Here is a 72,089-nt window from a genome sequence, read left to right on the forward strand (position 1 = left end):
AAGGACAGTTGACCTTTTATCCTGACTTTTATGGCTTGACCCCAGACAGCTTCCCAAGTCTTTGTTGTTCTCGTGCATGAATGAAGTAGACTTGTAGGTGATACTGACCATTTCACTGTGTACTCTATCCCATCTCCTGGCATACAGAACACAATACCTGGCTTTGTTGTTCTTGTACATAAAAGAACTAGTAAACAAAGCCATGTTGTTACTGTTGGTTGTAAGACCCCGTTCACACCCATATTCAACCCTCCCTGGGTGAGCAAAGGTCTCCACAAGAATGTGAGGTGTGGTGGGTATACCAGTTCTATCAAGGCGGGGGGACTTAATATATCCACCTTAATATAAACTTTATATTCACTGTTTTACATCCCACCATATCTGGAATACCTTATAATCTTATGTACAATGTTAAATTGTATAGATGTATTTGCACACTTTCCTTTACAAAGTAAAACGATGAACACTGTTCATAACACAACCATAAAAAAAGACTAATAATAGATTATAATTTTAGATGAATTGGAAGTGGCCTAGTGGAATAACCAGTATACCATTGTAACCTAGTGTATCAATCGTTTGGCTCAGAGTACGTATGACGCACGAAGGGATGTAATCCATAAATTAGACCTGTGAACTTGCAATAAACTATGAGTCAAATATACCTGTGAAATATAAATTTAAATGTTTAATCTTTATAATCAATTTTAACTCAGGTATGTACAAGCCACGGTGACATGAGAACCAGCTTGTACAGTGCTAAAACCAATAGTTTTTTTTTGTTTTTTATATTTCTAAAACCAATATGCTCAGGGATGTAAATGGGGACAGGGTGGTACATGTACAGGTGGCATGGGGACCACCCTGGGTAGCGCTGAGACCAGTATTGCGCTGAGACCATTGCACTTAGGGATGGACAAGCCACGGTGACATGAGAATGTCCAGTGCTGAAACCAGTGTGCTCAAGGATGTACAAGCCAAGGTGGCATTGAAACCACCCTGGGTAGCGCTGAGACCAGTACACTCAGAGATGTACACTGGAATCACTGCTAAAGGTATTTGGGGACATTTATTAACCTAACAATATCACTTTAGCACTTAGACGGTTTTTAAAAAATTAATTTTGTGCCTGGAAAGACACAACATAGATATACAACAACAGACGGGGAATGCTAGTATTTACCAAAGCAGACAAGGCAGGAAACCTCCGGCAGGACCTCTGATAGATGATGACTTATCTTAAAGAGGACCTTTCACTACCTCCACCATTTTAAGTTGTTAGCATCTGTTGGTAGGTCCCACTACATTCATTCCTGTGCAGTTGGAATTTTTTCTCTAGCCTTCACCGTTCCCTAGGAATGTTATGGTATTTTCAGGCAAAAATGGACAACCTAATTAATGTTTAAACCAGGGGTAGTGAATTTTTTTAAAAAAAAATTCAGTCACCTTTCCAAGGTCAGGTGTCTCCCAGCGCAGCCCAGTCCAGTGATGATGTGTGGTGGAACTTTCAGTGCCGCTGAAGGCAATCAGTGGCCTCAGCAAATGACATGCAATATCACTACCTGTGACATCACAGATAGTGAGGGCTTCTGAGGTCACTGATTGGCCACAGTGTCATGTGCCCTCTGAGGTCAATCAGTGGCTTCTACAGAACTCAAGCAGAGACTTGTGATAAGGTGGACTGCGCTGGAAGGATAAAGGAGCTCCGGGGAGTATAATTTTTTATTATTTTTTTCACCTTCCTGGCATTTTTTTTTTTAATGCCTGGACAACCTCTTTAAGCTCTGTAATGTATAGCAGTGTTTATTTTGCAAAGTTTTTAATTTTTTAAAAGGTATCAAAATATTACAAATAGTATATGAATTTGGTATCACTGTGATCGTATTGACCCGCAGAATACAGGTAACATATAATTTTCACCACATAGTGAATTCTGTAAAAATTAAACCCATAAGAAATTGGAACAAATTATAATTTTTTTTAGAATTACATTTCATTCTGAGTTTTTCCCAGTACATTGTACAGGATACTGAATGGTGCCATTACAAAGTACAATTTGTTTTGCAAACAAAAAGCCATCATGTGGCTCTGTGGAATGAAAAATGAAAAAATTACAATGCTGTTCAAGCGGCCATTTTCTCGTGGCCTGTGGGCATTGCGCAGTCTGCTCTGCCCAAGGCCCGAGGCCTAGAAGTTACAAGCCATCGCCGGAAGAAGAGGCTGAAGTTGACGCTGCTGAAGAAGATGGAGGAGGCGCTGGAGAGAATTCTCTGGCAGCATTGGGGTCGCCCCCAGTGCTGTCTGAGCACTGGGGCCCGCCATTAGTGCTGCGTGAGAGCTAATTTGCATACCGACAAGAACCAGGATTTTGGCGAATGGCGGCGTGGAGAAGACGACGAAAGGTTAAGGCTATTCCGATGTGGTACCTAGAAAAAATTGTGTCTGAGTGATAGGATTCTTTAAATATATTTGGTTATACACATGTTTTTTTTTTGTTTTTAGTTTACTGTAAAACTTTTAGTGCAATACCTGACACATTGATGTCTAGGTAGCACCATTGTCCCTTGTTCTACTGATTGTGGGGTTTCTGTCATTTGTACCCCACTGATCAAACATTATATACTTTATACAAACATTATATACATTCATATATTGTACTATTCATTACACTATGCAGTAATAAGACCCGATGTCTGAATGAATAAAAGTATTTTTATTGAAATTGTTATATGTACATCAGCCCTGAAAAGTTATACACAGCTGGATATATTGCAAAAAGCAGACAGTAAACAGAGGTGTTCAATATGTCTTGTACTTTTAAGACATCCATGGCAACTTATCTCCCACAATAGGAAATGTCATTTTTTATGTTACATACATCAAACAGCAGAAACACTTAGGACTTATATTCTGTTAATACTGCATTTGTAATGTATATTGGGCATATATGCTAGGGATATAGATACATATAGATACATCCTGCCAGGACACCATAAATACAGTGTGAAGATAGCCTAATGTAGTTCTGCTTTATAGGGGACACTGTATGACTAACATTCATGCTTTTTATTTTATGCAACCCACTGGTTCTATGTGTGGCTGAGGCCATATGTTATGGAAAGGTGTGTTTTTTGTTGTATATTTTGTTGTGTTTTCTGAGCCAAGAGTGGATTGAACAGAAGTATAAGTAAAGCTTCCTTTTATAGTTCCCATTCATTTTGAAGCCATTGTTGGCTTTGGCTCAGAAAACATAGCAAAATCTACAACAAAAAACTGCTTTTCCAGAACATGTGCCCGCAGCAGAGGTTTCCCAGTACGGTAAGCAATGGGATCTGTAACTCTACAATGGGACTTACTAATCTGTCTATTTTTGACAGTGGTCGCACATCCATTCCTCAAGCCTCATTTTTCACCTTTCCTACCACATTGGTTCACAGATTAATTATAACTCGTGCATTTTTCTGGCGTGGGTTACAATGGAAATTTACGCCAGTAAATATCCATTCTGCAGTAAATATCCATCTGGAATGGCAGATAGATTTATGAGCTTCTTTATAAATCTCCTGTTCCTGTGCTAGTAAAGCCATTTATTAAGACTGCCATTACGATATGCCAGTCTTAAAGAGGACCTTTCACCACTTTTGGGCACATGCAGTTTTATATACTGCTGGAAAGCTGACAGTGCGCTGAATTCAGCGCACTGTCGGCTTTCCCGATCTGTGCCCGGTGTAAAGAGCTTACGGTGCCGGTACCGTAGTGCTCTATGGTCAGAAGGGCGTTTCTGACCATTAGCCAGAGACGTCCTTCTGCCTCGCGGCGCCTATTGCGCTGTGCTGTGGAGCGGGGAGGAACGCCCCCTCCCGCTCCTGATAATACTCGTCTATGGACGAGCTGTGTGAGCAGAGGGAGGGGGCGTTCCTCCCGGCTCCACAGTACAGCGCGATAGGCGCCGCGAGGCAGAAGGACGTCTCTGGCTAATGGTCAGAAACGCTCTTCTGACCATAGAGCACTACGGTACCGGCACCGTAAGCTCTTTACAGCGGGCACAGATCGGGAAAGCCGACAGTGCGCTGAATTCAGCGCACTGTCAGCTTTCCAGCAGTATATAACACTGCATGTGCCCAGATATGGTGAAAGGTCCTCTTTAAGTCATTTGCTGTATACACAGCAGGGAGAGGAAAGCTGGCTGACAACTTCCTGTGCACGGACGAGTCTAATTAGCATATGAATAAAAACTGACTTATTCAAATACTACTAAGGCAATTTACATACAAAATGTATGTGTGGAATATCCTTTCTAAAGGCCACGCAAGTATGTGCTTAGCTAAAAATGACTTTTCCCAATGATAGAGCCCCTTTAAAACTAACATCTGCAGTCAACAAAGTGCTTGCCTTTGATGCAAAATTCCATGCTCACTTTCAGTTATGGGAGACATATGAGCAGATAGGGAGAAATGAATAAAGCGGATATAGTATGTGTTCTCTTTGTCGATTACATATTGATAATATCGGCATTTCGTAGACACAAGGGAGTATCCGGTGGGATATTATTACTTTGGATCTCATTACCATCCAAGCGTAAAATTTGCAGCTGAGAGAAAGAGGTGATGTCCACAAATGTGCAGAAACTTTTCACTGAAAATTCTGTTGATAATGAAAAAAAATAAATTATTACACAAGTAAAGGCATTGAAAGCATACAAGTTTTATTTCACAGCATTTAATACACAGAAATAGAAAGCCTAAGATGATGGTAGATACAGTAACTATTGGCTGGTTACGGTAAGTTCACATTTGTGCCAGCTATCCATTGTTCTAAACAAAGACTTTACTCAAAACCCAAAAAGACCTGACATTTTAGATCAAGTCTATTGGAAATGGACACAATATATTTAGTTTTGTCTGAAATAACTTATAATAACAATGTATAATGAATCTAGGCCTTGTACGTGCTTAAGCATGAAATCTGTGTTAGGGATATAAACTTCACTCAGACAGATGTTAAAGGGCTTATATGCAGTGTATACAGTGTGTCAGCTTACTAGTACAGCTGCCTGACCTCCAACCTGCTGATACCAAGCTTTTCACAGAGCTGCTGAGGGACTACAAGTCTTCTATTCAGTTTACTCTGCTAATCCCCCAACTTTTCGTCACAAGACTCTACTCTACTCTACTTAGTGTTAGCAACAGAAGTACAGTATGTCATATAAAAGTAAGTCGCGACAAAGAGTCAAAGTGGCAGTACAGCAAGACTAAACTGCATCTATATGACTAAACTGCTCCAGCAGAAAATGGTTTCCTTCCTACATAACCCTTTCAATATAAATGAACAATGAACTCTCAGATACATTTAGAAATTTATTACTATATTTCAAGAAAGGCTAGGTTCACATTTGCGTTGGAGTGAGAGAAAAGTCCTCTTATAGTCTATGGAGTCCACTGGTAACAGCTTTTTACACTAGGTTCATACTAGTGTTCAGGTTTCCATCCTTTGGTTCCACATGGGGACCCAAAAGACAGAAACCCTGTCTACTTAAAAAGTGATTACATGTTGAAGCCCATGGATCCCATAGACTATTATGTGGTTTGGCTGGTTTTATACTGAAGCCAGCGGAGAGAGAAAAATCCTCCTTTCAGGACTTTTCTCTCTGCTGATTTTCAGTGAAATCTGTGGCAGAGTCTCTTGGACTCCATCGCAGATGTGAACCTGGTCTTAAGGGGCAGGGTCTCTTCTTTTTAGGGTCCCCATGCGGAGACATGAATGCTAGTGTGCATGTAGTGTTAAAGGAATTTCCATGATTTATTAACTCATGAGCAGTTTGACATCCAGAAACCCTACAAACCAGCTGTTTCGGGGACAACCCAGTCTTGTACTTACTGGATTTGCACCAGCGCCATTACTCCTGGCACCATTGTCCAGATACTGTGAGACTGGTGGGATGCTGCAGTCTCTGGAATCAATGAATACAGAGATACTTCTCTCTGGCTGCTGCCGTATCTTTCCATTAGGACCATTCCGCCTATCACAATGCAGAACGAGCGGCATCATATTCTAGCAGTCTCCTAAGTGCCTGCTCAGCAACACTCACCATTATGGATGCCTGACACCACATCTTCCCATTTTTCCTGAGGCTGGTGAATACTAAATAAACCTCCCTGCTGCATAATGGAAGAGGAAAGGAAATTCCAGAAAAACCATCTCACATACAGCTTTTATTGCAAATTACTGTACTTTACTGTATACTCAGGACTCCATTCTGTGCTCAGCCGTAGTTCCTTATGGATCTTTGTTGGCAATAAAGCCATGTTAAACTCCTAAGAACTATTCCCAGATAGAAACACTTGTCTTCATTGCACTGCTTGTCTTACAATTGTAACTCTAAGAGCGTTCTACAATCATGGTTTTGGACTGCCATCTAGTGGTCATATTGGAAATTACACACCAGTTAATATACAGCATTTCATACTGGACCAATTGCTTACAGCCGGACTGAATTACTGTTCAGTATTTAATAGCACATTCTGAGAGCACTACTCAGTGGCCATATTGAAAATTACACACAAACTAAATTGTATTGCAGTAGGATTTTCTCAACTGCTCACATCTATACAGAATTTCCCTGCTGATTCTCAAACCAACACCCTTGTACCCAACCACCAATATACCACACTTGCATACCTAGATGGGCAAGCTTACTAGAGTTTGCTGCATGTGGTCATGCTAGCGTCCTAACCCCGGTACTGATCATCTACGTCAGTGTAGCCTGCTACATTATACTGTGCATCCCCGTGTCATGGACAAGTTTGTAGCCAGCTCAATGGCGACCTTTAATAAAAACCCAAAGCGACTGGAGGTCCTGACTTACAATCTTCAACCTCTTAACTTGTGAAAACATTAAATAAGGCTGAACTGCTGATTTTGAAGTATTTTTTTGTGTGTCAAAACAAAAGGAATGGGAAATATATAAGAATTACTTTCTACCTTCTGCTCAATCCACTACTAGCTTTGCCTCAAAACAATGCAACAAAAAAAAAAAAAAATCTGCGTTTCCGCTTTTGGCCAAAACTCAGTGGAACTCCACCTTAAACATGCTGGAGCATCTGTGTGAGCAACAGAAGGCGTTGAACTACTATTGCATGATCAGTAGAGGCTCATGAGGGAAGTGTGTCAGCTTCTCAAGCCCTTTGAAAAAAACACCAAACTTGTCAGTAGAGATCACTGCAGCATCAGCGATGAGATCTCTATTGTATATCTCACAGGAAATCCTTACACTCATGCAATGAGGGATGAAAGAAGAGGAACAGTTTCCACTGCTTAGTCAACTTCATCACCCTGTGTTGATGGAGGAAGCTGAGGATCTGGGTAAGGGTCATTATGGTAGAGGAACTAGACTTCTAGACCTGAAGAGGAGAAAGACTCTCCCTTGGATGCACAGGGGGCCTTGATATGTCACAGGCACAGCCAGGGGAGGAGGCTAACCCTTATCTGTTTCAAGACGATAGTAATGAAAATGATCACACTGGCTAAGAGCACCAAAAATAGCAGGCTTCTGGAATCAAGCATATGTCAGCAAGCATGGCAGGTTATATGCAAACGTATTATTAGCATCAAGCAGAGGGATGAGTACTGGATGGCACTACTCTTACACTCTTGCTATAAAGACAAAAAGGCTGTATACCATCTACCACAGCGTTTAGTGAGAGCACTACAGCTGCCAGCCGAATCTGTACCCAAGTGTCCTCTGCCTGCTCCCATTCCACCTCATTCAGCCAGCTCTCCACCACCACTGACAGCGCCACAATTGTCAAAAGGAGTAAAAGCAGTGAGCAGCAGCAAGGCCCTATATAGTATCTGGAAGATGATGAGCCAGAAATTGTTCAGCTTGCAGCGCCTAGTGGAGCCACAACTGGCAACTGACACCCACCGGGTGCACCAGCAGGTACAATCATACGTAGCATATCCCTATAGCCCAGCAGATATCTCTTGGAATTCTGGGTCAATAGGTTAAAGAATTGGAAGGAGCTGGGCCAGTTTGCCATGGCCTCAAGTGTTATGATCATTAGGGTGTTCAGTGCTGTCGTTGGCATTGTAACACCTAAAAGAATGAAACTGTCCACTGTGGGAACAAACTGACTTATCAAAATGAATCGGACATGGATCCGTGAGGATTTTCAAACACCTCCGACTGATGCCTCCAAATTTACCATCTTTCTTTATCCTCAGCTTCCATTTACTGTACTGCTGCTGATGCTGCCTGCTCCTAAACAGTTATCACCACTCCCATCACTCAGTTAGACATGTCCTGTCAGCTGGTCCATCATATTATGCACTACTGCATTGCTACAGACGTTGCCACAGCTGCCACCATATGTTGTCAGTGCCACAGCTGTCATATAAACTCAGAGTAGGGGAGTATAACCTACCCAAAATGGGACGTATTAAAATATAGCCTTTATTGGTTCAGTTAAAATACCCAAAGGAACAAACAAACAAAAAATTCCCCATTAAAAAAGAAAGAAAGGAAAGGAGAATGGACAGAGTAGTGTGTCTCTGAAATTGCTATGTCGATTGGACAGCATTCACACCTAGCAGCTACTAGAGAACCACAGTGAGCAATCTAATTTACTTGTATGGAATCTCAACACTCCTGCACTTGTGTCCATATCATTAACACTTTGCTGTTCACTGGTATTGGTGTACTGCTAGGCTAGTCTTTGCTTTCTGATAATTCCTCCTTCTTAACCACTATTGTATTAACCCTTTTCTCATTCTAATAGTGCACTAAGTAACTTGTTTGTATAGCTGAGTAGGGAGAAGTTTACTGACTCACATATATCAGGGAATCATTCAACTAACAATAGGGCAAGCTAGACACTTATCTCGCCCATTCTACCACCTCAATCTGTCACCTGACCGGTTTCAATGTCCCTTTACTATCGGACACATCATCAGAGGTGTCATTTCTATTGTTTCTTTCTGACACTGGCGTATGCTTTGTATATTCAGTATAGCCCCCCGTCAGCATTGATAACAGCCACGCGAGTGAACTAGGAGCCCAGTCTTTTAAAGCCCAGGGACCGCCCCTCATCCAAGCTCTAACCAATCAGGGAGCTTGAAGGTCCAGCTTGATCTCTGCCTCACCTGAGGCTTAATCCCATGAGCATGTGCCGACCGGTGGCCAATAGAGAGAGGCCATACGGCCAAACCTCTCCAAGTCCCGCCCACACTGGCGAGTAACAACAAACAAACCAGCATGGCTATCGATTACAGGTAAGAATATACATGAGTCCCCCTTTGACAACAATAACAAAGGATTAAGTCCCGCCCTTCCTATTTCCGGTCGAAGATCTCTTTCCGGTTTTGAGAGTTTGCCATGTCTAGCAGGGGTATAGGCATACTGTTTCGTGGTTACGACGAGCCTGCTGCAGAACCTCATTTGCTAAATGCTATACAGTATATATATTCATTTGCCGAATGCTATATATATGTATAGCATTCGGCAAATGAACACTGATTCTGCAGCAGGCACGTCCTTGCTACGGGCAGGCAAGAGTTTTTCTCATTGGAATGAATAGTCCGATGTTAGACTCCGCCTCCTCAGACGAGCCTCTGGCAGAACCAGCGTTGATTGGCCAAATCACTGGCAACTGGCCAATCAACGCTGGTCTATTCATTTCAATGAGAAAAAGTCAACTGGTAACAGCATACTTACCTGCTCGTAGCAAGGACGAGCCTGCTACACAATCAGCCTTCATTTGCCGAATGCTATACACTGTATAGCATTCAGAAAATGAGGTTCTGCAGCAGGCTCGTCGTAACCCGAGGACCATACCCTGAAGTACATACCCAGCCCTGGTTAATTCACTAAGGAACAGGAAGTCTTCTTGCCGCCCTTCCATTGCGCATGTGCCAACCGGAAGTTCGCAGGGGGACTCATGTATTCCAGCAATGCCTAAGAACGGCGTTCTATCTCCTCAGGAGCCTTCCATAAGCGAGGGAGAGTGTCTCAGCATATATCACAAATCACTCCGTGATCTCCTATCTCAGTGTACACCTATCCATGTTGTTTCAGAGTAATATTATTACCATTTGTCCGCAACCTCCCTTTCATACTGTATTCCAGGACACCCATAATGATGCATTGCCATCCCTCTCGATACGTTATATCGCTCTTATCCCTCAGTGACAAGAATGCTCAACTTTATGCATCAAGATCACTCCATTTAACTTGACAGATCCTATTTGTTGTGGAGTGCCTATTAACTCCTAGATAAAACACGCGTACGAGATGTTCTCATTTAACCCCTTAGGTTGCACCGTATCTAATGTGAAAATCCATCTCGCTTCTTTTTGTAGGAGTTTTTTGTCAAGGTCACCTCCCCTAGAGGAGGGGAATACCCTCTCAATGCCTTGAAAGGTTAGATGGGACACTTCCCCCCCATGGTTTTCAATAATATGTCTCATAACTGTGGTGTCATCACCCCTGCTCACCCCTGTAACATGCTCTCTAACCCTCCTGCGGAGCTCTCTGGTGGTTTTTCCCACATATTGTACTCCGCAGGAGCAGGTGATCAAATACACAACACCCGCTGTCTTACAATTTATGAAAGACCTATTCTGAAATTGACGTCCATTAGCCGTACTTTCGTAGCTCTTACTGCGATTCATAAACAGGCACGCACTGCAGGAGCCACATCGATAAGTTCCTACAAGGTCCCCTGCCTTTTTATCCAACCAAGTTGTTGTATCGGTAGGTGCCAGGTGGCTGTGCACCAACTTGTCCCTTAAATTTGTCCCCCGTCTATAAGTGATCAATGGTCGGGGGCTTAACTGGGGGCCTATATCTGGGTCAACCAAAAGAATTTCCCAGGCCTCCTGGATCACATTTCGTACCATGTGGTGTGCCTCATCAAAAGTGCCAATAATTCGCATTTGACCGTCATCTTTTTTCACCTTGTTTATTAATAGGTCATTACGTGTTCGGGATAGGGCATGTTGGTGGGCTTTTTTCAAGACCCCATCAGGGTAACCCCTACGATGGAATCTTTGCCTAAGGTCTACAGCTGCAGTCTGATAGTCTGCCAATGTAGAGCAGTTTCTGTGCCACAGCTGCCACAATGCCACCCTCATCCTAACATGTCCAGCGGCCTGGTTCATCATGGTTGGTGCCATACAGTCATGGCCAAAAGTTTTGAGAATGACACAAATATTATATTTTCACATGATCTGCTGCCCTCTGGTTTTTATGTGTGTTTGTCAGATGTTTTTATCACATACAGAAATATAATTGCAATCCTATTATGAGTAACAAAAGCTTATATTGACAGTTAGAATGAGTTAATGCAGCAAGTCAATATTTGCAGTGTTGACCCTTCTTCTTCAGGACCTCTGCAATTCTCCCTGGCATGCTCTCAATCAACTTCTGGACCAAATCCTGACTGATAGCAGTCCATTCTTGCACAATCAATGCTTGCATTTTGTCAGAATTTGTAGGTTTTTGTTTGTCCACCCGTCTCTTGATGATTGACCACAAGTTCTTAATAGGATTAAGATCTGGGGAGTTTCCAGGCCATGGACCCAAAATCTCTATGTTTTGTTCCCTGAGCCATTTAGTTAACACCTTTGCTTTATGGCAAGGTGCTCCATCATGCTGGAAAAGGCATTGTTGATCGCCAAACTGCTGGACAGTTGGGAGAAGTTGATCTTGGAGGACATTCTGGTACCATTCTTTATTCATGGCTGTTTTTTTAGGCAAGACTGTGAGAGAGCCAATTCCCTTGGCTGAGAAGCAAACCCACACATGAATGGTTTCAGGATGCTTTACAGTTGACATGAGACAAGACTGGTGGTAGCGCTCACCTCGTCTTCTCCGAATAAGCTGTTTTCCAGATGTCCCAAACAATCGAAAAGGGGATTCATCAGAGAAAATGACTTTACCCCAGTCCTCAGCAGTCCACTCCCTGTACCTTTTGCAGAATATCAGTCTGTCCCTGATGTTTTTTCTGGAGAGAAGTGGCTTCTTCGCTGCTGTCCTTGAGACCAGGCCTTGCTCCAAGAGTCTCCACCTCACAGTGCGTGCAGATGCACTCACACCTTCCTGCTGCCATTCCTGAGCAAGCTCTGCACTGCCGGTAGCCAGATCCCGCAGCTGAAACACTTTTAAGAGACGGTCCTGGCGCTTGCTGGTCTTTCTTGGGCGCCCTGGAGCCTTTTTGCCAACATTGGAACCTCTATCCTTGAAGTTCTTGATGATGCGATAGATTGATGACTGAGGTGCAATCTTTCTAGCTGTGATACTCTTCCCTGTTAGGCCATTTTTGTGCAGTGCAATGATAACTGCACGTGTTTCTTTAGAGATAACCATGGTTAACAGAAGAGAAACAATGATGCCAAGCACCAGTCTCCTTTTAAAGTGTCCAGTGGTGTCATTCTTACTTAATCATGACAGATTGATCTCCAGCCCTGTCCTCATCAGCACCCACACCTGTGTTAATGGAGCAATCACTGAAACAATGTTAGCTGGTCCTTTTAAGGGTGCATTCAGACTACGTAACGCCGGGCGTGTATGAGAGCCGTACACGCCGGCATTACGGCAGACTGCCGAACACTTCCCATTCACTTCAATGGGAGCGCTCGTAAACGCCGCTGTTACGAGCGCTCCCATTGAAGTGAATGGGAAGTGTTCGGCAGTCTGCCGTAATGCCGGCGTGTACGGCTCTCATACACGCCCGGCGTTACGTAGTCTGAATGCACCCTAAGGCAGGGCTGCAATGATGTTGAAATGTGTTTTGGGGGATAAAGTTCATTTTCTAGGCAAATATTGACTTTGCAAGTAATTGCTATTAAGCTGATCACTCTTTATAACATTCTGGAGTATATGCAAATTGCCATTAGAAAAACTAAAGCAGTAGACTTTGTAAAAATTAATATTTGTATCATTCTCAAAACTTTTGGCCATGACTGTAGTGTTATCAAGGTATGAAAAAAAAAATTTGTCTTTCACATCTGCTCCCATCACGGGATCATTGTTGGTTGGTATATGAGAGAGATGGACAACACTCCAGATAGTTTCAAATTGAGCTTGCTTATTTAATTATTACAAAAGTGATCAAGTTAATCATAGCTGCATAGAATTCATAGATGAATAGTTGCAACGTTTAGGGCACAACTTTTGTCCTTCATCAGGCCAACTGCAGCTTGAAGTAGGCTATTTATATGGGGTCCAAAAGTCAAACACCGGACCTGGAGGTGGTGGTATGTGTGCGAGGTGGTGGATGGAATAATTTTTGGTGACTTTTTTTTATTTATTTTTTTGATAAGCCAGTTCTTCATCACTTTTCAACCTGACTCACAGCTGCAAACTTGTCTCTCAAATAACAATAAGCCCCTGTAGCACACTGTTGGTTCCACTGCCCCAGTGTTGGCAAAAAAAAGCAGTTTTATTTCACATGTGCCCCATTACAGAGTAATATTAGATTTGAATTTCAATTTACTGGCATCTCCATTGGGCTTTGGTATCAAAATTGGGTTAGACCACTCCCTTTTGGATTCCTCAATTACTCCCAACTCAAGCATGTGTTTAACCTCAGCTAACACTACCTCCCTACGTGCCTCTGGTATTCTGTAGGGTTTGAGGTTTACTTTCCTCCCAGGTTCCGTCTCTACATGGTGCTCTATCAGGTGGGTACGCTCTGGCAGGACAATTGTCAGCAGATGACACGCTGCAGAAACATCCACAATGTGTGGTGGTGAAATGACAGGTCCCACTGCCAACCTACCTGCCACTCCTAAAAAATACAGCCCAATACTGAGCATGTAACAAAATGCTTAGCAGACAAAAGTTGTCTGCTGAGAATAAGTCATTCCTGGATTTTCTTTCATCTCGCCCACCTGAGTAGTCTGAGCGAGATGTACACCTCCTCCATTATTTTGTCGGTCATCGGCTTACACCACTGTTCCTGCTGCTGGCATCTCCCAGCTCATCCTACAGCAGCAGGAACAGTGGATACAACATATCGCAGTGTCGTCAGCAGCCGTCATACCTGTGTACACGGGACATCATGCACAGTATTCAGCCAGCTGCAATGTTTTTCTTCATACAATCTTTGCGCAGAAAAAAAATTATTATTATTGGGGGTGGATGTCTTATTTTCGGGAGGTGCCTTATATTAGGCAATTCAACAAAACCTCTGCTATGTCTTACTTTCGGGAGATGACTTATTTTTGGGGAAACAGGGTAACTGTGGGAATATGTGTGAAAGGCCATAATATGATGGATCAGGCTGCATAACATGACTGTCACACCATTTTCCAGCTCCAGATACTCCCTTACCCCTACTGGAACAATTAGCAGTAGTAGTACTGTAATACACCCCCTGCCACTACTACCTCCACCACAACTAACAGTTATCATTTCTTCCTTCTCTGCTTGCACACAATGATGTCTGTTCTCATCCAGCTCATCAAAAGAGGAGGAAGACTGCTCCGACTAGGAGAAATAGATTGCTTAGCAAGTGCCACATCACCATGGATCTGTGTCAGGGAAAAATGTAAAGGAGACATGGTTGACAGCCCAGAAAGGTTCTGTTGTAAATTATATGTTATATAGGAGGAGGAACACACAGAAGACTGACTCAAGATCACATCAATCTTGGATGTAATATCCTCTTGTGACTGAGATGAGGCAGATAAATAGTCAAAAACGTCAGCAAGATTCTTATTAAGTATAACAATCCTGTGGCTACTAGTGGTGCCACCAAACCAGACACTGTGTTGCTCTTGCCACCCACATTGTTATTGTTAGTAGTAGTAATACATGCAAAAGTGTATCCTTCTCCTTCTTTTCTCTTCTTTTCGGTCTTCTGCCCTATTTTTCCACATTTTTAATGTACACAAAAATTGCTTAATTATTGACCAAAAAACCCTGCTGTAATAAAGGAGATTCTGTTTTTTACATTAGCAAAGGATGCACCACTAGTATCAAGTCCACCACCACTACAATAAGGAAGAAGAAACAGGGGTGGTACTGTCAGGCCATCCACCACTGCAAATACTAACAATAAGAATGTGGATTGAATGCTGAACATTATTTCTGGTCTTGGTGGTGCTACCAGTAGCCCCAGGATTATTGTACTTCCTCAGAATGAAGGTGAAGTTTGAGCAGGATGTTATATCCAAGATGATGCTGCAAGTGCCATCTTGAGTCAGACTTCTGTGAATTATTCTTCCTTCTCTAAAGTTGCAACATGTAATTAACAGTCCTTTGTGGACTGTCAATCACGTCTCTTACATCAATCACTGACACAAACTCCTAGTGGTGATATGGCACCAGTTGATAAAGATATTTCTCAGCAGATGAGAGTTGTTACTACCGATTGTTACTCCTCTTTTTTATGACTTGGATGAGAACCCTGGAGTGGCCTAGCCAGTCTCCAGATCTCAACCCTATAGAAAACCTTTGGAGGGAGTTGAAAGTCCGGGTTGCCAAGCGACAGCCCCAAAACATCACTGCTCTAGAGGAGATCTGCATGGAGGAATGGGCCAATATACCAACAACAGTGTGTGCCAATCTTGTGAAGACTTACAGAAAATGTTTGACCTCTGTCATTGCCAACAAAGGATATATAACAAAGTATTGAGATGAAATTTTGTTACTGACCAAATACTTATTTTCCACCATAATTTGCAAATAAATTCTTACAAAATCAGACAATGTGATTTTCTGGATTTGTTTTCTCATTTTGTCTCTCATAGTTGAGGTCTACCTATGATGTAAATTACAGACGCCTCTCATCTTTTTAAGTGGTGGAACTTGCACTATTGGTGACTGACTAAATACTTTTTTACCCCACTGTATGCATTAACAAAAAAGGGAAATGGCAGGGCACTCATCCAGGATTGGTACTCATGCTGGTACGAGGCAGTCCTACTGAAAGATCGGGGTTAGGGGGTGGCAGTGGCAGACACATTCCTAGTGCTGCAGGTGTTGGCAGCAGCAGCAGCAGCTATATTCAGTCATCTCCCATGTAAGAGTGTATTTTTGTACATTGCCAAAGGAAAAAATCCATAGGAATGTCGCATAAAATTTAGCCATGACCATACAGCAACAAATTTAGGAACTACATCTCTCCATACTCACATGAAAAGGCATCACCAGATTATTTGGCAAAATAGAATTGGCAGTGGCATTGGCAGGAGAAGTAAGCAAGAATGTTTTACTCCATCTTCCAATAATCTTCCTTGAAGGCAGGCCACATCCACATCTAGCACGTGGTTGTTGTTACTTTTTTACCCCACTGTATGCATTAACAAAAAAGGGAAATGGCAGGGCACTCATCCAGGATTGGTACTCATGCTGGTACGAGGCAGTCCTACTGAAAGATCGGGGTTAGGGGGTGGCAGTGGCAGACACATTCCTAGTGCTGCAGGTGTTGGCAGCAGCAGCAGCAGCTATATTCAGTCATCTCCCATGTAAGAGTGTATTTTTGTACATTGCCAAAGGAAAAAATCCATAGGAATGTCGCATAAAATTTAGCCATGACCATACAGCAACAAATTTAGGAACTACATCTCTCCATACTTACATGAAAAGGCATCACCAGATTATTTGGCAAAATAGAATTGGCAGTGGCATTGGCAGGAGAAGTAAGCAAGAATGTTTTACTCCATCTTCCAATAATCTTCCTTGAAGGCAGGCCACATCCACATCTAGCACGTGGTTGTTGTTATCACCATCATCCCTATCTGATTCTTCCCCTACTGCTCCTCCTCTAATCCAACATTAGTCATTCATAAGGGAATGTGTGTATAGGAAACAGCAATGAGTCACTTGGTGCAGTTGTTAAAATATCACTTAGTAGCATATTCATAAATGGGCTTTGATATTTCACAGCCAAGGGAAGAGGCTGACCCATATTTGTTTTACGATGATGATGATGACAATGACCACACTGCCCAAGAAGACTACCGTTACAGGCCCCTGGTTCTGTGAACATACGTGCAAGCAAGGGAGGCTGTAGGCTTCTTTGCTTACAAAGAGACAAGCATATTATTAAGCAGAAAGATGAGTACTGGATAACAGTGTTTTTAGAACCTTGCTATAAATTCAAAATGGGGGAATCTGTCCTGGCCTTCCACAGGGGACAACATTGAAATATTTTTGGGATAGGCTGTATGCTTTTAGGGTGACTGCTGCCACAGCTAATTGCATGTCTGCCCAGGAGGCATCTCTGCCTGCTCCCAGTATACATCTCTCAATCTGCTCCACCACCTCTGCCACAGCTACAAGTATTAGGAGAAAAAGCATCAGCATCAGCAGCCAGGAGAGTATCTGGAATGTAATAAATAAGAAAGTTTTAATCTTGCGGTGTCAACTGGACCCGCAGCAGTTAATTGACATTTAATGGCTGCACGAGCAGGTACAGCCATACCAAGACTGTTCCTATATCCCAAAAGATAACTTTAACCCAAAGGAATTCTGGGTCAGTAAGTTAGAGCAGTGGAAGGAGCTAACCCAGTTTGCTGTGGGAGTTTTATCTTGCTCAGTGAAAAGCATAATGAAATGACTAAGGAACGTGTGTTCTGAAACGCATCAGCCAGCGCCAGTGTGGCATGTGGGGTAGGGAGCACCTCTGTCTGACATATATGTTTTGTTCCTTTTAAATATTTTTCAAATAAAGCATTTTAGATTTTTATTCATGTGGATGCTGGATCTCTCGCTGTTTGTTCAAGACGCCTCGAGTCGACGGGGATATACTTTCCGTGCATCCGAGTATTTTCAAAGAAACCGTGAGTGAGAATTTAACACTGAAATATACTTGTGGCTATATGCAGTGGATACAACATTACAGGATGTTTTTCCATATTGTCAGTGTGAATTCAACATCAGTATTGTGATTTCGGACTTATATTTCAAGTACATATCAACAGGAGTTGCTGTTTGGGCTGTGTTTTCCTTCCCTTTTTCCCTACGCTCATTAACATCGCTAAACTGCTGGCCCAGGAGATGTTGGCGTTCCGGCTTGTTGAAACTCCCGCCTTCCCGGACCTGATGGCAACTGTGGCACCTCACTATGCCGTCCCTAGCCATCACAACTTCTCCCGGTGTGGCGTCCCCGCCTTGCACCAGCACGTGTCACTCAACATCAGGTGGGCCCTTAGTTCCGCGCTTTGCTGCAAGGTCCACTTGACCACCGACACTTGGACAAGCGCCTGTGGTCAGGGATGCTGCTTATCTTTAAGGACAGGCAGGGTGAATGTGGTGGAGTCTGGTCCCGGGGTGCAAACTGAGGTACCCTATCTCCTCTCCCAGGCCAAAATTCATGGCAGGAGTAGACTGAAACCCTACGACGCTGCAACCTCCACTCCAGCTACTAGCGGCAAACGCTAAAACACTGGTGTGGGGAGACGTCAGCAGGCGGTGCTGAAGCTCATCAGCTTGGGGGACAGACAGCACAGTGCCTCCGAGGTCAGGGATGCCATCCTGGCTGAGATGGCATTTTTTTTTCCCTGCTACACCTGGGGCCTGGCATTTTTACGCCTGTGATAATGGCTGGAACCTGGTAGCGGCTCTGGAGCTTGCCAGCCTCCAACACGTTCCATGTTTGGCCCACGTCTAACCTAGTGGTGCAACGTTTTTTGAAAACATACCCAAATGTACCGAAGCTACTGTTGAAAATGCGGCGCTTGTGCGCCCACTTTTGCAAGTGTACAGGAGTCGCTGCTAGCCTAAAAACACTCTAGCAAGGCCTACATCTGTCCAAACACAGGGTGTTGTCCGTCATTCACACGCTGAAACCCTACAATACCATATCTTGAGCAGGGTGTGTGAGCTGCACAGACCCTTGATGGAGTTCCATCTACAAAACCCAAGGGTTCCTCAAAGTCAGCTCCCAAAGTTTCTGCACCATGAGTTTCCAGGGGTGGCAGAGTTATGGCTAGGGGCAGAGGCATGGATAGGGATGATGTCTAGGGGCAAAAGCAGTGTGGATGTGGAGGCAAGCTAAGCAGCAAAAACTGGGGGTACAAGCTAAGGCATGGACTGGGGTGATGTCTAGGGGCAAAAGCAGTGTGGATGTGGAGGCAAGCTAAGCAGCAAAAACTGGGGGTACAAGCTAAGGCATGGACTGGGGTGATGTCTAGGGGCAAAAGCAGTGTGGATGTGGAGGCAAGCTAAGCAGCAAAAACTGGGGGTACAAGCTAAGGCATAGACTGGGGTAATGTCTAGGGGCAAAAGCAGTGTGGATGTGGAGGCAAGCTAAGCAGGGAAAAAGGTGGCTAGAGGCAAAGGGATGTCCAGAGGCAGAAGACAGCTGCATGACAGAAGCTAGACCTGAGCCAGCAAGGCCCAAGATGCCCTCTTTTCTAGCTTCCTTAGAAAAATTCCCCCATCGAGGCCACGTTCCTCGCTGGGGGAGATAATTTCTAAATGTATAGGTCGAGGACAAACTGAGTGTGGTTTACACACTTTGCAATGCGACTCCCCATCTCCCAGGCCTTTCATTCCAGGCTAAAGTACAGCACAACCCACCCACATGCCCAAGGCTTCAACGGCCTCATCTCAAAAATTCTGGCCCAGGAGATGTTGGGGTCCCGGCTTGTGGACACTCTGCCCTTTTTGGGCCTGCTGGCTACTGCGCCACCTCACTGTGCCGTCCACACCAGCACTTTTCCCCAAACATGAGGCGGTCCCTAAGTTCAGCGCTTTGCCCAAAAGTTCCACGTGACCAGCTATGAATGGACAAGTGCATGCGGACAGGGACGCTAACTTTTAATCTTGGCACAGTGGTTGAATGTACTTGAGGCATGGACCGGGTCGCAAAATGTGGTAGACTGACTTGTCTCCCCACACAACATTCCTGGGAGGAGGGCTGAAACACCACCCTCCTCCTCCGCTGTTAGATTGACCCCAGCTACGAGCTGGAAACGCTGCAACACTGGTGTGGGGAGACGTCAGCAGGCCGGGCTGAAGCTCATCAGCTTGGGGGACGGACAGCACACTGCCTCTGAGGTCAGGGATGCCATCCTGGATGAGATGGCAATTTGTTTATCCCCACTGCCCCTGGGGCCAGGCTTTTTTGTCTTGTTGGAGGGCTCTGGAGCTTGCCAGCCTCCAACACGTTCCATGCCTGGCCCACGTGTTCAATCTAGTGGTGCAACGATTTTTAAAAACATACCCCAAATTAGCAGAGATAAGGGTGAAAGTGGGGCACTTGGACACCCACTTTCCCAAGTCTACAGTACCTGGAGCTAGCCGCAATACACTCCAGCAAGGCCTACATCTGCCTGAAGCACCTACTGTTGTGCGAGGTCACCACACGCTCAAACCCTAGATACCGTATGTTGAGCAGGGTGTGTGAGCAGCAGAGACCTTTGATGGAGTATCAGCTACAAAACCCAAGGGTTCCTCAGAGTCAGCTCCCTCACTTTCTGCACCATGAGTTTCCATGGGTGGCAGAGTTATGGCTAGAGGCACAGGCATGGATAGGGGTAATGTGTAGGGGCAAAAGCAGTGTGGATGTGGAGGCAAGCTAAGCATAAAAAACTGGGGGTAAAAGCAGAGGCATGGACTGGGGTGATGTCTAGGGGCAAAAGCAGTGTGCATGTGGAGGGAAGCTAAATCGACAAAAAAAGCTGGGGAAAAGCACAGGCAGAAACTGGGGTGATGTTTAGGGGCGCAAGCATTGTTGATGTGGAGGGAAGCTAAGCATAAAAAACTGGGGGTAAAAGCAGAGGCATGGACTGGGGTGATGTCTAGGGGCAAAAGCAGTGTGGATGTGGAGGCAAGCAAAGCAGGGAAAATGGTGGCTAGAGGCAAAGGGATGTCCATAGGCAGCAAGGGCAAAGATGCAAAACTCTCCCGTTTCAAGAATTTTCCTGACTTGTCTCCCCACAAAACATTCCTGGGAGGAGGGCTGAAACACCACCCTCCTCCTCCTCCGCTGTTAGATTGACCCCAGCTACGAGCTGGAAATGCTGCAACACTGGTGTGGGGAGACGTCAGCGGGCCGTGCTGAAGCTCATCAGCTTGGGGGCCAGACAGCACACTGCCTACAAAGTGAGTCATGCCATCCTCGATGAGACGGCAATGTGGTTTTTGCCACTGCACCTGGGCCCAGGCATGTTGTCATGTGTGATAATGGCTGTAACCTGGGATCGGCTCTGTAGCTTGGCAGCCTGCAACATATTCCATGCCTGGGCCACGTTTTTAACTCATTGCTGCTAATCTTTTTAAAAAGGTACCCCAATGTTCCTGAGCTACTGGTGAAAGTGTGGCGCTTGTGCGGATAGTTTTTAAAGTCTGTAGTTGCCGCTGCTAGCCTCTATGCACTCCTACAACGCCTGTACCTGCTGGAACAACAGCTGTTGTGCGACGTCTCCACACTGCTGGCACTAAACATATCATGTGTTGAGCAGAGTGTGTGAGCAGCACAGACCTTTGATGTAGTTCCAACTCCAAAACCCTCGGGCTCGTCAAAGTCAACTCCCTCAGTTGCTCAACCATGAGTGGCCATGGGTGGCAGACTTATGTGAAATCCCATCCCATCCATTGCACTGGACACGAAACATTAGCATGCGCTCAGCACAACTCCGGATATGGCAGCTGCGTTAAGCAGGGTGCAGGGTACAACACAGACCAGGCCCGAGCACCAGGAACAGGTGTTAGAAATACTGCAGCATCCGCCATTTCCTTCCAATTTTGGGGTTTTGGACCCGCCACCGACTTGTCTGGACCTCAGTGGGGATCATGAGACACAGTTGCCATCAGGGCAAGCTGTGGTCATGTGCGGTTTGCAGTAAGGGGGCAGTGCGCAATTGGAAGAGGAGTTGGTGGATGACGAGGCCACCGACCCCACATGGACAGGGATGATGTCTAGGGGCTAAAGCAGTAACACTGGCGTGGGGAGATGTCAGCAGGCCGTGCTGAAGCTGATCAGCTTGGGGGACAGACAGCACAGTGCCTCCGAGGTCAGGGATGCCATCCTGGCTAAGATGGCATTTTTTTTCCCTGCTACACCTGGAGCCTGGCATTTTTGCGCCTGTGATAATGGCTGGAACCTGGTAGCAGATCTGGAGCTTGCCAGACTCAAACACGGTCCACGCATGGCCCACGTTTTTCAACTTGTTGGTGCCATGTTTCTTTTAAACCTACACCATTGTGCCTGATATACAGGTCAAAGTGGGGCCATTTTCGTAAGTGAGAACGAGCCTCTGCTAGGCAGAAAACATTCAGAGCACACTCCTCTCATCTTCGCACCGTTGGCTGACGGAGGAAGACGAGGGGGTTGGAGTGGCATCTGATGTCCCTGTCCCACACGAGGCTAGAGGGTGCACTTCAGTGCATCCCATTGCTTCACCACAAATGGTGTGAAGGGGAGTGGAAAATGGAGGAAATGGAGAGTGACCCTTACAGTTGGGGCCAGCAAAGGCATGCCAAGTAACACACTGGCACACATGGCTGACTTCATCTTGGGTTGCTTTTCAACACATATTTCACATCATGAAGAACAAATAATACTGGATTTTTACAAGCCTCGAACCCCGGTCTAGGTCAAATGTCTGTTCCTTTCTTATATTAGGGGAGAGGGAAAAAAAATTACTTCAGTGATACGTTTAGCGTACATAGACTGACTATTAATGTATATCCAACTTAGTGTTGTTAGGGTTACACACCGTCACAACCTGGCTAAAGCTTCTATAGCTGTTAATAAAGTCAACATAACTTTACGGTATCCAAAAAGACAGCTGGTACCGACAGAGAGCAAGACAAATGTCAACCAAAGCTGTGAGCTCTGAACACCCACAGTGACTTTGGCGTCATCATCATTATAAGGGAGCGGGTGGTAATAAATAACTTGGCAGTGCCTAAAACCCAAAAAGCTTATACAACTATATTTACATTAAGATACACAAATGACACTTTTTAGTAGCATGTAATTAGACAAACTGATAAGATCTTCCTTTGTGCAGTGCTATTTGAAAGTTAAACGCTGCCTTTATTTTAATTCTGGAGAAGGTGCAGACATTAGATTTAAAACATGTTGTCTTCATTGTCCAAATCCTCTATATAGGTAATGTGTTTTTCGGGCCGAGCTGTCTGGGAACGAGCTGGTGCAGCACTGACAACCTGGGTGAATATGGCAAGAGCCTGAGATGTAGGGTGAATGAATCCCCAAATTATTTGGGGAATTTCCACTCAGAAACTGGCACTATATACCAGTAGCAAAAATTGTGGGTGCACGTAACCCCAATATATTCTTTGCATTCCCAGTCAGACAATGGCACTATATGGCAGTGGCAGGACTTGAAGGTATTTGTAACCCCAATATATTCTTTGCATTCCCAGTCAGACAATGGCACTATATGGCAGTGACAGGACTTGAAGGTATTTGTAACCCCAATATATTCTTTGCCTTCCCAGTCAGACAATGGCACTATATGGCAGTGGCAGGACTTGAAGGTATTTGTAACCCCAATATATTCTTTGAATTCCCAGTGAGAAACTAGCACTATATGGCAGTAGCAAAAATAATGGGTGTATATAGCCCCAATTCTATTGCTAGGGGACTTGCTGGGTATTTCTGGGGTGAAGGTGGGGGGGGGGGCACACCGTTGGAACGGGGATCGGGGGTGTATATATAGGGTATACGGGAATACACTGTCAGTGTATTCCATTCAGGATCCTGGGAAAGCTGGGTTGCGGCGATTGAGCCCATCATTGCCACGTTACACTGACAAGCTTCTCCCTGGAATTGAAGTTATATGTAACCCCAATATATTCTTTGAATTCCCAGTCAGACAATGGCATTATATGGCAGTAGCAAAAATAGTGGGTGTATATAGCCCCAATTCTATTGCTAGGGGACTTGCAGGGTATTTCTGGGGTGAAGGTGGGGGGGCACACCGTTGGAACGGGGATCAGGGGTGTATATATAGGGTATACGGGAATACACTGTCAGTGTATTCCATTCAGGATCCGCGGAAAGCTGGGTTGCGGCGATTGAGCCCGTCAGTGCCACGTTACACTGACAAGCTTCTCCCTGGAATTTAGCTCTTACAAGAGCTGTTGGTTGCCTTCTCTTTCCTATCCTAGCCTGTCCCTGCCTACCCAGAATCTAAGCCCTAGCTAACTGGACGGAAACCTCCGTCCCCGGTGAATTGCAAGCTCAGAATGACGCGAAGCTGGGCGGCGCTGTTCTTTTAAATTAGAGGTCACATGTTTTCGGCAGCCAATGGGTTTTTCCTACTTTTTTCAACGTCACCTGTGTCGTAGTTCCTGTCCCACCTACCCTGCGCTGTTATTGGAGCAAAAAAGGCACCAGGGAAGGTGGGAGGGGAATCGAGTAATGGCGCACTTTACCACACGGTGTTCGATTCGATTCGAACATGCCGAACAGCCTAATATCCGATCGAACATGAGTTCGATAGAACACTGTTCGCTCATCTCTAGTTACTAACGCTATGTTGGTATGGCATTCTGCTCCCATAATATCATTTTTGTGTTGGTTTTTTTTTTTGGGAAAATCACTTCTTGATCACTTTTCTATCAAGCACACTGCCACAAATTTTTTTCCAAATTATTATTTCACAAGTCCCCAAAATGGTCTAATATTTATATAAAACCATTCTCTTTTCCAATATAACCACCATGTGTGTATGAAAAAACACAGGCAAGCATCTTCCCCCAAAACAGGCAAGTCTTTACAGTGTGTTAAAAGTTAAAATGCATAAAAGTAAGTGGCAGTGTAGGTAAGGCTAAACTAGCAATTTGCACCCACTGCTTACAATCCTTTTCCTCATAGTCGTACATGTCACTGTCATTTTAATTTAATATACAAAATACTGGTTAGTAATCTCCACATATGCATGTCCGCATTGTATCAGTAACGTCACCCTCTATCACGGATCTAGTATGATTCCCTACTGTGTCTACTGTCTGTGGCGCAAATGTGAATACATGTAGGACATGCTTCATAATTTGTGGACCCCTTCTACAGCCTGGACGCACAGACTGAAGGGCTCTATATGTAGATTCCACAGCTGGCCGGGATGCTCACAACACATCGAGCGTATCTGCGAAATTCAGTGTTAACCCATGAGATGGGTAACACTGTATAGGCCAGAATATAAGTGCAAGTAGCCTCTGATGAACCGGTATTCCACCAGAAGAAACGCGTCAGGCGGCTTATAGTGGCCATATGTGTTAGTTTGTGGAAGAGTGTGTGATTGTGATCAAGGAACCCTCATCCTGGCGGAACTGTGTGACTGTTTTCAGTGCTGGGTCCGAAAACTGAGAGCTTAGTATTAGTGTGTGCTGTGTTTTAGGGTATTTGATCCATGATGAGGAGGGCTAACCCTAGGCTCTAGGCTTTATTAGGCAACTATAGCCATTAGAATTGCCATAGGGAGCCACTTGAATATATACCCATACAGACGCTAACAGTCACAGGTTACCACTTAGACACACAATTCCTAACAGCCCATTATTTATATGTTTATTCACCATTTTAATCCATGGTTAATTAAATTTTTACTAATACTAATAAAAGTTACATTTTAGTGCACTTTTCCCATTTATTTTGTTGCAATAGCTGTGGGTGCATTACCTATTATTTCAATTTTGGGGGTAACATTAACCAAACAAGTTTTAGTCTTTTATGAAAGTGTTGACATCTACACATTGTAAAACAAGATGGAAAGGATAGTCATGAGTACATTTCTCTCACCTGCAATCTGGTTGCCTTGCAAATACAGATGCTGCAAACTGGTACTAACTGGTGGTATACGATGAAGTTGGTTATAGGATAGATCTAACTCCACAAGGCTGGTGGTATTGAAGGTGGTTCCAGGTACCCCATCACTGGTAAGTCTGTTATGTGAGATTCTAACATATTGGAGTTTGGGGTATGCCTTGAAGTAGTCAGATGGCACAGAGCTCAGTTGGTTGTACTCTAAATATATCTGCTCAATAGAGTCTGGAAGGGAATCCGGTAGTCTACGGAGTTGATTGTTGCTAAGGTCTAAGTGCACCAAAGACTTCAGACCTCTCAGTGAGTTCCCCACTTCTGGAATCTGGTTTTCATGAAGATAAAGAGCCGTTAGATTTTCCAACCCTTCCAAGGCATTAGCAGGAACTCGGTTTATTTGATTAGAGGACATGTGCAATTCACGGAGAGAGCGAGGAAGGCCAATAGGAATGCGGGTCAAATTATTTCTTTGCATATAAAGTCTCTCCAATGACCGAAGCTTGGAGAAAATCTTTCTGCCAACTTTGTCACTTAAAATCTGATTCCCATGCAGAGCCAGCCATACTAAACCAGTGGCGTTATCAAAAGCCCCATCTGGAATAGCAGTAATTTGGTTTTCTTGGAAATAGGCATATTTAATGCGAGATGGAACGTAGGGTAAATATTTCAGATTGCGTCCATCACAATACATAGCAGTGGGAAAATTTGGGGGGCACTCACACTCTTGGGGACAGTCACTGACAGATGGCCTTGGGGGATCTGGATCATAATCGTAGGAGGGACCATAGCTGTACTGCTGACTTTGCAAATAAGCAATCCACCAATGAGAATCATATTCATAATACTGAGACCAGGAGACATCACAGAGGGAGACCAAAAGAATGATGGTAAGAAACTTCATTGTGGAAACCTTGAGGAGAAAAAGTAAGAAGCTTTACTTTACATGGTGGCGTATTTTGCATTGTTTCAGAAAGCATTGTGCTGAGAGTATGAAGTGCTTTTAGCTGGGAGGCATACACATTGGTCCCTGCTTAAAGGGGCTCTATCAGCAAAATCTTCTTTCTTCTTCCAGCGACGTCCTCCTGTCCTGGCTCTTCCACGCCTTCATCTTCTTTTCTTCCAGAATGAAGAAGTTTGTGAGCGTACTGCGCATGCGTGGGATTTGAACACAACCTGCCAGAAGAACAGAAGATCAAGGCAGGGAAGAGCCAGGACAGGAGGACATCACTGGAAAAAGAAAGAAGAGGAAGGTGGGACAGCAAGATGACGTTGGACCGTGCATCACCGCCCATTGTGCATGATAAGTATAATTTACATATATGTTTTTGTGGTTTTATTTTAAAACAGGGGGAGGTTTAAAAATAGAATAAAATAACATTAGCGGTGCCTGAATAGCCTTTTTAAAGGCTATTCACGCATATGTGGGGCTCATACAGCATAATTTTGCTGATAGAGCCCCTTTAAAGCTTTTACCATGAATGTAAAGGAGGCAGGTATACTATTAATAGACTTGTGAGATCACTAGCATCAGAATAGGTGGGAAGTATTAAAGAAAAGATAATATGACATGTACTGTTGATGACCATCTGCATTTTTGCTACTTTATTAGTGATTAAGATAATTTATTACCAGATAATTATTAATCAAGCACTTAATTGTTTGCAGATAACATAATGTGTAATGTTCCATTACAATTAAAATACAATAATTATAATAATAATAATTATAATAAAATATTTTACCTTATGTGTCCTTTACCTTTAATCCAGTATCCCAAACGCTGTGTGGCAAGCAAAGTCTTCAGTTATTGCAGGATTAAGGTTTCAATATGACTTTATCCTGTGTGATATTTATAGAGTACAGTAGGACATGCAAGTCCACTGATGTGTTTCTCAGGTCACAAGTTTTTTCTTCTTCTCTGTATGCCCCTTGTCTTCCCTTCACACAATATTTTTCCTGGTAACAAGTAAATACTTTCACCTCTTTTTATTTTTCCCTATCACGCTCTCCCTCAATCTCTCTCGCTCTCTTCTGGTGAGCTCCTTCCCCTGTGTTCCTTGAGGTGTTTATGGAAATTGAGACCTGGGATGAAAATGGAAGTTTTCCTCCGTTTCCTGCCAATTACAACCTTCACTTGTAACTGCTTTAGGGCTCCTCCTTGTCTCCTGCCCTTAACTGTTCTGCCAGAAATATTCTCATGCAATACGGCCCTTTTAAAATGTTTGCATGCCATAGTGAGCTTTTATTGTCCAGTTAACAGCAAGAAATTCAGTTTAGCCTTTCTAATAAAGTTTGATCAGATTTCCTAATCTAAATTTTTGTATATGAAGTCACAATTATTTTTGCATAAATGTGTCACATTTACTATTCATCAAAAATATCTGTAGAGCCCTGTAGAAGATGTTGGTGCTATATGAGCAAGCAAAATAAATATATTCACTACTAGCTACAATAGAAATCTAGTTCCAAGCTTTGTTCACATTAACTTCTGTTGCTACAATATGCTGATCCAGTTTTAGCATATTCTTTTTGTCAGAAATATATGTGATATTTGAGTACCTCTGTGATTTAGAGGGGTATTCAAGTTGTTTTTTTTTTTATTTGTCTATAGTATAGGACATATACATTTATTTAATATGTAATAGTTGATCCGTATCTGCACAGGAAAATGGTATAGTCCATTAACCAGTCCTGTACAATGCATCCATGGGAATAAATATTTTATTGGTCATGTGAAATACCACACATCATGTGAACCTGGCATTCTGGGACTAACACACAGGACAAATCTATAACTACATAGGCCTAAGGCTATGGCATATAACTAAGATATTAATTGTGATTATTACAACTAATTCACTGTATGTATTTACATTGTTGTCTTTTTCTAGGTCACTGGTTCCCAAACTTTATGAAGGTGGTACCCACTTTTGCACCCCGCTCTACTGTACTTAGTCGAATTTGAGGAGCAAATATCCCTACTTGTTATTCTCGTATTATTCCATTGTAATCTTTCTATTGTGCTTTTTAGAACTGTGGCCTCCCTCCTCCCCAATGTCCCTTATACTTTCCTTTCTTGTGGTCTCTATACAACATTTGGACTTGGTTCTAAGGCTATTGCTGGACACTTCCTGCTTGGCCTGAAGAAGACACCCGCCCGGAGTCGAAACGCGTAGCCGTTTTAAGCTGTTGTTCATGTCCTTGGAGCAATAAAACGGAACCAATTCATCTTAAACTTGCATATCGTCATTTTTATTTTTCGAGTCTGTTACGGATTTTGCTGCCTTAAGCGCTCTGCCAGTTCCCGGTTTTTCTATATATCCTTCCTATACAACATATATATTGTTCCCCAGAGCTCTCCACACATAGTATAATGCCCTCACAATATAAAATGCTCTGCAATGTCTCTACATAATGCTACCAAGAGCCTCTCATGCTGCACAGTGACCCCTCATACTATAATGTGTCACAGTGTCTCCACTCCATATAATGCTACACAGTGGTCCTTCATACCAGGGCCACTTTAACCATAGGGCCAACAGTGTCCTGGGCGCAGGAAGCGCGATGTAGTGACATCAATTACATTGCGCCTGTTGCCTCTTGAAGACTCTGGGACAAGAGAGTAATGAACGGGGGAACGGGTAAAGGTGAGTAATAAGGTTTGTTTTTTTCTTTGATATATATAAAGTGAGGGACATGAAAAAGTGGGGGCAACCTGTGGGGTGGGGGACATAATACTGTGGAAGCAATCTGGGGGTAGGGGACATAACTGTGGGAGCAACCTGAGGGGAACATGACACTGTGGGAAACATACTGTGGAGGGATATGATACTGTGAGGGCAACCTGAGAGGGACATGATACTCTGGTGTCAACCTGGGGGGAAATGATACTGTGGGGAGAACCTGGGGGGTACATGATACTGTGAGGGCAACCGGAGGCGGACATGACAACTTGGGGAGGGGTATATGACAACCAGAGGGGTGGGGGATATGAATCTGTGAGGGGGAACATGAAAATGTGGGGGCAACCTGGAAGGGGATATTATGAGGGGCATTATGAGGCAACTAGGGAGGCATTAACCACTAAGGGGCTTAATAATATGTGGAGGACATCGAGGGGGCATTAGAGTTTGTACAGGTTAGGTATTTCTAGGTGTGATGATGGGGCCCACTTATGAAACACTTGCACAAGGCCCACCAATGTGTTACAATAGCCCTGCTTCATACTATAATGGTCCAAAGCGCTTCTACACCATATAATGCTCCACAGTGACCCTACACAGTATAATGCTCTCAAGAGCCCCTCATAATATCATGCTGCACAGTGACCTCAAACAGTATAATGCTCCTAAAAGCCCCTCACAGTATAATGGTCCCCGATAGCCTCTCCCAGTATAATGCTCCTAAGACAATGCTTCTCATTGTATAATGCTACTGAGCAGCCCCACACAGTATAATGCTCCACATCGACCCCTCACATTATAATGTCTTGGACTTCTTCATTAATTCAGATGGGTGAACCCCACAGCATTAATTTTGATGAATATTTGTCAGGTTGCCCCCCTTCCAGTTCATTTCAGTGAATTACTATTTTATTTTTTTAAATGTAGATTGTGAGCATACAGGAATCACAACGTACATTTTTTTTTTCCCTATCAGTATGTCTTTGTAGAAAGGGAGGAAATCCATGCAAACACGGGGAGAACATACAAACTCCTTGCAGATGTTGTTACTGGCAGGATTCGAACCCAGGACCACAGCACTGCAAGGCTGCAGTGCTGACCACTGGGCCACTGTGTTACCCTCTTTCAGTGAATCATTGTGCTCTGGGGTCAGTAAGATCATTTTGTCTATACCATACTTTGATATAAAATGTATTATTAAATTATCTCTGACCTGAAGATACTTTATTTTCCGAGTGTCTCAAAACCCAATTTCTTCTCCCAAAACAATTAGATTTTTATGAGCCAAAACACTGAATATTCAAATTCTCGTACAGAGGTTTTCTGTTTTTTTTGGTTTTTTTTTTTTTTTTGTTTAGAAAAATGGCAGGCATGTTTTAATTTTGCAATCTGTTGAGAAATGTAAAGCCCATAGGACTTCTAGAACTGATGAATATACAAGGACATATATGATATTTTTATTTCACCTTGTGAGTTCAACAGTACTGTTTCAATGCCAAAGGCTGTGTGACATGTCATCTTAAGTTCCATATGATATGTAAAGCCTTTAGTTGACTTATGTGGTCATCAATGTAACCCTTCAGTCAGAAATTCCTTGCAATGGCAATAGCAGAGTTATAAACCTAAATACACAAACCATAAAGTGACAATAAATTTCATTTTTCATGTTACACAGTATAACACTGTCTTAGTAGCTCAACTTCATACAGGCTTAAAACTTTGTTTCTTTCAAATATTTAAATTGGATGAGTATCTACTTTTTCCATCTTTCCAGTAACTAGCAAAGACTGGGCCCCATAGCAAAACTTTTGACCTCCCCCCCCCCATGCATAGCAACTCCTTTTCTGGCCCCCACACAGTATAACGCCCCATTTACACACACTATAATGTCCCAAAGTGGCCTCCAGACAGTATAACATCCTATAGTGGCCCTTCCACAGAGTATAATGTCATGTAGCAGCCCCTCCACTCAGTATAATGCTCCATAGCAGCACCTCCCACACAGTATAATGTCCCATAGTGGCCCCTCTACACAGTATAATGTCCCATAGTGGCCCCTGCACACAGTATAATGTCCCATAGTGGCCCCTACACACAGTATAATGTCCCATAGTGGCCCCTACACACAGTATAATGTCCAATAGCAGCCCATCCACACAGTATAATGTTCCATAGCAGCCTCCATACAGTATAATGTCCCACAGTGGCCCCACCATAGAGTATTATGTCCCATAGTGGACCATCAACACAGTATTATGTCCACAGTATTTTGTCCTCCACACAGTATTATGTCCCATTATTGCTTCAACGGTGTTTGTAGAACCCAAAATTTTTAAGGTACAGCACAAATTATTATTATACTCTTGGGCCCAGCGATGTGATATGCGTTACCTGAGGCCCCTTTAAGACAAAAGGGGAAGCAGAGCGGCAGTGAGCAGCAATGGGGATCAGTAAATAAATAGGGCTCATTACCTGTTGTGGTTACTTCAGCAGTTAAGAGCTTATTAAATAAATAAATAAATAAATAAATAAATAAATAAATAAATAAATGGTCATGGGCCCTGTGGCAGCCGCTACTTACGCCATTGGTCACCTTGTACATTCAGAAGAAATAACCATTATTTTGTAGGTTACCAAAGAAAGATGAAAATGAGTCTGCCAGATGATTTTATCATAGCAAGCAACTCACAGACCTGGTAGGGAAATTAGCATCCTAGCATCTCTTTTGTTAAATGTTCCTTTTAACACTTTTTGCTGTATCTAGGTTGGCAATGCCAACCTTTTGATTTGACATCACGCTGTTGAAATTTTATCTGTATGCCCTTTTCTTTTACACAGTGAGGCTGTTACCCACAGTGGCAAGGGAGAACTGCATGCGCCTGACTGAAGTGTTGCGCAGATCTAAAATACTGGGAACTATTTTAATCCCTTTCCATGCACATAGCCATATGAGGGCAGATTGTACTTGGTAATGATACTGTTTAATATTCTGGAAAATGCACTGGGAAGGTGGAAAAAAAATCAATCTGGAATTGGAGAAAAACTGTCTGTGCGACTTTTGTACAGGCTTAGTTTTAAAGGGGCTCTATCAGCAAAATCATGCTGCTAGAGCCCCACATATGCGTGAATAGCCTTTAAAAAGGCTATTCAGGCACCGTAAAAGTTATATTACACTACCGCCCAGTTTTAAAATAAAACCCTAAAAAAGAATGTTATCTACTTACGCATCGTGTACGCTGGGCGGGCACTCAGGGTGCGCCGTCTTCTTCATCCCCGCCTCTTCTTCCTCCAATGTCCTCCGGCGCTCGGAAACTGACACTGATAAAAAAAAAATAGCCTGGGCGCCTGCGCAGTAGCCGTAGTAGAAGCCGCATGCTACTGCCAATTCCTAGTCATCACTGTTATTAGGACCAGGGTGCTGGTTAAATGCTGATTCTGCAGCATTTTCATAAAGAGGTGTCTTTATGAGAGTGGAGAGAGCTCAGAGTTGAGCAGGATACTGGAGAAGTCCAGTCTGGAATGTATTGGATGTGTGCAGGAAATGTAAAGTTTGGACCTCTGCACTCTGCCTGTGAGTGACAATTTACTTATCACGCATGGACCGGGATAAAGGACCGCGCTTCACCAGATTGCAAGACAACCTCTTTATTAAAGTTCAGCACCTGTCAGTGCTGAACTTTAATAAAGAGGTTGTCTTGCAATCTGGTGAAGCGCGGTCCTTTATCCTGGTCCATGCATGTTTTGTCCACACCATTGGTGAATAGGATCCAGCTGCTTAATCACACATAGGGAGGAACCTCCTACAATTGGTTTCCAGGCGCATATGGTAGTTGTGATTTTTTCACAACTTCACCAGGTGAGAGTTTACCAAACTATTATCACAATAACCTTACCCATGCAATATTTCACCATATACAGCTCGGTGCTGTCTTGTTTTTCATTGTTTTCACAAATTTACTTATCACGGCTGTGTGTCCAGTGTCTGGTAGAATGGTGCTTGGTATAGACAGGAACGTCTATGTTAGTTAGATCTCAGCCAAGCAGGTTTTTTTCTTTATTATACAGGCTGTTCTCTTCTTTTTGTATTTAGACTATACAAATAAACACAAGCACCCTGTACCCTACCAGCTGTGTTACTGTCACTATCTGTTGTGGACCACTACTTTACCTACCACTATGATGCCAATCCCCACAGTTCGTAAACTGGGACTTTTTGGACATGGGGATGTATATGTTTATGTTTTTTTATTTTATTTCAAATTTAGGGAAAGGGGTGTCATTTGAATTTTTTGTTTTGTTTGTTTATCATTAAAAAAACTCTTTATTTTTTTAGCTCTCTCTACATACTTGAACCTGCAATCTTTTGATTGTGTATCCCATAGACTACAATACAACTGTATAGCAGTCTTTGGAATTTTGCTACTTAGTGGTTGATATACATATGATATATATGAATTAGCTATATAGTTATATTTCTATGACAGGCCTGGAAGCCTTCTTTTAGCCTGTTGTCTTGCAATAGTAAGGCCAAGGCCCCACATTGTGGAAACAGCTTTTTTTAGTTACAGATCTTTTTCAGTCAAAGTAAAGAGTATTTAATAAAAGGAAAATGTCTAAATGCTTCATTTATATTTTCCATTCCTTTTCAAGCTTTTGCCTTTAACTTTGGCTCAAAAAACTGCAGCAAAATCTGCAACAAAAATCGCTGCATTTCTGGAACGTGGAGGCCTCAGCTTAAAGGCATGGGGACGACAGAGACCGCAGTGCCAGCTATGCGCTCTTTTTTTGTTACTGTTGTTATACCTCCATATACCTTACACACAAACAGTAGCCAGGTTCTTAGTGCACCGGTACACAACTTCAATAAGCTAGCAGGTTGATCCATTGTGGGGGTCTACTGCAGTGATATTCTCCAACTATAAGCCATTCTTACATGTTAGTGTGAAAGTACTTACTATAATATAATATACAAGCTATAAAGATGTGTTACTATGAAATAATAACTTCTGAAACTTAGTTTGCTGTAAGGTTGTACACTCTTAGATGCTGTTTAGGTGTGCTGTGTTTTCTCTGTATGTTTCTTTCTACATACTGAATCTGATTGACTGTCATAGTTCACAACCTAGAGGCTGCATATTGTTCTGTGCTGCCTGCCACTATCGGGACTGAGAAACCTATGTCTGTGTCCTAAGAGCACTGAAATAAGCAGTTGTGATACTACAGGTTGATTATTCTGATGCAAGCAGTGAACTTATTAGACAGCATCTTTTTTTCTATTCCCTGTAAAGGGACACCAGAGGGCACTCACATGCATCTTTTGGGTTCTGTATAGAAAGGAGCACCACGGAAGCAGGTAAGAGCACCTTAAGTAATAACGTGTTACACTGTGGCTAGTGGCACTAATGAGGGGAACTGTAATTGCTTGTAGTGTAGCTGTCACTGCTAAAGGGGGCACTGTAGCTTCTTTATTTAAGCAATTATGTACTGGATGCTCTCGGCTTAGTCAAAAAGCCAAAAATACTTAGTAAAGTACTGTGGGCAGTACTGATACACTATGCCTCTGGAGTTATTAACTAAAATAGGGATTTTCTATTTGGTTAGGGACTGTAGTAGGCATACCACAGGGTACCAGTCTTACCAAGGTTGAATAGTTTCAGAATAGAAATAGGGACTGTCAACAGAATCGAAATATCAACACTGTCAACATGACTATACAGCAGTTTTTCTCAAAGTGGGCGATAATGCCCCCTTGTGGGCGCTGGAGGCCTATAGGGGGGCAGTAAAGGGCACAGAGAAGATTGGGGGGCATTGAAGCGGTTTAGGGGGGCGATGGCTAATTTAAAGGGGTGGTATCATAACAATTATTCTATCTATACTGCTTGTTAATGTGGATTTAAGACTTTTCCTAAATACACTGCTTCAGCAAAACTGCTTTGTTTGTCCACTATCTTACTTTATTCACTTCATTATGGACACTAGCACCTGGCCCCCTGCTCATTGCTGAGGGAGCCACATGACGTAGCTCGCTGCTGTGTGGGGGGAGAGAGGGGGGGGGCTGAGTGTATGGAGCCAGCCTGTGTCTGCACCACACATACACATCACATACACATCACCTATATCCCTGCTGTGAGATAGAGGAGGGGGTGTGTGGAATAAGTGCTGCTTTCTTATATAAAGCAGTCTAAATCCTACTGGGCTAAAGGACCTGGTCTCTCTGTTCACTAGGATAAAGCTTTATTATATAGAGCAGGCTGCTAGTGGGCAGAGGAGCCAGGTCCTTTAGGAAACTCCGTACAAGGTAAATCCAAGTCTTATTTTCACATGACACACATAATATAATTATTAACATAATGACTGTGATTGTGATTCTTAAGATGTAGTAAAGTAAAATAATTTGGGGGGGGGGGGGCGCTAGAAAATAATTAATTCTCGAAGTGGGCGGTAGACAAAATAAGTTTGAGAACCTCTGCTATACAGCTATAGTTCCCTACAATATATAGAATGCATGTAGGTTCACATAGGCAGGTTAATATATACAAATGTAGACATCATAAACTAATCTGCTGGTGTGGTATTTCTCTTGAAATAGCATGCCAACAACACAAGTCAATTCCCTCCACCGCCCCCTCCCTTCCCTGAGGCAAGTACCTTAGGCTAAGCTAAATGTTATACTGTAACCAGGATCACATGATTTATATCACTTGGCCCTGGTTTTCCAAGGAAGAGTTACTTGTGGTCATCATTGACTAACCTTTGTAATACACTACCTGCTACATTAAACTCCCCTACCCCTATTATGCATCCAACCCTCATGCTGCCATCAATGAAGGGGGGTTTAGTACAGGGGGTGTTGGTTCAATATGGGGGGATGTATTACAAGTGTTACTCAGCCGATGACTAACTCTTCTTAGCAAGGGGACTTCAGCGTCCCCCTTCTTAGGCAACAAGGGCCATGTGATACAACTCACATGGTTCTGGTTGCAACAACAACATAATAGCCCTAGCCTCTCCCTCCACCACCAGTACAGTGCTGCTAATTAAAGAGATGACACCCATGGGGAGGGGGGGGGGGGTGAGAAGGAACAAGTTAGCCAGGCGCATTACAAATTATTTGGCGATGGCTACATCTGTGTGTGCGTGTGTGTGTAAACATTTTTAGAAACAATTTGTTTGTAAAAGAGCTTTTAAAAGTTATGCAACTAAAACCAAAGTTCATCCTATGTATAAAGCATAAGGGCAAATTGTTTAATAAAATATATTGACATTTATGTAACTGGAGTTCCCTGAAGTCTCAGTTTATTGGGTGGCCGACGAAGATTGTAAAAGTGTAACATCTGTGACTAGAGATGAGCGAGCAGTATTCGCTAGTAGGTATTCGATCGAATACTACGGTATTCAAAATATTCGTACTCGATTGAATACTACTAGCTATTTGCAGTAGTATTCGGCCAATCAACACTGTTTCTGCAAGAGGCTTGTCCTTGCTAGTCGGGAAAGCTGGCAGCTTGCTGTTACGAGGGAGCTGACTTTTTTTCATAGGAATGAATTGACCAGCGTTGATCGGCCAGTGTACAGTATTCGGCCAATCAATGCTGGTTCTGCCAGAGGATTGTCTATGAGGAGGCGGAGTCTAACATCGGACCACTGCCGTCTCTATTGTGGTCCGATCTTAGACTCCGCCTCCTCACCGACGAGCCTCTGGCAGAACCAGCGTTAATTAGCTGAATGCTGTACACTGGCCAATCAACGCTGGTCAATGCATTCCTATGAGAAAAAGTAACCTCCCTCGTAACAGCAAGCTGCCAGCTCTCCCGACTAGCAAGGACGAGTCTGCTGCAGAACCAGCATTGATTTGCCGCAGGCTTGTGTTTGCTAGTCGGGAGAGCTGGCAGCTTGCTGTTATGAGGGAGCTGACTTTTTCTCATAGGAATTAATTGACCAGTGCTGATTGGCCAGTGTACAGCGTTTGGCCAATCAGTGCTTGTTCTGCCGGAGGCTCATCTGTGAGGAGGCGGAGTCTAAGATTGGACTACAGCAGTCTCCATTGTGGTTTGATCTTAGACTCCGCCTCCTCACAGACGAGCCTCCAGCAGAACCAGTGTTGATTAGCTGAATGCTGTACACTGGCCAATCAACGCTGGTCAATGCATTTCTATGACAAAAAAGTCAGCTCCCTTGTAACAGCAAGCTGCCAGCTCTTCCAACTAGCAAGGACGAGCCTGCTGCAGAAACAGCGTTTATTTGCCGCAGGCTCCTCTTTGCTAGTCAGGAGAACTGGTAGCTTGCGGTTACGAAACTTGCTTTTTATCAGCGCAACTGCAAGGGCTGTGTAGTTAAAGGACAAGGGACCCCATAGACTATAATGGGGTCCATGCGCTTTAACTGCACAGCACTCCTCCTAAACACTCTCCTCCTGCTACTCGTGGACTTGGTGACTCTCCTTTAGTCGAATAGTGGTTTCCCCTGAAACGAACATTTTTTCCCATAGACTATAATGGGATTCGATATTCGATCGAGTAGTCGAATATTGAGGCTCTACTCGAAAAAAATATCGAATCTCAAATATTTCACTACTCGCTCATCTCTATCTGTGATCTATAAGTTAATATAGCCTTTATTACTATGCTCTATGTGATCTAATATATAATCTATTACGTTTTTCCATCTTGTTTTTTTAAACAGTATCCATGTAATGTTGTGCAGGATTAGTGGCAAACGGTATCCATGAAATGTTGTGCAGGATTAGTGACAAAAGATCCTGGAGATACCTAGCTCCAATATATAATGTGTAAGCTGGTAATGGAGGAGATGTACATCTCACCCAGAAAACTCAGGTGGGTGAGATGAGAAAACTCCAGGAATGTTTGTTCTCAGCAGACAACTTTCGTCTGCTGAACATTTTGGTAAATGCTCAGTACTGGGCTGGATTATTAGGAATGACAGGTAGGTTGGTAGTGGGACCTGTCACTCCCCCTCCAGTCCACACTTTGGGGATGTACCAGCAGCGACTCAGCTGCAGAGAGTCTCCTCATCAAGGAGGCTTAAGAAGTTGTTCCAGCAGCAACACTTTGGCAGAGCTTGGCTGGAGAGTGAAAGAGAGAGGTCATATTTTTGGAGCTGTGTCCTGAATGATTCTACTGGCTTTTGATTTCTGTGATTCTAGGTGAGGTAACCTATTCTGTGTTTAGTTAGAGCCTAGCCGGGTAGGTATTTATTTTTGTATTGTTTCCTTTTGTTGCTGCACTACCTTTTTGAGTGAAAATAAACTCTACCTTTGTTTTTGGACTAAAGAATCTGGACTTTTGTGTCTATATCACCCCACCTAGCAACCCCAGACCCTGACAAATGGTATATTGATACGTCTATTAATACACACCGAAATAGCAGAAAAATCAGAAATAAGGGAAATTAAAACTTACTTTTTTTTTAGCTATGGTAATAAGTATATAAGAAAAATATAAATAAAATAATAGGTAAAAAACTATTTGATATCCAGGGATAGTTACACAAAAGGTGGGGTGTCACCTAACCTTCACCACTAAATAGAATTCTATGCCAGCCTGACCATAAAATATATTTTTGACCAATAATGCCCAAATATAAAATATTTGGACACCATGCAAATCCTTCAGGAATTTGATAATTGACATTTGTGTCCAAGTGAATTTCTTGTCACCTGTTACGTTGAATATCTTATACACTGGCATTGGTCACAATTTCGGCTGTAATACAGTACTTCTGTGTAGAGATCTGGAGTACAAGCCCATTAGACAAGACTTTGTCATCAGAGCTCTCAGATTAGGTCTCTGTAAGAATTATTTTGTTTTCGACAACTGTTTCTTCCTACAGACCCAGGGAACAGCAATGGGCATGGTCTTTGTGCTAACCTTTGCCAACCTGTTCCTTGAGAGGTGGTAGGAAATGGGGCCAATTATGCTGAATGTATTCAACATATAACTACCTGGCGTTGTTACATAGACAACATCGTCTTTATTTGGGTGATATAGAATTGTACCTCATTTAGTTTACTGATAAACTGAATGATAATCTGTAAGGGAATTGCTAGTTGTGCAACTCCCTACTACTGCTGCTGAAAACAGGAAGGAAGTGGAAGACAGAGACAGTGAGTCCTAAACTTGACCCAACTGGGCGACAGTCCCTACTCTGAATAAGTGTTACACAGAACAGGAAAAGACTAACAACACAGAAGAGGAGTCAGTAAGCTGCGGTCGTACCAGAGAGACAAACAGTACCATTTCGCAATCCAAAAGAGAAGTCACAAGGGAAGCCAAAGGTCAGAAGTAAGAAATAAAATACAATAACAAGAGAACAGCTTGGCAAAGACAAAGTGACAGGACAGAGTCACAATAGCCAGCCAACCTTGCTATTGTTTATAGAAAGTCCAGAACCTGCCCCAGACTTGATTGGCAGATAGGCTGTCAATTCCACAGGTAAGGCTAAGATTAACTATTTGAAGAGCAGAGGGAAACCAAGGAGAAACCAAGAAGAAACTCAATTACAGAGATAAGGGAATACGGCAGTGTTCAGACAGAGCAAGAAGAACCAAAAGCAAGGAATCATAACTAAACATGCCTCCTGCGCCGCAGTGCTGAGACGTTACATAATCCCTTCAATATTAATTTAATCTTTCTATAAAGCACCTCCAAGGATCCTTTCTTGGATATCCTTATTAAGACTTACCCGGAGGGTACAGAATAGAGACAGCCATCAACAGTCTACTCAATGCCAGGAGCACTCATTTGCCCTCGGAGCATTAGAAGAATCCCCAAAGGGGAGTTCCTCAGGATAAGAAGACATTGTTCTAGGTTTGAGCATTTTAAAAATCAAACCAGTCGTTTAAAATTGAGAATTCTAGATTTTTATTAAGTCATTTGGATCAGAGTGTCTGCCATAAGAATATTCACCTAGTTTGCAACTGAAGAAGCCTTTTCATCATATTACCCTCTCTATTACTAAGGTGAGCACGGTGAATAATTCTCACCTTGAAGTCAAAGGCATCCAACCAATGAGTGTCTCTGTAATGTTTTACAATGGTTTTTCTGTTTAGTGTAAATTGGTCAATGGACAAATAGAGTGTTTTTTTTATTTCCCGTACATGCTCCAGTTTAATACAATGAAACCTTATTGCTTAAATGACACTTAGAATTTTTGATGCTTTCTATAAAGATGTTATTTTAACATACAGGTATCAATAAGTTTGAGTGACTTCTTATTCTATGAACTCTTTATGATTGATATTAATAAGTCCACCTACACTGAGATATTATACAGTGGGGAAAATAATTATTTGATACCCTGGTGATTTTGCAAGATTTCCCACCTACAAAGAATGGAGAGGTCTGTAACTTTTATCGTAGTACACTTCAATCATGAGAGATAGAATCCCAAAAAAATCCAGAAAATCACATTGTATTATTTAAAAAATAATAATTTGCATTTTGTTGCATGAAATGAGTATTTGATACAATATAAAACAGAACTTAATATTTGGTACAGAAACCTTTGTTTGCAATTAAGGAGGTCAAACATTTCCTGTAGTTCCTGACCAAGTCTGCACACACTGCACTGGATTTGGGCCCACTCCTCCATAAAGATTTTCTCCAGATCTTTCAGGTTTTGTGGGCTGTCGCTGAGCTGCATTGAGTTTCAGCTCCATCTAAAGATTTTTGATTGGGTTCAGGTTTGAGACTGGCTAGGCCACTCCATGCATTTTATACATTGCCTGTAACATATATATCAATTCTATTATTTACACCAACAAATATAGCACATGCGGTCCCCTGGACCTCTAGGGGATCACACTAGTGTTATCTGTCAGCTTTTCTGCAACTCCATACTGATATTTGCAGACAGCTGTCATTTAATAACTACCTATTGTTAGTATTGTGCAGTAACTGCGGCCATGATATGGGTGTCGCTGTCTGTTCCTCTGCACAATCCAGGGTTGCAGGGGTTAATCGGCCTTGCAACAGCCGGACGTGGTCGCCTGGTTGAGCTACATGTGTGTCGACCAATGGTCGCTCGGATTGGGCAGCTGGGCTATTTGCTGGTGACCGCCCCTTGCCTATATAAGGTGACCGGTCTGGACGCCCGGCGCTCTAAGATCAAATTCAAATCCTAACCTGAATTGATGCGTGTGTGGTGCTTGGGTTCCAGCCTGTCAACACTTAGTGGCCCTAGTTAGAATAATCCCCTGAGTCAGCAATGCCATTTGTAGTTGGGCAGCATGCTGCCTTGTGTGTGTGAGTGTGTCAAGTCAGTATTCACACTGACCAGTTGTTAGGCGGCTGTAGCTGCATTGGGGGTTGGGTGGCTGGAAGCACACAGGGTTTGTTGGTCTCTGGCTAGTCCAGGAGTGCTGGCTAGCCAGTTAGTTTATTTGTGCGGCTGCTCTGACTGCACAGGGCTCTGTGAACGGTAACAGAGCACACCTGGTCCTGGCAGTGACAGGAACTGTTAGACAGTGTTCACACCAAGTTGTTTAGCAGTCAGTAACCCAGAGGGCTCCGTAGGGTTTAGGTTGTTTTTTTTTTTTTTTAATAAACCCTGCTGACCACAACAGTATCTTAGAGCCAGAGCCCCACCACAATATGACTTCGTCTTCACAATTGGCAAGTCTTGTCAATAGTCTGAACACACGCCTGGGAGCGGCGGAGCAACACTTGCAGCAATCTCTACCAGCTGCCCCAATTAATTTTTCTGACCTGTCTCAAGGGTTAGTTCAGGCTATGGCTCAGTTGGTTGGTAGTCTGCCGACCCCTGCAGTGTCACCGTGTCGTCTCCTGTCTCTGGAGCGGTATGCGGGTGAGCCGCAGGGATGTCGGGGATTCATTCACCAATGTAAAACATACATTGAAGCCTGTCCCAGTCTCTTCCCAGATGAGAAATCTAAAGTGGCCTTTGTGGTTTCCTTGCTCACTGGGAGAGCCTTGGTCTGGGTCACCCCGTTAAAAGAACGGGATGCAGCGGACTTGGCTACACTAGCCATGCTGTGTGAAGCACTATGCCTGGTGTTTCATGGCCCAGTGCCCCAGTCCACCTATGCCTCTCAGCTCTTACGTTTAAAACAAGGCCAGAGCTCGGTAGCGGACTTTGCTATCGAGTTTCGAACCTAGGCATCCGAGCTGGATTGGCCAGACAAGGTACTGGTGGCAATCTTTTGGGAAGGTTTGTCCTCAAATATAAAGGACAAACTAGCAGGCCGAAAGCCTTTTACCTCCCTCTCTGCCCTAATAAATTCAGCTACTTGTGTGGATACACAGTTGTCTGATAGGAGAGTGGAGCGGCGGCTCGAGCGTAATCTTAAGTCACAGAGGAGGGTCATAAAATCTACCACTGCCTCGCCTGTTGAGGAGTCCATGGAACCTATGGACACCTCCTGTGCTTCCACTCCTGGTGGCAGCAAGAGAAGGAAAATCAGGGTGGTAATTTGTTACCGTTGCAACAGGCCAGGGCATATTGCTCCTCAATGCTCGACCCCACTGGAAAAGAAGGCTAGCCAAGTGTCCATCGGGGGTGGGTTACTTGGTACACAAAAGTCCCATAATCGTGTCCATTTCCCAGTAGCCCTTAAGCAGGGTAATGGTTGGGTAAATACTAGAGCAACGATAGACTCTGGGTCCATGGGGAATTTCATGTCAGCCAAATTTGCCCAGCAGAATGGTGTGCCCATGAGAGCTCTTAAGACCCCCATTAACATTACGGTGGTAGACGGGTCTCAGATTCAGCCGCAGATCCGATTTGAGATGCCACCGTTGCTTCTGCGGAGTGGAACACTGCATACAGAGAAGCTCTCTTTTCACATCTTGGAGGGCTTAACCGATGCAGTGATGCTAGGTCTCCCATGGTTACGCTGGCACTCACCAGTCATAGACTGGAGGCAAGGGGAGATTAATAAGTGGAGTCCTGAGTGCAAGGGAAGGTGTATGGAGGCTATACAATCTACCGTCCCTCCAGTGAGGCCTTCAAAGAAAGAGGTCTTACCGCCTCAGTCTGCAGAGATCTTTACTGTACACACTGCTGGGTCTCTGGTAAAACACAGACCTGGAGTATACTCCACTGACCTGTTGTCAAGGGCAATGCTACTTTCACACAGAAACAGGAGGCTTAAATCTGCAGGAAAGTCTCATTGTCCCCTGTCATCTGGTGCCAGCCAGGGTTTGCGCCTGCAAGAAATAAGTGGGGAAAAACCAAACCTTAAACAGAGTGTAGGCACAGTATGTAGGCAGGATATTAGGACTGGACTTTCTTACTCCCCTGACTTGCCAAGTCCTGTGGTAGAGTTACCAATTAATAAAGCTCCACGGCTTATACATTTGGCCATTAGCCAGGCCAAGGGCAGGAGCAGAGCAACAGCTGATAGCAGACATCGGTCAAGGACGGAACTGTCCCAAGGGATCGTGTCTGGCTCACTCCTCGCCATGTTCGTCTCCGATCCGGAGACACATGGCGTCGTTGCACCATGGAGGGGGGGGTACTGTTAGGATTGTGCAGTAACTGCGGCCATGATATGGGCGTCGCTGTCTGTTCCTCTGCACAATCCAGGGTTGCAGAGGTTAATCTGCCTTGCAACAGCCGGGCGTGGTCGACTGGTTGAGCTACATGTGTGTCGACCAATGGACGCTCGGATTGGGCAGCTGGGCTATTTGCTGGTGACCGCCCCTTGCCTATATAAGGGGGCTGGTCTGGACGCCCGGCGCACTAAGATCAAATTCAAATCCTAACCTGAATTGATGCATGTGTGGTGCTTGGGTTCCAGCCTATCAACACTTAGTGGCCCTAGTTAGAATAATCCCCTGAGTCAGCAATGCCATTTATAGTTGGGCAGCATGCTGCCTTGTGTGTGTGAGTGTGTCAGTCAGTATTCACACTGACCAGTTGTTAGGCTGTAGCTGCATTGAGGGTTGGGTGGCTGGAAGCGCACAGGGTTTGTTGGTCTCTGGTTAGTCCAGGAGTGCTGGCTAGCCAGTTAGTTTATTTGTGCAGCTGCTCTGACTGCACAGGGCTCTGTGAACGGTAACAGAGCACACCTAGTCCTTTTATTTAGCTGGCAGTGACAGGAACTGTTAGACAGTGTTCACACCAGGTTGTTTAGCAGTCAGTAGCCCAGAGGGCTCCATAGGGTTTAGGTTTTTTTTTTAATAAACCCTGCTGACCACAACACCTATGCAGACATATGTAGCACTCGTACAGTAGGTCCCTGGATTTATATGTCATATTTGGCACACGTGGACAGCATGGGGGCTCAGTGGTTAGCACTGTTGAAGTCCTGGGTTCAGATATTGATCAATATGTGATCAATTTGAGTTCTAATCTTTAATGGAAGATGGGTGGAGTTTTTATACATTGTAAGTGTGGTTATAAATTGCATAGACAAAAGAAGATGCTATTAGTGTAAATAACATAACATAATTGGGTATAAAGTTGTAACATAAGTCTTAGCACATAACTGTTGGATAAAGCACAGACAAAAAAATTTAGCCCGTTATGAGGAACATTTTTCTGAAAAGGAGGGGGGATGAGCTCTGGGCAGCATCCAAGAAAGGAATGTAAGATGGAGACAGGCACAAGCTGGCATCCTCCACAATGAGGTGTCCCCAATATACCACAAATAAATTGGCTTAGCTTGGCACAAACCTTGTGCCTATTGCAGTTCTAGACTGTTAGAAAAAGAATTCTAACTCAGAATAAAGACAATGATGTGGTAACTTATAATGGATGCTATTGATTATAAATAGAGATGAGCGAACACTAAAATGTTCGAGGTTCGAAATTCGATTCGAACAGCCGCTCAATGTTCGTGTGTTCGAACGGGTTTCGAACCCCATTATAGTCTATGGGGAACAGATACTCGTTAAGGGGGAAACCCAAATCCGTGTCTGGAGGGTCACCAAGTCCACTATGACACCCCAGGAAATGATGCCAACACCTCTGGAATGACACTGGGACAGCAGGGGAAGCATGTCTGGGGGCATCTAACACACCAAAGACCCTCTATTACCCCAACATCACTGCCTAACAACTACACACTTTCCACATTCAAAAAAACCTCTATCAAAGTGGGAAAATACCTGGAAACCTTCTTTACTCCCCAAATGGATGGACACAAACCCCAATTTAAGCTCAACAAACAGTAACAACCACCCCTTTAAATCACGTTCCCCATGACAACCACAAATGGAATAGGCAATGGGAATTCCAAAAGCCCTCACCCTTAACTGTCATTTTGAGTGTGTGTGTGTGTGTGTGTGTGTGTGTGTGTGTGTGTGTGTGTGTGTGATGTGGTAAGACCTTCCAAAATTCACTTTTCTAGCCCTTAACATGAGCCCTTCCAAACAAAGTTACATGACCTTAAGCTGAGCTACCAGCAGAGATTGAGGCCCTTGGCATGAGTAGAGCCTTGCACCAGCAGTGTTTTTGGCACTTAGGGTGAGTTGAGCCTTGTACCAGCGTGTGTCCCTTAACATCAGGCGGGCCCTAAGTTCTGCGCTTTGCACAAAAGTTCCACATTAACTAGGCTGAATGGTACAAAGATTAGTAGGCCCGAGAACCAGGAACAGGTCTTGCAATGGCTGTCGGATAACGCTTAAAGCACATTGTCCACCAGCCAGTCAGCCTCTACCTCCTCTTACCCAACAGTCTTGTCCTCCTTCCACCCAAAATTCCCAATCTTCTCAGAACAATAACCCCAACTGTCCCTGCTCCCCAGAGCTGTTCTCCCTTCCTTTGACTGTACCGCAACCTGCCCCTCCATTTCGCGATTCCACGGACCTAACAGACGAGTATCTGTGTCCAGATGCTCAAACACTAGAGTCTCCTCCATTCCATCTCCGGTCGATTTGGTGGCGGATGACCAGCAACCCACCCTCATCGACGACGATGAGACGCAGTTGCTGTCAGGGCAGCCAGTTGACATGCGCATTGTGCAGGAGGAGGAGGCGAGACAGGAGTTGGAAGAGGAGGTGGTGGACGACGAGGACACCGACCCCACCTGGACAAGGCAGATGTCAAGCTGGGAAAGTAGTGTGGATGTTGAGGCAGGTGCAGCACCAAAAAGGGTAGCTAGAGGCAGAGACATGTCCAGAGGCAGAGGTCAGCTGCTTTGCCGAAGCCAGGCCAGACCCGGAATGTCCGAAGATGTTCCCTTTTGTACCCAGCCCAGAAAAACTCCCCCATCGAGGGCACGTTTCTTGAAGGTGTAGAGTTTTTTCAAGGAATGCGCCGAGGACAGATATAGTGTCGTCTACACAATTTGCCTCTCGAAATCGAGTAGGGGCCCTGAGAAGAGCAACCTGTCCACCACTTCAATGCACCGTCATTTGGAATCCAAGCAATGGAATCAGTGGCAGGCAGCAACGGCAGGACAAACGTCGCCCGCCGTTCATGCCACTGCCTCTGCTCACAGTGCTGGCGATGCACTCCAGAGGACGAGCCAGGACATCACTTCATCTGCCTCCGCCACTTTGTTGACTTCTCCCTCATCCTCCCCTGTTTCTGTCTTATCTCCTTCTCCTGCACCATCAAAGGCACCATCAGGCGCTTCTTTACAACAACCCACCATCTCTCAGACATTGGAGCGCCGGCAGAAATACACCGCTAACCACCCACCCACGCAAGCCTAGAACGCCAACATCGCTAAACTGCTGGCCCAGGAGAGGTTGGCGTTCCGGCTTGTTGAAACTCCCGCCTTCCCGGACCTGATGGCAACTGTGGCACCTCACTATGCCGTCCCTAGCCGTCTCAACTTCTCCCGGTGTGGCGTCCCCGCCTTGCACCAGCACGTGTCACTCAACATCAGGTGGGCCCTTAGTTCCGCGCTTTGCTGCAAGGTCCACTTGACCACCGACACTTGGACAAGCGCCTGTGGTCAGGGATGCTGCAGTGCTTATCTTTAATGACAGGCAGGGTGAATGTGGTGGAGTCTGTTCCTCGGGTGCAAACTGGGGTGGCCTATCTCCTCTCCCAGGCCAAAATTCATGGCAGGAGTAGACTGAAACCCTACGACGCTGCAACCTCCACCACAGCTACTAGCGGCAAACGCTAAAACACTGGTGTGGGGAGACGTCAGCAGGCGGTGCTGAAGCTCATCAGCTTGGGGGACAGACAGCACAGTGCCTCCGAGGTCAGGGATGCCATCCTGGCTGAGATGGCATTTTTTTTTCCCTGCTACACCTGGGGCCTGGCATTTTTACGCCTGTGATAATGGCTGGAACCTGGTAGCGGCTCTGGAGCTTGCCAGCCTCCAACACGTTCCATGTTTGGCCCACGTCTAACCTAGTGGTGCAAAGTTTTTTAAAAACATACCCAAATGTACCGAAGCTACTGTTGAAAATGCGGCGCTTGTGCGCCCACTTTTGCAAGTGCACAGGAGTCGCTGCTAGCCTAAAAACACTCTAGCAAGGCCTACATCTGTCCAAACACAGGCTGTTGTCCGTCATTCACACACGCTGAAACCCTACAATACCATATCTTGAGCAGGGTGTGTGAGCTGCACAGACCTTTGATGGAGTTCCATCTACAAAACCCAAGGGTTCCTCAAAGTCAGCAACCAAAGTTTCTGCACCATGAGTTTCCAGGGGTGGCAGAGTTATGGCTAGGGGAAGAGGCATGGATAGGGATGATGTCTAGGGGCAAAAGCAGTGTGGATGTGGAGGCAAGCTAAGCAGGAAAAACTGGGGGTACAAGCTAAGGCATGGACTGGGGTGATGTCTAGGGGCAAAAGCAGTGTGGATGTGGAGGCAAGCTAAGCAGGAAAAACTGGGGATACAAGCTAAGGCATGGACTGGGGTGATGTCTAGGGGCAAAAGCAGTGTGGATGTGGAGGCAAGCTAAGCAGGAAAAACTGGGGGTACAAGCTAAGGCATGGACTGGGGTGATGTCTAGGGGCAAAAGCAGTGTGGATGTGGAGGCAAGCTAAGCAGGAAAAACTGGGGGTACAAGCTAAGGCATGGACTGGGGTGATGTCTAGGGGCAAAAGCAGTGTGGATGTGGAGGCAAGCTAAGCAGGAAAAACTGGGGGTACAAGCTAAGGCATGGACTGGGGTGATGTCTAGGGGCAAAAGCAGTGTGGATGTGGAGGCAAGCTAAGCAGGAAAAACTGGGGGTACAAGCTAAGGCATGGACTGGGGTGATGTCTAGGGGCAAAAGCAGTGTGGATGTGGAGGCAAGCTAAGCAGGAAAAACTGGGGGTACAAGCTAAGGCATGGACTGGGGTGATGTCTAGGGGCAAAAGCAGTGTGGATGTGGAGGCAAGCTAAGCAGGAAAAACTGGGGGTACAAGCTAAGGCATGGACTGGGGTGATGTCTAGGGGCAAAAGCAGTGTGGATGTGGAGGCAAGCTAAGCAGGAAAAACTGGGGGTACAAGCTAAGGCATGGACTGGGGTGATGTCTAGGGGCAAAAGCAGTGTGGATGTGGAGGCAAGCAAAGCAGGGAAAATGGTGGCTAGAGGCAAAGGGATGTCCATAGGCAGCAAGGGCAAAGATGCAAAACTCTCCCGTTTCAAGAATTTTCCTGACTTGTTTCCCCACAAAACATTCCTGGGAGGAGGGCTGAAACACCACCCTCCTCCTCCTCCGCTGTTAGATTTACCCCAGCTACGAGCTGAAAACGCTGCAACACTGGTGTGGGGAGACGTCAGCAGGCTGGGCTGAAGCTCATCAGCTTGGGAGACGGACAGCACACTGCCTCTGAGGTCAGGGATGCCATCCTGGATGAGATGGCAATTTGTTTATCCCCGCTGCCCCTGGGGCCAGGTTTTTTAGCTTGTTGGAGGGCTCTGGAGCTTGCCAGCCTCCAACACGTTCCATGCCTGGCCCACATGTTCAATGTAGTGGTGCAATGATTTTTAAAAACATACCCCAAATTAGCTGAGCTAAGGGTGAAAGTGCGGCACTTGGACACCCACTTTCCCAAGTCTACAGTACCTGGAGCTAGCCGCAATACACTCCAGCAAGGCCTACATCTGCCTGAAGCACCTACTGTTGTGCGAGGTCACCACACGCTCTAACCCTAGATACCGTATGTTCAGCAGGGTGTGTGAGCAGCAGAGACCTTTGATGGAGTACCAGCTACAAAACCCAAGGGTTCCTCAGAGTCAGCTCCCTCACTTTCTGCACCATGAGTTTCCATGGGTGGCAGACTTATGGCTAGAGGCACAGGCATGGATAGGGGTGATGTGTAGGGGCAAAAGCAGTGTGGATGTGGAGGCAAGCTAAGCAGCAAAAACTGGGGGTACAAGCAGCCGGTGACATCATCACTGACAAGCACAGCTGTCTGTCAGCTGACAGGCTGACTTTCACCAAAATGAACAGACAATGGATAGACTCATCATATACATGTCAGTTACATGACAAATTTAGTGCAATTTGCAAGTCCAAGATGGTTTGGAGATCTGCGGAGAGGAATCTCACCACCTCTTGCGGGTGCCATCATTTGGAAGGCAAGCCCTGGGCTGGGGTGAGAGCAAGCGCAGGATAATCGTCGTTTGGCCTGGCGGCCACTGCCTCTTCCACTGTTGACAGGGCTGGCGCTGCAGTCCAGACCAGGAGCCAGGACACCTCCACATCTGCCTCTGACACTTTGGGGAGTTCACCCTTATCCTCACCTTTTCCTGCCATTTCTCCTTTTGCCCGCGCCATCATGCGCCTCTTCCCAGCAACTCCCCATCTCCCAAGCCTTTCATTTCATGCTAAAGTACAGCGCAACCCACCCACATGCCCAAGGCTTCAACGGCCTCATCTCAAGAAATCTGGCCCAGGAGATGTTGGAATCCCGGCTGGGGGACACTCTGCCCTTTTTGGGCAGAGTGTCTACTGTGCCACCGCACTGTGCCGTCCACACCAGCACTTTCCCCCAAACATGAGGCGGTCCCTAAATTCAGCGCTTAGCCCTAAAGTTCCATGTGACCAGTTACGAATGGACAAGTGCATGCGGACAGGGACGCTACCTTTCAATTTGGGCACAGTGGTTGAATGTAGTTGAGGCGTGGACCGGGTCGCAAAATGTGGTGGCCTGACTTGTCTCCCCACACAACATTCCTGGGAGGAGGGCTGAAACACCACCCTCCTCCGCTGTTAAATTGACCCCAGCTACGAGCTGGAAACGCTGCAACACTGGTGTGGGGAGACGTCAGCGGGCCGTGCTGAAGCTCATCAGCTTGGGGGCCAGACAGCACACTGCCTACAAAGTGAGTCATGCCATCCTCGATGAGACGGCAATGTGGTTTTTGCCACTGCACCTGGGCCCAGGCATGTTGTCATGTGTGATAATGGCCGTAACCTGGGATTGGCTCTGTAGCTTGGCAGCCTGCAACATATTCCATGCCTGGGCCACGTTTTTAACTCATTGCTGCTAATCTTTTGAAAAAGGTACCCCAATGTTCCTGAGCTACTGGTGAAAGTGTGGCGCTTGTGCGGATAGTTTTTAAAGTGTATAGTTGCCGCTGCTAGCCTCTATGCACTCCTACAACGCCTGTACCTGCTGGAACAACGGCTGTTGTGCGACGTCTCCACACTGCTGGCACTAAACATATCATGTGTTGAGCAGAGTGTGTGAGCAGCACAGACCTTTGATGTAGTTCCAACTCCAAAACCCTCGGGTTCGTCAAAGTCAACTCCCTCAGTTGCTCAACCATGAGTGGCCATGGGTGGCAGACTTATGTGAAATCCCATCCCATCCATTGCACTGGACACGAAACATTAGCATGCGCTCAGCACAACTTCGGATATGGCAGATGCGTTAAGCAGGGTGCAGGGTACAACACAGACCAGGCCCGAGCACCAGGAACAGGTGTTAGAAATACTGCAGCATCTGCCATTTCCTTCCAATTTTGGGGTTTTGGACCCGCCACCGACTTGTCTGGACCTAAGTGGGGATCATGAGACACAGTTGCCATCAAGGCAAGCTGTGGTCATGTGCGGTTTGCAGTAAGGGGGCAGTGCGCAATTGGAAGAGGAGTTGGTGGATGACGAGGCCACCGACCCCACATGGACAGGGGTGATGTCTAGGGGCTAAAGCAGTGTAGATGTAGAGGGAAGCTAAATCAACAAAAAACCTGGGTAGAAGCAAAGGCATAAACTGGGGTGATGTTTAGGGGTGAAAGCAGAGTAGATGTGGAGGGAAGCTAAGCAGCAAAAACAGTGGGTAGAAGCAAAGGCATGCAAAACTCTACCCTGTTGGAAGACTTATTCCTAGGTCTGGAACACGTTAATGGCCCCCCTGGACAAATTACTGCCACTCAGGGGCCTAGTGTCACCAGGAGGGACAAGTATAGGCGCATGTTGTGGGAATACCTGGCCGACACCAGCTCTGTCCTCTCCGATCCCTCTGTGCTCTACAGCCTAAACTTATTTTCTCATCTTTTTTTCTGAACTGCACATCTCTTGCCTGCTTCCTTTGGGATCTTAGAAATGGTGGTCCACTTCCACAGATGGTAACTTCAATAGACAGTGTAACGGGAGTAGCTGAGGGATCGCTGTCTTAACCACTTTTTGGCACAAAATTAACTTCCAAAGCCAAATATGGTGCAAGTATATGATGCAAGGACACCTACACACCTATCTCTGACACATTGGGGAGTTCACCCTCATGCGCCCTTTTGGCCTGCACCATCATGCGCCTCTTCCCAGCCACTCCACATTTCCCAAGCTTTTCATTGCAGGCAGAAGTACAATACAACCCACCCCCATGCCCAAGCCTGTAACAGCCTCATCGATAAACTGCTGGCCCTGGAGATGTTGGTGTTTGTTTATGCTTCTGGAGACCCAGGCCTTCCGTCAGCAGATGGCAGCTGGGGCACCTCCCTATGCTGGGCCTAGCCGTTACTACTTCTCTTGGTGTGCTGTCTCTGCCTTGCGCCTGCATGTGTCCCATAACATCAGTCGGGCCCAGAGCTCTGCGCTTTGCTGCAAGGTCCACTTGACCACCGACACATGGACAAGCGCCTGTGGTCAGGGATGCTGCAGTGCTTATCTTTAATGACAGGCAGGGTGAATGTGGTGGAGTCTGTTCCCCGGGTGCAAACTGGGGTGGCCTATCTCCTCTCCCAGGCCATGGCAGGAGTAGACTGAAACCCTACGAAGCTGCAACCTCCACCCCAGCTACTAGCGGAAAACACTGTAACACTGGCATGGGGAGATGTCAGTAGGCCGTGCTGAAACTGATCAGCTTGGGGGACAGACAGCACAGTGCCTCCGAGGTCAGGGATGCCATCCTGGCTGAGATGGCATTTTTTTTTCCCTGCTACACCTGGGGCCTGGCATTTTTGCGCCTGTGATAATGGCTGGAACCTGGTAGCAGATCTGGAGCTTGCCAGACTCAAACACGGTCCACGCATGGCCCACGTTTTCCAACTTGTTGGTGCCATGTTTCTTTGAAACCTACACCATTGTGCCTGATATACAGGTCAAAGTGGGGCCATTTTCGTAAGTGAGAACTAGCCTCTGCTAGGCAGAAAACATTCAGAGCACACTCCTCTCATCTTCGCACCGTTGGCTGGCGGAGGAAGACGAGGGGGTTGGAGTGGCATCTGATGTCCCTATCCCACACGAGGCTAGAGGGTGCACTTCAGTGCATCCCATTGCTTCACCACAAATGGTGTGAAGGGGAGTGGAAAATGGAGGAAATGGAGAGTGACCCTTACAGTTGGGGCCAGCAAAGGCATGCCAAGTAACACACTGGCACACATGGCTGACTTCATCTTGGGTTGCTTTTCAACACATATTTCACATCATGAAGAACAAATAATACTGGATTTTTTCAAGCCTCGAACCCCGGTCTAGGTCTAATGTCTGTTCCTTTCTTATATTAGGGGAGAGGGAAAAAAAATTACTTCAGTGATACGTTTAGCGTACATAGACTGACTATTAATGTGTATCCCACTTAGTGTTGTTAGGGTTACACACCGTCACAACCTGGCTAAAGCTTCTATAGCTGTTAATAAAGTCAACATAACTTTACGGTATCCAAAAAGACAGCTGGTACCGACAGAGAGCAAGACAAATGTCACCCAAAGCTGTGAGCTCTGAACACCCACAGTGACTTTGGCGTCATCATCATTATAAGGGAGTGGGTGGTAATAAATAACTTGGCAGTGCCTAAAACCCAAAAAGCTTATACAACTATATTTACATTAAGATACACAAATGAAACTTTTCAGTAGCATGTCATGAGACAAGCTGATAAGCTCTTCCTTTGTGCAGTGCTATTTGAAAGTTAAACGCTGCCTTTATTTTAATTCTGGAGAAGGTGCAGACATTAGATTTAGAACATGTTGTCTTCATTGTCCAAATCCTCTATATAGGTAACGCGTTTTTCGGGCCGAGCTGTCTGGGAACGAGCTGGTGCAGCACTGACAACCTGGGTGAATATGGCAAGAGCCTGAGATGTAGGGTGAATGAATCCCCAAATTATTTGTGGAATTCCCAGTGAGACAATGGCACTGTATACCAGTATTAAAAATTGTGGGTGCACATAACCCCCATATATTCTTTGAATTCCCAGTCAGACAATGGCACTGTATAGCAGTATTAAAAATTGTGGGTGCACATAACCCCCATATATTCTTTGAATTCCCAGTCAGACAATGGCACTATATACCAGTATTAAAAATTGTGGGTGCACGTAACCCCCATATATTCTTTGAATTCCCAGTCAGACAATGGCACTGTATACCAGTATTAAAAATTGTGGGTGCACGTAACCCCCATATATTCTTTGAATTCCCAGTCAGACAATGGCACTGTATACCAGTAGTAAAAATTGTGGGTGCACATAACCCCCATATATTCTTTGAATTCCCAGTCAGACAATGGCACTGTATACCAGTATTAAAAATTGTGGGTGCACATAACCCCCATATATTCTTTGAATTCCCAGTCAGACAATGGCACTGTATACCAGTAGTAAAAATTGTGGGTGCACATAACCCCCATATATTCTTTGAATTCCCAGTCAGACAATGGCACTGTATACCAGTATTAAAAATTGTGGGTGCACGTAACCCCCATATATTCTTTGAATTCCCAGTCAGACAATGGCACTGTATACCAGTAGTAAAAATTGTGGGTGCACATAACCCCCATATATTCTTTGAATTCCCAGTCAGACAATGGCACTGTATACCAGTATTAAAAATTGTGGGTGCACATAACCCCCATATATTCTTTGAATTCCCAGTCAGACAATGGCACTGTATACCAGTATTAAAAATTGTGGGTGCACGTAACCCCCATATATTCTTTGAATTCCCAGTCAGACAATGGCACTGTATACCAGTAGTAAAAATTGTGGGTGCACATAACCCCCATATATTCTTTGAATTCCCAGTCAGACAATGGCACTGTATACCAGTATTAAAAATTGTGGGTGCACGTAACCCCCATATATTCTTTGAATTCCCAGTCAGACAATGGCACTGTATACCAGTAGTAAAAATTGTGGGTGCACATAACCCCCATATATTCTTTGAATTCCCAGTGAGACAAAGGAACTGTATAGCAGTATTAAAAATTGTGGGTGCACGTAACCCCCATATATTCTTTGAATTCCCAGTCAGACAATGGCACTGTATACCAGTATTAAAAATTGTGGGTGCACATAACCCCCATATATTCTTTGAATTCCCAGTCAGACAATGGCACTGTATAGCAGTATTAAAAATTGTGGGTGCACGTAACCCCCATATATTCTTTGAATTCCCAGTCAGACAATGGCACTATATACCAGTATTAAAAATTGTGGGTGCACATAACCCCCATATATTCTTTGAATTCCCAGTCAGACAATGGCACTGTATACCAGTAGTAAAAATTGTGGGTGCACGTAACCCCCATATATTCTTTGAATTCCCAGTCAGACAATGGCACTGTATACCAGTATTAAAAATTGTGGGTGCACATAACCCCCATATATTCTTTGAATTCCCAGTCAGACAATGGCACTGTATAGCAGTATTAAAAATTGTGGGTGCACGTAACCCCCATATATTCTTTGAATTCCCAGTCAGACAATGGCACTATATACCAGTATTAAAAATTGTGGGTGCACATAACCCCCATATATTCTTTGAATTCCCAGTCAGACAATGGCACTGTATAGCAGTATTAAAAATTGTGGGTGCACGTAACCCCCATATATTCTTTGAATTCCCAGTCAGACAATGGCACTATATACCAGTATTAAAAATTGTGGGTGCACATAACCCCCATATATTCTTTGAATTCCCAGTCAGACAATGGCACTGTATACCAGTATTAAAAATTGTGGGTGCACGTAACCCCCATATATTCTTTGAATTCCCAGTCAGACAATGGCACTGTATACCAGTAGTAAAAATTGTGGGTGCACATAACCCCCATATATTCTTTGAATTCCCAGTCAGACAATGGCACTGTATACCAGTATTAAAAATTGTGGGTGCACATAACCCCCATATATTCTTTGAATTCCCAGTGAGACAAAGGAACTGTATAGCAGTATTAAAAATTGTGGGTGCACATAACCCCCATATATTCTTTGAATTCCCAGTGAGACAAAGGAACTGTATAGCAGTATTAAAAATTGTGGGTGCACATAACCCCCATATATTCTTTGAATTCCCAGTGAGACAAAGGAACTGTATAGCAGTATTAAAAATTGTGGGTGCACGTAACCCCCATATATTCTTTGAATTCCCAGTCAGACAATGGCACTGTATACCAGTATTAAAAATTGTGGGTGCACATAACCCCCATATATTCTTTGAATTCCCAGTCAGACAATGGCACTATATACCAGTATTAAAAATTGTGGGTGCACGTAACCCCCATATATTCTTTGAATTCCCAGTCAGACAATGGCACTGTATACCAGTAGTAAAAATTGTGGGTGCACATAACCCCCATATATTCTTTGAATTCCCAGTCAGACAATGGCACTGTATACCAGTATTAAAAATTGTGGGTGCACATAACCCCCATATATTCTTTGAATTCCCAGTCAGACAATGGCACTGTATAGCAGTATTAAAAATTGTGGGTGCACGTAACCCCCATATATTCTTTGAATTCCCAGTCAGACAATGGCACTATATACCAGTATTAAAAATTGTGGGTGCACATAACCCCCATATATTCTTTGAATTCCCAGTCAGACAATGGCACTGTATACCAGTATTAAAAATTGTGGGTGCACGTAACCCCCATATATTCTTTGAATTCCCAGTCAGACAATGGCACTATATACCAGTATTAAAAATTGTGGGTGCACATAACCCCCATATATTCTTTGAATTCCCAGTCAGACAATGGCACTGTATAGCAGTATTAAAAATTGTGGGTGCACATAACCCCCATATATTCTTTGAATTCCCAGTGAGACAATGGCACTGTATACCAGTAGCAAAAATTGTGGGTGTATATAGCCCCAATTCTATTGCTAGGGGACTTGCAGGGTATTTCTGAGGTGAAGGTGGGGGGGCACACCGTTGGAACGGGGATTTGGGGTGTATATATGGGGTATACGGGAATACACTGTCAGTGTGTTCCATTCAGGATCCTGGGAAAGCTGGGTTGCGGCGATTGAGCCCGTCAGTGCCACGTTACACTGACAAGCTTCTCCCTGGAATTGAAGTTATATGTAAGCCCAATATATTCTTTGAATTCCCAGTGAGACAATGGCACTATATGGCAGTAGCAAAAATAGTGGGTGTATATAGCCCCAATTCTATTGCTAGGGGACTTGCAGGGTATTTCTGGGGTGAAGGTGGGGGGGCACACCGTTGGAACGGGTATCGGGGGTATATATCGGGTATACGGGAATACACTGACAGTGTATTCCATTCAGGATCCTGGGAAAGCTGGGTTGCGGCGATTGAGCCCGTCAGTGCCACGTTACACTGACAAGCTTCTCCCTGGAATTTAGCTCTTATAAGAGCTGTTGGTTGTCTTCTCCTTCCTATCCTAGCCTGTCCCTGCCTACCCAGAATCTAAGCCCTAGCTAGCTGGACGGAAACCTCCGTCCTCGGTGAATTGCAAGCTCAGAATGACGCGAAGCTGGGCGGCGCTGTTCTTTTAAATTAGAGGTCACATGTTTTCGGCAGCCAATGGGTTTTGCCTACTTTTTTCAACGTCACCGGTGTCGTAGTTCCTGTCCCACCTACCCTGCGCTGTTATTGGAGCAAAAAAGGCGCCAGGGAAGGTGGGAGGGGAATCGAGTAATGGCGCACTTTACCACGCGGTGTTCGATTCGATTCGAACATGCCGAACAGCCTAATATCCGATCGAACATGAGTTCGATAGAACACTGTTCGCTCATCTCTAATTATAAACTGTCTCTTCCTGTTTTAATGCCTTACCTCATTGTAAATGGTGTCTCTCTGCCAAAATACCCAATTCATGATCAATACAGGTATAGAGGGACTTTGAATCTAACATCGCTAATAGCCATGAGGTCAAGATTCTCCACTAAAACAATGACCTGTATTATGTTTATCCTAACTAATGGCTGTAGGAATATGTCCGTATATTGAGACAGATTAGATGTGATAGAATTTATCTAGAAGAGAATAGGTGGAGGATCCCGGGAGAATTTATGGAGTCTTTATAAATCTTTAGAATGCAGTAAAAAACTGGCAGCTGCTGGGACTTGCCCAATATAAATTCATGCTCATGTTTTGTTAATATTCCTGTGTCCAGGGCTCTCTTGGATAGTTAGGGGGTTTAAAATATATTTTGGCGGGGGGGCGTGGCTTGCGCGTGAAGCGGTCGGCCGCATGTAGCTGGAGCTCCGGGCCGAATCATCATTAATCCTGACTCCCAGCCTGCACATCTGAAGCCCCGGGTACCTGCGATACTGGGCCGGGTCCTGGAGTGGGTCCTCTCGCAGCTGGCTCCCGCGTAGTGGCGTTTTGAAGGCGGTGAGGAGCCGAGAGTAGTTGCGGCCTACTCCTGCAGTGTGGAGCCGGCCGCCATCTTCCTGTCTGTGGAGCGGCAGCACGGCATACTCTCCCGGCCTGTGACCCCAGGTGCTGGTGGAATTGGGGCTCCGGACCTTTCCCAGTCGACCCATATACATCCTGGGTGCCTCCTTTGCTGCTGTGGGTCTGGACGCTGGTGAGTGGAGATCTGGTGTGGGCCTGGATTGCCTGGGATCCCTTCCTACCCCCCCCTCTGCCTGAACAGCAGCCATTTCCTGCCTCCTCTTCTGTATGATTGAGCAGTGTCCCCAGCCTGGATGTCTGGTATCCCTCAGCTGGCTTCTTGTGGTGGTCCTGTGGCGTGTGGTGAGCGCTGAACACATCCTAGTTATTCTTCTGGCAGCTTCAGCCTAGGAATTGTTATATCCTGCCTCAGCTTTCTCTCCATCATATATTTAAGGACTGTATTGCCCTGCATATTTGTCCTCCATACCTGTGATTGCTGTGGCTGCTCCTTGTGGATTGGGCCTTCTCCATCCGCCATCATACCTACTTCTACGGCACGCAAGAAGGGCGGCGGCGGACTTTCCAAAATGAGTCGCCCGCTGTCGAGCTCCACGTCGGATCGCCTACGTAGTTTTACCAGATCCTCCACTCCCCCGCCTACCACTTCTCCTGCGGCTTCCTCATCGGCTGAGCCTATGGATACTGCTGAACCCACCTTGAAACAGGTGACTGCACAGTTGCTGGAAGCGATACAGGCTGGCACCTCTTCCTTGACTGGTAAAATTGAAGAGGTTAAAATTGATCTTGGCCTGCTTCGACAGGACTTTCAGTCTCTGCGGGATAGAGTGGGTGAAGTGGAGGATCGTGTTTCTCGGGTGGAAGATTCTGTTCAACCCATCCCTGCCAAAATTCAAGAGCTGGAACGGGCGGCAGCTTTGTGGACTCAGAGGGCGGATGATCTGGAGAATCGGCTGCGACGCAACAATTTGCGCATATTGGGCCTTCCAGAAAAAGCAGAGGGTGCTGACCCCCGATCCTTCATGGAAAAATGGCTACGTGACATTCTGCCGGATGCTCATTTTTCTCCCATATTTGCTGTTGAAAGAGCCCACAGAGTTCCTGCCAGACCTCCTCCTCCGGGGGCCCCCCCGCGTCCCTTACTGGCCCGGTTGATTAATAGTACGGATCGTGACACCGCGCTGCGGGCTGCGCGTCAAGTTGGGGAGATCAAGTTCAATGGAGCTACAGTGGCGATGTTTCCTGACTTCTCGGCTGCCCTCCAGAAAACCCGAGCATCCTTTGTGGCGGTCAAGAGACGTCTCCGAGAAAAGGCTATACAGTATTCTATGATTTATCCAGCCCGACTTCGTGTCATCCATGGTGACCGTTCCCTTTTTTTCAATTCTCCCAAGGATGCGGAGGACTGGTTGTCCCTGTTGCCCCGATCTCCTCGGCGCTGACATCATATCCTGGTGGTGAGAGGTCCTGTTAGACCGGAGACCCGGCCTTATGGCTTTTGTCGTTACAGTGTTTAATTGACCCGGTGGCCTAAGGTGTGTTCACTGCTTTGGTTCTGCACCTTCGGCTTTATTACATGAACGTACTTTGCTTATTTTGCGCAAAATTTTTTTCGAGAGAGTGCCCAACAATCCATCTGTATTGGGTGCACTTTCTCCCCCGTTGATAGTAGCTACGAGACTGTACTACTCCGTATTTGGTTAATGTGTTCGAGACTGTTTGCGCCCTCCATGGGTGTGTTGTTCTATTTTGTCTGTGTTTTCACGTTTTTTTTGTTTTTGTTATGCCACATACTGAATTGTCTTTTTCTCCTGAGACCCCGCTCACTGCCCTGTGCCTCCTGCCCGTGGCTCACGCTTTACAGATATAAGAGATTGTATTGTTATGGCGTCACTTAATGTTTTTTCATGGAATGTGAGGGGTCTAGGTAGTCCGCGTAAGAGATCTACTGTCTTCTCTCAAATTAGGCGGGTCCATCCTCATATTGTTTGCCTCCAGGAGACACATATGGTGGCGGAGACTGTTAGCCGGCTTCAGAAGCCGTGGGTTCAGTGGGCCGCTCATTCTATGCATACCTCCTTCTCTAGGGGGGTGTCTATCCTGGTGCATCGCAGTATTAGGTGGGAACCGGGGGTGATTGAGCGGGATCCCGAGGGGCGCTACATATTTGTCCAAGCATGGATAGACTCTACCCTGTATGTGATTTTAGGTGTATATTTACCGCCTGCCTCCGATATGTCTGTACTCCAGGGTGCGACTCAGTTTGTGGTCAGGTTTCCTGGGGCGGTGGTGTTATGCCTGGGTGATTTTAATCGGGTGATGAATGAAGCTGCAGACCGATTTCATGCTGGTGTGGATCCTCCGCTGTCTTCTCGTCCCACCTCTATGGCCAAATTGGTCCAGGAGTTGGGTTGGCAGGACTTGTGGAGGGTGGTGTTCCCTGATTCCCGAGTTTTTTCCTGTCATTCTGCTCATAGACATGCTCTGTCCCGCATTGATTATGCCTTTGGGAATGTTAAGACCTGTTCCATTCTACAATCTGTATCTTACTTGCCTAGGACGGTTTCCGATCACTCCCCTCTCTTGGTTATCTTGAATCATGGGGACACGATTAGATCGAGTTTGAGCTGCCGTATACACCCCTTTTGGCTCAAATTATTTACACCCAATGATAGGATCCCTGACCAGCTTCAAGTATTTCTGACCGTTAACTCCCCGGATACATGCCCCTCCCTCCTTTGGGAAACCACGAAGGCATACCTACGTGGGTGTATTAGGTCCTCCATTTCTTTTATTAAAAGGGAATCCTCGTTACTGGAGACTTCCCTAGCGGCCCGGTGTACCTCCCTGGAGGCTGAGTATGTTGCGAACCCCACGGATGAGTCTAGATCCCAATGGTTGCATGCAGGCAGACAGTATTTGCATGCACTCCATGAGAAGGCCCGCAGGTCTCTGTTTTTTAGCAAACAGAAATTTTATGAACTCGGGAATCAGTCTAGCAGCCTATTGGCCCACCTGGTACACCAAAATACGGCCTCTCCAGCTATTTTCCGAGTACGCTCGGAGACAGGCGATATCCTCACCAATAGTAATGATATTAGAACCCGTTTCCACCAGTATTACAGTGACTTATATAGTTCTAAATTAGGAGTTGGTGATCAGGATCTGGCTCTTTACTTAGATTCCATTCCCTTCCCCGTTCTGTCTGAGGACCAGCGTGCTTTTTTGGACTCCCCCTTTACCTTGGAGGAGTTGACGGAGGCGCTGGCGGACATGGCGAGGGGGAAATCTCCAGGTCCTGACGGTATTCCGATAGAGGTGTATGCTCAGTATGGGGATGTGCTCCTGCCAGTGCTGCTAAAATGTTATGAACGTGCCTTTCGGGACCGCAGTCTTCCGGCGTCCTTTTATGATGCCACAATTGTTGTTCTTCTCAAACCAGATAAGGATCCGCTGGACTGTGGTTCTTACAGGCCTATTTCTTTGTTGAATATCGATTATAAATTACTGACTAAAATGTTGGCAAGGAGACTTAACACTGTGGTTCTTGATCTGGTTCATTCGGATCAAGCTGGTTTTATGCCAGGCAAATCTACGTCTGATAATCTTAGACGTGTCCAGGTGGTGACCCAGATTGGCTCAGCCACTTCGGCGGACTGGGCAATAGCCTCGTTGGATGCTACAAAGGCATTCGACTCTGTCGAGTGGCCTTTTCTTTTACAATCTTTGCGTAAATATGGGTTTGGGGATGGATTTATTACTTGGATCTCCATTTTGTACTGTTCCCCTAGGGCGGCGTTGTCCATTAATGGTTCGCTGTCTCCGTATTTTACTTTGGGTAGGGGCACGCGGCAGGGTTGCCCTCTCTCTCCGCTGCTATTTGCTTTAGCTATAGAACCCTTGGCCATACTCCTGAGGCATGACCCTCTCTATAAAGGTATCTCCATTGGCCCTAGTGAGGAGAGGGTTGCGCTTTATGCTGACGACCTCCTTCTATTTATGTCTGACCCCTCTATATCCTTGCCCCGAGCCATGGAAGTGGTAAATGTTTTTGGCAATTATTCGGGCCTACGCACTAACTGGTCTAAGTCCTCTTATATGCATATAGGTGGGGTGCCGGCAGCAGCGGAGGGGGAGGTAGTATGTGGATTGCCGGTGGTCTCTGCTTTTAAGTATCTTGGGATCGTCATTCCCAGAGACTATAAGAGTTATCTGGACCTTAATGTTTTCCCCCTTCTCTCGCACTTCCGCTCTAAATTCCTGACCTGGGCTGCATTGCCCCTGTCCGTAGCGGGCAGGATAAACCTGATTAAAATGATTGTATTACCCAAATGTCTATATTCTTTAAGTAATTCGGCCGTGCCTGTGCCCCTCCGATTTTTTAGACAGATGGACTCCTTGATGATATCTTTTGTGTGGGGTCATTCTAGATCCAAATTGAGATTGACTGCTCTCCAGAGGCCGAAACAGCTCGGGGGGGCGTCACTCCCTGATCTGTTTCTTTATTATCTTGCGGGTCAACTCCGCTTTATAAAGCCCTGGCTTTCCTCGGATCGGCTCCCGGGGCCGGAGAGGCATTTGGCTCACCATCTGGACCTGAATATCTTGTGGCCTGTGCTGGACCAGTCTCGGTTGTTCAGGGGTAGGCTTTTGCCCATTCATACTCTGGCGGCGCAGGTTTGGGCGCAGGCCCGGAAAGTATCTTCTTATTCGGACACCCCTGCAGAGACCCCCTTGTGGGACAATCCTGGCTTGTCTGATTTATTCATGTTACCTGATGCTAGGTCTTGGTCACGATATGGGGTGTCTACTCTAGCGAATTTATATACACAGGGGGTGTTTGTTACTTTTGATTCTTTGACCGCATCACATGAGATCCCAAGACACCAGTTCTTTAGGTTTCTTCAGATACGTCATGCCCTTTCCTCGATATTTCCTGCCCAACCGTGTGCCATTTCCGAATACCCGCTCATTGGTGTGCTACGCTCTCAGGGCCCTGGGGGTCTTATTTCGGTTCTATATAACCATCTAATTCATGTAAAGGTATCTCTGGCTGAGTCCCCGGCTCTGACGCGTTGGCGCACCAACATCCCAGAATTGACTGATGAGCTGTTTCAGGAGGTTTTGGAATCTCCTCTTTATGTCTCTCCTTCAGCTAATAATAAATTGATCCAAATTTTTATCATACACCAATGTTATTTGACCCCTGTCCGTTTGCACAGAATGGGCCGTATGTCTAGCTCGACTTGTCTCAGGTGTCCATATCCTCGTGCAGATTTTTGGCACATGATGTGGGGTTGTCCGGTGGTTCGCACCTTTTGGAGGGGAGTGGTAGACCTTCTGGCAGATGTCCTGGGCCGCCCAGTCCCGTTTTCTCCCGAAGTCTGCCTGTTTGGCGTTTTGGAGGAGGAGTTGTGGCAGCATCATACTCGAATTTTTCTTAGAGAGTGCTTGTTTTATGCTAGGAAAGCCATCGCCTTGCGGTGGATGGCCCCTAGATCCCCATCTGTCTCCCAATGGCGGAAAATGGTTAACTCGGTTCTCCCATTTAATCAGATTATATATAAAGGGAGGGGTTGTCCCCAGAAATTTACTACGGTATGGGGTGCGTGGTGTGATTCTCCCGTGACCCAATACTCTGCTCCCATGATGCGTTTGGCCCTAGACACCTTTGCTCCATAAATAGGAGCTACTGCCAGATAGGTTTGTGACTCCTCGTGTGGGGAATATATGTGACTGTTGTAACTTTGTTGTTGTGTCATGTGATATTGTGTTCAGAACTGTGTTGTGGTCGGGGTGGTTGGGTTGGGGTCGGGATGGACCAGTGCTGTGGCTTGTTTCTGGTTAACTGTATGTTTCTTGTGCTTATACTGTACCTGTGTTTTTCTTTTGTTTTGATTGTATTACTTGCTTTGTTATGTAATCTTCAATAAAACGAGTTTAAAAAAAAAAAAAAAAAATATATATATTTTGGCATCCTCTATTTGTTTTTTGACACTACTTTTGAGTGTCTTCTGGACAAATTGCGATCTGATGATTATTCTGAGTGTGAGATTATTGGTAGGTGGATGCACAGTATATTGAGTTTCCTAACATCTTTATTCATGATGGAATGCAGAGATTGTGCTCCCAATTTCTTGTCTTGTAAATTTTTTATATTTTTTTTTATCTGAAATCACTATCTGTATTCTATGTATTGATCTGTTTTTGTCTTTCCACAGGACTTTTATATATTTATATATCATTTGTATATTTTATAATATGTACATATTTTTCTACTACAACATATACAATGCAAATTTTATTTTTTTTATTGAGTAATCAAAACTTGCTTGTAGGGTTGAGCGATCGTGTTCGGAAAAGAATGGATTCCGATCGGCAATCGAGAAAATTTCACGATCGCCATCAGAATTCCGAACACGATCTTTTTATGTGGGATCAAGATCGGTGATTTTTCCCACAATGCATTGCTTAGCCTTCACACTAAGTATACGCTGTATATTCAGTGTGAAGGCTCCACTGCAGTTCCATAGGAATGAATGGAAGCAGCCGACACACAGCCTTAACCCCCTGCGCGCCGGCTGCCTCCATTCATCCGAATGGAAGGCTAAACTAAATCTCTAGCAGCTACTTATCTCTAGAGATGGCTGCTCCGGTGCCCTCCTTCTTCTTGCCTCGCTACCCCGCCTCCCAGGTTAGTGTTTAAAGCGCTAGGTAGACGGGGCTTGTGGCTTAGAGTGTGGGCGGGTACAGGGCGGGGAGACGTGACGTCTCCCCTCCCAGTACCCGCCCACACTCTCCTAACCCGCCCACACTCTCCTAACCTGGCAGGGAGGGGGCAGCGAAGGAAGAAAAGCAGCGTGGAGCAGCAGCGAGGCAAAGAATGAAGGCACGGGGCACAGGATCAGCCATCTCTGGAGGTAAGTGGACACCAGGGGGTAGGATTGCTTTTAAAATCTGATCTCCGATTAATAAAAAAATCCCATTGACTTGCATTGGGATTGGAATTGAGATCGAGATCGGGTTCGAATGAAAAATGATCGGAAATCGGATTTTAAAATCGATCCTGAAAAGTCAAGATCGGCTCAACCCTACTTGCTTGGTTTCCAGCTGTGCTGAGCTTAAATTGTAGAATTTTTGATTTGGATCAACAAAGATGAGAAAACTGCTTCAAAATGAATTAGTTGCAACTCCAAATTTTTCAAAAGTTTAAGTTTTTAATGAACCATAACTTTTTTGCAATTCATAACAAATTAACTAAAATGGCAATCACCACATGTAACACCACATGTAAGGAAGAATAGCAAAGGACGAGGATTACATGGTTTCTGTGACTAAAGCAGGTTTCTGACATCACCGGGCAGCCTATCAGCTAATCATGAGTGGTAGGTGGAGAATTTACAGTGCTGATGTCATAGTCTGCATATAAGATGACAAAGCAGCCTATGGGAAAGACGTGCTATCACTGTACGAGCCATATCAATTGTTGCTAATACATTGCTAGTGTATTATAGGAGAAGACGACTAGTCTGGAACATGTTTTAGTTAGGTTTCAATTTTAGAAAATCATAGATCTGCCATTAGTGTTGCTGCACTGTGATCTGTAGCTGTCCACAGAGTGTCTTTCATTGCTTTAACTGACAAATTCAGTCTTTTTAGTGTAAAATCTCAATTTGCAAAGGCTTTTTCTTTTGCAATACTCTTTTTTGTTAAACAAGAAAAAAAAAGCCATTATCACTGCAAAAATCCAAGCTGAACCCCAACACTTTAATCCTGAACCTTATACTATCTCTGCGAGATTACAGTCACTTCTCTGGATATAAAATTAACTCTGCCCTCCATCTCCTCCATCCCAACTATAGCTTCCAGTGGAGGGACTGTTCCCTCTGCTACCTAGGTCTCCAACTGTTATTGTCTTACACTACCCTATATTCGGTGAACTACCCCTAGCTATTTCGTTATCTTTGATCAATCTTGGATAAAGGCATCCCCTGCATATCGCCTTGATAGGGTGAATTACTGCTGTTAAAATGACAATTCTCCCTAAACTACTCTACTTTTTCGAAGTGGCTGTTCCCCGCTCTGAATTGTGCTCTGTCCAAAAGGCTATTTTCCCATTTATCTGGAACAGGAATCTACATTTTATTCCATGTTCAGTCATGTTGGCTGGTAAGGCTGAAGTGGGTTTAGCGGTGCTGCACTTGCTCTACCACTATTGGGCGACCCATTGACGTTGTGTTCCATTTTTGGTCTCAGCCAAGGCCTATACTAACTGGGTGGAGATAGAAAAGTTATCTTTGGGTCCTGTCAATCGGAATGCTTACCTGTGGCCCCATTCTTCCCCACCTGCCTTCCACCCTTCTCTTGAGACTCATCTGCTTTACTAGGGCTATTTGCCTGCCACAAGCTTTTTAAAAACAAAGTTGTTTTTTTTTTTTGTTTTTTTTTTAAATAAAGAAACTGTCATTATCACTGCAAAAATTCAAGGTGATTCATACAATGTGTTCTAATTTAATACTCATAGACCAGGTCAAACTTCTAGTGATAAATCTTATCTTTTTGTTAAAATATTTTTTGAAATTGTGTTTTTATTAACAAATACATAACCACTGCCATTATTACTACAAAATCTAAGTTGACTGTCATGCAGCATGTTCTATTCACTGGCCAGTAATCCATTAAGAGGCAAATCTGATTTTATTGCTAATTTTCTTGAAATAGAGGTTTTTTTTTTAAAAAAACTAAAATAAATACACAGTGTCAGAATTTTTGCCAATAGATAGCAATATGGGCAGATTTAGATTAGGAATTGTGATAGGCCTGCCTGAAGAGATGTGTCTTTAGGGTGCATTTGAAGCTGTAGTAATTATGAGTCAATCTGTTTATACGGGGTAGAACATTCCAGAGAAGTGGAGGATGTTAGTAGAGGATGATAGTCTTAGGTCAGTAACTGAATGAAGTGCAAAGGTTGAGTGGTAGACAGAGATTAGGGAGGAAATGTAGGGAGGTTCAGCATTATGGAGATCTTTGTGGATAAGGGCAGGGGCGTAACTACCGGGGTAGCAGCGGTAGCAGCTGTCACAGGTCCCGGGACATTACTATTTACTTACCGATCCTGGCAGGGGCTGGGATCCATAAGGGACACCACGGTTACCACAAACACTATTATTATACTTGGGGGTCTTTTCAGACCCCCAAGTATAATGATCGGAATCCCCGGGAGAGGTAAGGGAACATAAAAATTAGTGTTACTTACCTCTCTGGGTTCCAGACAGGCTTTGGGCCTACTTCTATGATGTCCCTGACTGCGTCCCAGGTCATGTGACGTTACGGCGTCATTAAAGATGGCCAACACCACTGAGGAGTGCATCAGTGTAGCAGTTACACTGATAGATGAGCCTGGCCACCACATTCAGAATAGATTGTGGAGGGGAGGGTTTAGTAAGGGGAAGATCGACTACTAGGGAGTTACAGTGAATTAGGTTGACAATAAAGGTCTGTTATGTTTCTATGGTAAGGAAAGGGCGGATTCTGGAAATGTTTTTGAGGTGGAGATGACATGAATGGGCAAGTGATCGGATATGGAGGATAAAGGAAAAGTGTGAGTCAAATATTATCCCAACAGCAAGGGGAAGACTGGAATAGACAGAGCTCTCAAATGATACACTATATGTGCAGTCAGAGATAGATAGAGAACCAAGAAAGTGCAGTGTTTATGAGGCCGACTGAATCCAGTATGCTGAGGTGGTCAACAGTGTCAAATGCTGCTGAGAGATCCAGAAGAATAAGTAGAGAATAATCATATTAGATTTAGCTTTAGATTAGATTTAGCTGCAATTAGCTGAACTAATTGTTCTGCCAGCAAGAGCAGTGAGTGATATCACTTGTCCTATCACACAGGTCCATGGTTATGGAAACACTGTGTAAACCATGGGAGGCAGAAGTTCACATAGCAAGCAACTAAAGCAATATATTTAGGATCCTTGAGATGGGAATACCCCTTTAAGGGTTTCATTATACTGACTGGTGGCCAGATTGGGACAGGACAGTGAAGAGATGGGGTTCAGTGAAGACTGTAGGGTGTCTAAAAGGTGCTGGGTGTTAATGGCCTTTAAATTTCGTTATGGGATAGTGTGTTCTGTAAAGGAGAGAATGTACTGATGGTGAGAGAAAGAAGGTTATGGTCAGAGAGTGGAAGAGAGGAATTAGTAAATTTAGAAATTGCAAGGAGTTGGAGAAAGACCAGATGAATCATGTTGCTATCTTTGTGTGTTGGAGAAGAGGAAAGTTGCGAATGATCAAAAGAAGTGGATAGTGAGAAAAACTGTGAAGCAGCTAGGGATACTAGGGTATTAATGGAGATGTTAAAGTTAGCCATGATGATGATAGGAACTTCACAGAATAAAAAGAGAGTGAGAGTGAGTTCCAGAGAGAACAGTTAAAAGGGACTGGAGAAGGATAAGGAGAGGGAATACAGTGAATAATAATGAGGTTAATGGAACTTCTAGGTGTGCTGGGAGAGGTAAAGTCATACCTCCCAACCGTCCCGATTTCCGAGGGACATTCATGATTTGGATGACATGTCCCGCGGTCCCGGTTGGAGGGAGGTATGTCCCGATTTCAACTCAGATCTGCGTCCACCTCCACATTAAACTTACCTTCTCCTCCGCTCCCTCGCCGCTCTCTGCGCGCCTCTCTTGCTGACACATATGCGGTTGAAGCAAGGAGCTGACATAGGTCAGCAAGAGGATGCAGATCTGAGTTGAACAAATATGCGGCTGAAGCAAGGAGCTGACCTGTGTCAGCTCCTCGTTTCGCCGCTGCCGCCGGTCTCGCTGACACATATGCCGCTGAAGCGAGGAGCTGACCTGTGTCAGCTCCTCGCTTCGCCGCTGCCGCCGGTCTCGCTGACACATATGCCGCTGAAGCGAGGAGCTGACCTGTGTCAGCTCCTTGCTTCGCCGCTGCCACCGGTCTCGCTGACACACATGCGGCTGAAGCGAGGAGCTGACCTGTGTCAGCTCCTCGCTTCGCCGCTGCCGCCGGCTACTGGCTTGTAGACGCGATGTGACACACAGGTCAGCTCTTCGCTTCAGCCGCATATGTGTCAGCGAGAGAGGCGCGCAGCGGTGAAGCGAGGAGCTGACCTGTGTCAGCTCCTTGCTTCAACCGCATATGTGTCAGCAAGAGAGGCGCGCAGAGAGCGGTGAGGGAGCGGAGGAGAAGGTAAGTTTAATGTGGAGGTGGAACGTGAAACTGGGGGCAGATGAAGGAGAGGACGGCATGACACTGGGGGCAGAGATGGAGAGGACAGCATGACACTGGGGGCAGAGATGGAGAGGACGGCATGACACTGGGGGCAGAGATGGAGAGCACGGCATGACGCTGGGGGCAGAGATGGAGAGGACGGCATGACACTGGGGGCAGAGATGTGGGGACATGAATCTGGGGGCAGAGCTGGAGAGGACATGAATCTGGGGGCAGAGATGGAGGGCCATGAATCTGGGGGCAGAGATGGAGGGGACATGAATCTGGGGGCAGAGATGGGGGGACATGAATCTGGGGGCAGAGATGTGGAGACATGAATCTGGGGGCAGAGATGGAGGGCCATGAATCTGGGGGCAGAGATGGAGGGACATGAATCTGGGGGCAGAGATGGGGGACATGAATCTGGGGGCAGAGATGGAGGGGACATGAAACTGGGGGCAGAGATGGAGGGGACATGAAACTGGGGGCAGAGATGGAGGGGACATGAAACTGGGGGTAGAGATGGAGGGGACATGAAACTGGAGGCAGAGATGGAGGGGACATGAATCTGGGGGCAGAGATGGAAGGGGGACATGAAACTGGGGGCAGATGAAGGGTGTATATGAAACTGGGGAGAGATAGAGGGGGGACATATAATTTACGCGTGACTGTAGGAGGATTATACTGTGTGCGGGCACATGAAAAATTAACGAGTGGGCAGAGTCAACACAAAAGTGGGCGGGGCTAAATTTGCCGCGGCGCACGTAGCGCGCCGCAAATTTTGTCCCTCTTTCAGTTCTTCAAAAGTTGGGAGGTATGGGTAAAGTTAGTGAAAGAAGGTGGGCCAAAGTTTGGAGAGATGTTCCCAGCAGCTAGTAAGAGTCAAAATACACAGATACAAAAAGGTGGTTCATTGATTTATGTGGACATTCCTGTTTAGTTTCACTGATAAAATAAATACATGGATTAGGGTGGTGAGTGAAAAGTGTGTGAGAGTGTGGTAACCAGAGGTAACACCATATAGGCTGACTGAGTATCTAGGGTCACATGGCAGATTATATGCAGCCCTAGTGTATCTGGTGTCCCACAAACCTAAATTCCTCTGGAATACCTGTGTGCAATGTGCAGGCAACTGACTACTGGACACAAGGTTAAAGTAAACCAGGTAACAGTTCTTTACTGAAGGATTGTGCATAAAACAACTGTAATCCAGACATAGATGGAGTCACTACAAAAAGGGGAAAAGGGACGATCCAGGAAATTACAGGCCGGTAAGTCTGACCTCGATAGCAGGAAAAATCTTTGAGCAAATTGTCAAGGAACATTTACTTCGGTACCTGGATGGGAAGGCATTAATTAACCAGAGCCAGCACGGCTTTATGACCAATAAATCTTGTCAGACTAACCTGATTTCCTTCTACAACAAAATCACTGAATGGTTGGACCAAGGGAGTGCCGTGGACATAGTATATCTTGACTTCAGTAAGGCATTTGATAAAGTATCACATAACCTTCTTATTGAAAAAATGATTAAGTATGGCTTTGACAAAAAATCAGTTAGGTGGATTCACAACTGGCTTAATGATCGGGCACAACGAGTAATACTAAATGGCTACACATCGAACTGGAAGAAAGTCAAAAGCGGGGTGCCGCAGGGCTCTGTTCTGGGCCCAGTACTTTTTAATATCTTTATAAATGATCTGGACGATGGAATTATTGGGGAACTCATAAAATTTGCAGATGATACGAAGATAGGAGGAATAGCCAACACTAGAGAGGAGAGAGAGTGTATTCAAAAGGACTTAGACACACTGGAACAATGGGCTGAGGCGAACAAAATGGTATTTAACAGGGACAAATGCAAAGTTCTACATCTGGGTAACAGAAATGTAAAAAACATATATAGTATGGGAGGAATAGAACTAAGTGATAGCATAGGGGAAAAGGACTTGGGCATAATAGTAGATCACAAATTCAACATGAGCCAACAGTGCGGTGCTGCTGCAAAAAAGGCTAATAAAATTCTGGGATGTATTAAGACAAGCATTGAATCTAGATCAAGAGAGGTCATTATTCCGCTGTATTCTTCCCTGGTCAGGCCACACCTGGAATACTGTGTACAGTTCTGGGCGCCTCAATTCAAGAAAGACATCGATATATTGGAGCAAGTCCAGAGAAGAGCAACCAAAATGGTGGAAGGTCTGCAAACCATGTCCTATGAGGAGCGGCTAAAAGAATTGGGATTGTTTAGTTTGCAGAAGAGAAGGCTGAGGGGAGATTTAATAGCAGTCTACAAATATCTGAAAGGTAGTCACAGTGCAGAGGGATCTATCCTATTCTCATTAGCACAAGGAAGTACAAGAAGCAATGGGATGAAACTAAAGGGAAAGAGATACAGATTAGACATTAGAAAAAACTTTCTGACAGTGAGGGTAGTGAGAGAGTGGAATAGGCTGCCACGGGAGGTGGTGGGCGC

General features: G+C 45.0%; 1 protein-coding gene across 1 annotated transcript; it reads right to left on the reverse strand.

Moving 5' to 3' along the window:
* Positions 1 to 4,363: 4,363 nt before the first annotated feature.
* Positions 4,364 to 26,652, reverse strand: FMOD (fibromodulin). The gene is made up of 2 exons (XM_075264342.1): positions 25,725 to 26,652; positions 4,364 to 4,644 (listed from the first exon to the last, which is right to left on the reverse strand). Exons 1-2 carry the CDS (start codon positions 26,644 to 26,646, stop codon positions 4,493 to 4,495), a joined length of 1,074 nt encoding a protein of 357 aa, XP_075120443.1. The 5' UTR covers positions 26,647 to 26,652; the 3' UTR covers positions 4,364 to 4,492.
* Between the last annotated feature and the right edge of the window lie 45,437 nt (positions 26,653 to 72,089).

This window comes from Leptodactylus fuscus, chromosome 2 (genome assembly GCF_031893055.1).
Source record: "Leptodactylus fuscus isolate aLepFus1 chromosome 2, aLepFus1.hap2, whole genome shotgun sequence".
Lineage (NCBI taxonomy): Eukaryota > Metazoa > Chordata > Amphibia > Anura > Leptodactylidae > Leptodactylus > Leptodactylus fuscus.

Coding starts and splice junctions, on each gene's coding strand:
- FMOD (XM_075264342.1), bottom strand. CDS start 26,646: ATGAAGTTTCTTACCATCATTCTTTTGGTCTCCCTCTGTGATGTCTCC. Junction 4,645..25,724: donor GCAAGGCAACCAGATTGCAG/GTGAGAGAAATG, acceptor CATTATCAACAG/AATTTTCAGTGAAAAGTTTC.